This window comes from Vigna angularis, chromosome 6, assembly GCF_016808095.1.
Source record: "Vigna angularis cultivar LongXiaoDou No.4 chromosome 6, ASM1680809v1, whole genome shotgun sequence".
Lineage (NCBI taxonomy): Eukaryota > Viridiplantae > Streptophyta > Magnoliopsida > Fabales > Fabaceae > Vigna > Vigna angularis.
In genome coordinates this window covers 18,171,132-18,229,413 of record NC_068975.1, presented here as the reverse complement: position 1 = coordinate 18,229,413, position 58,282 = coordinate 18,171,132, and the positions used below count along the sequence as shown (strand labels likewise).

Here is a 58,282-nt window from a genome sequence, read left to right as displayed (position 1 = left end):
ATTTTCTGAACCTTTTTCAATTGATGTTAAGTTCATTTTAATTATCCTACTGTTCTATTTATGTTTTAATGTCTATTCTATGAGCAGTTTCACAGTTGGGAGATTGGGAGTTGCTTGCGTTTATAAATAGAACAGATTAGATGCTGTCACAATTGGGAAATTGGGCAGGACTAGTTAGTTTGAATTGAGATATGATTGTTCTTCATGATCTTGTTGAATTTGTAATTGGCCTAAGGGATTGAGGATTCAAATTCAAGGGATACGTTTGCTTACTAAGGGATTAGGGGTAAACAAGCTCTAAATAAACTCAAGTGGATAATTATAATTTACAGATCGATTGAAAAGGGGAGGAAATTATATGAAAAGGTATGAAATCAATTCTCTAACATTGTTTATACTATTTGAATTTCCATTACTTGTTTATGTTCATCATTCTACTTGACAATCTTTGTTGCTCAAAATTAAGTAAATTAGTAAACTAGTACTCAACTCATTCAATCCTTGAGGACGATATTTTGTTACTACAATTACGATTGGTACACTTGCCAAACGTACATCAGTTGGGTTTGGCACGGTGCGTGCGTGGAAGCGAAGCGTGATGTTGTGTTTTGAGGAATTGTTATTGTTACGGTGAAGGTTGCTTCCAAGAGAATTTACGTAAGGAAGTCACCAAGTTGATGCAAGTTGAAACTATTTATGGTTATGGAAACAAAAGCAAGAAAAGTAGACTTTGTTCTGTGTAGATATTTTATAATGGTCTTTCACCCTCTTTTAAAGCAATTTTGGATGCAACAAGTGGAGGATCATTCAATCTCAAAACACCAGAAGAAGCTTTGGAGACTCTTGAGCTAATGGCAAACAACACAGTGAATATGCAGTTTGATCGTCAAAATAGAAAAGCTGGAGTGTTGGAGGTTAATACTTTGGATGCTATCCTAGCCCAAAACAAGTTGTTAACACAACAGATCATTGATTTGACTCAGAAGTTGGGAAATATGCAAGCAAATAATGTTAATACAATATCTCCAGTGTGTGACTTTTGTGGAGGAATGCATCAAAATGGTGAATGTCAGGCCACACACCAAGAGGTACAAGTAAATGCAGTGGGACAACAACAAAATCAATTTTCTACCAACTTTAATGCAAATTGGAGACCCCAACAAACGAGACCTTGGAGTAATCCTATCCAATCTAACCTGCCAAGGCCTCCATATCAATATCAAGCACAACCCAGCAATCAAGGGAACAAGATGTCTACGTTGGAAAATGCATTAGAGAAGTTAACAATGCAAACTTCTACCTTTGTGGACCGGACTTCAAATTTCATGAATGAGACAAGGACTAATTTCAAGAACCAGGAAGCTTCAATCAGAAATTTGGAGAACCAGATTGGACAACTTTCAAGACAATTCTCAGAGAGATCTCCTGGCACATTCCCTAGTGACACAATACCAACCCCAAGGGAACAATGCAAGGCAATTCAATTGAGGAGTGGAAGAGTGTTAGAGAATGAAAAAAGGAGTGAGATGGAGAGAGAGAAAAAAAGAAAAGAGTTGATGAAATAGTAGAAGAGAGTGCTGAAAAAGAAATTGAGAGAAAATGTGTGGAGAAGGAAGAGGGAGAAAAAAATCAAGAGAGTGAGAAAAAGATGCGTGAGTATGTCCCTACAATTCCATTCCCTCAAAGGTTGAAGAAGCAAGAACAAGCCAAGCAATTTGCAAGATTTCTTGATGTTTTTAAGAAGCTCCACATTAATATTCCATTTGCTGAAGCATTAGAGCAAATGCCAAGTTATGCTAAATTCATGAAAGACTTGCTGTCAAAGAAAAGGAAACTTCAAGAAGATGAAACAATTATGCTCACAGAGGAGTGCAGTGCAATAATTCAACAAAAATTGCCTCCAAAGTTGAAAGACCCAGGAAGCTTTGTCATTCCATGTGAGATTGGAAACATAACTGTGGGTAAAGCATTATATGACCTTGGAGCAAGTATAAATTTGATGCCTTTGTCCATTTTTAAAAGGCTGGGTATTGGTGAAGTAAAGCCCACTATGATAACTTTACAATTGGCAGACCGATCAATGACTTATCCTTATGGAATTGTGGAAGATGTTCTAGTGAAGGTGGATAAATTCATTTTCCCAGCTGATTTTGTGGTTCTTGACATGGAAGAAGATGCTAAAGTCCCAATTATATTGGGAAGACCATTCTTAGCAATAGGAAGAGCATTGATAGATGTAGAACAAGGACAATTGATGTTAAGAGTGGCAGAAGAAAAAGTCACATTTTCTATGACTGAAGCAGTGAAGCACAAACTTGACGGAGAGGACTGTTTCAAAGCTGAAATAATTGAGTCTCTTGTGTTGGAGGAGATAAATTTCCATGTAAAGCAGAATCCATTAGAGAGAACTCTACTGTCAGGAATGGAAGCAAAGGAGTTGAAAAGAGAAATTAATGATGAAGAGGTGGTGAAGTGTGCTCATCAATTGGAAGTACTGAAGCCAATATTCAATTCCACTAGAGGAATAGAAGATTTACACAAGAGTGAAGATGGAGGAGTAGAAACGTCCAAGGTGGAATTGAAACAACTCCCTTCTCACCTTAAATACAAGTTCCTTGATGAGCAAAAGCGTAATCCAGTAATTGTGAGCAATGAACTTTCATGTACTGAAGAAGATAAACTTTTAAGGGTGTTGAGGGAGTATAAATCTGCCCTTGGGTGGAAAATTGATGATTTGCAAGGTATTAGTCCTACTGTGTGCATGCATAAAATTTATTTGGAAGAGGATTTCAAACCTGTGCGGCAACCACAAAGGAAGCTCAACCCGACTATGAAAGAAGTGGTAAGGAAAGAAGTAATTAAATTGCTAGATGCAGGAATTATCTACCCAATTTCTGATAGTGAGTGGGTAAGTCCTGTTCATGTTGTACCCAAGAAAGGAGGAATGACAATGGTGATCAATGAAGCCAATGAGCTCATTCCTACAAGAAAAGTCACAGGGTGGCGGATGTGCATAGATTACCGAAGACTGAATCAAGCCACAAGAAAGGACCATTTTCCACTTCCATTCATAGATCAAATGGTGGAAAAATTGGCAGGGCATGCATACTACTGCTTTCTAGATGGGTACTCGGGCTACAACCAAATAGCAGTAGCTCCTGAAAATCAAGAAAAAACAGCATTTACATGTCCCTATGGCGTCTTTGCCTATAGGAGGATGCCCTTCGGTCTCTACAATGCGCCTGCAACATTTCAAAGGTGTATGTTTTCCATCTTTTCTGATTTGATTGAAAATTGCATTGAGATCTTTATGGATGACTTTTCTGTATTTGGCTCTTCATTTGATTCTTGCTTAGCTAATTTAACCTTAGTGTTAAAAAGATGCCAAGAAACTAATCTAGTGCTAAATTGGGAAAAATGCCATTTTATGGTAAGAGAAGGAATTGTTCTTGGTCATCACATTTCTGCTAAAGGAATTGAGATTGATAAAGCAAAGGTGGAAGTAATAGAACAATTACCTCCTCTAGTGAATGTAAAAGGGGTAAGAAGTTTCTTAGGTCATGCAGGTTTTTATAGGCGGTTTATCAAAGACTTTTCTAAGATAGTAAAGCCTATGACTAATCTTCTTGAAAAAGAAACCCCTTTTGTGTTTAATGATGCATGCATGCAAGCATTTTTAACTATAAAAGAAAAACTTGTTTCTGCTCCTATAATGACAGCACCTAATTGGTCTTTACCATTTGAATTGATGTGTGATGCAAGTGATTATGCTGTGGGTGCTGTATTAGGACAAAGAAAAGAAAAAGTGTTTCATGTGATATATCATGCAAGTCGAGTGTTAAATGAAGCTCAAAAGAATTATGCCACGACTGAAAAAGAATTGTTTGCAGTAGTGTTTGCATTTGATAAATTCCGATCCTATCTTGTTGGGTCAAAGGTCATTGTTTACACTGATCATGCTGCTTTAAGATACCTATTTGCTAAGTAGGATGCCAAGCCACGATTAATACGTTGGATTCTCTTATTACAAGAGTTTGACTTGGAGATCCGAGATAAACAGGGGAAGCAAAATCTGGTGGCAGATCACCTTTCAAGATTGAAGCTTGAAGAAGGGAATAAGGACATCAAGCCTATTGCAGAGGAGTTTCCAGATGAAAAGTTGATGGCCATTACTTCCTTGCCATGGTTTGCAGATTTTGCTAATTTTAAAGCAGGAGGTATAATTCCAAATGACCTTACTTTTCAGCAAAAGAAAAAATTCCTGCATGATGCCAAGAGCTATTTTTGGGATGACCCCTTGTTGTTCAAAAGATGCGGAGATGGTATGATCAGAAGATGTGTTCCTGAAAATGAATTTGAGAACATCCTTCGGCATTGTCATGGGTCAGATTATGGGGGGCATTTTTCAGTTGAGAGAACAGCTTCTAAAGTGTTGCAAAGTGGCTTTTATTGGCCTACCCTTTTTAAAGATGCCCATAGTTTTGTGAAACACTGTGATAGATGTCAAAGAGTTGGCAATATTTCCAAGAGACATGAGATGCCCATGAACAACATACTTGAAGTGGAGATTTTTTATGTTTGGGGAATAGATTTTATGGGGCCCTTTCCACGCTCTTTCTCAAACCAATACATTTTGGTTGCTGTGGATTATGTATCTAAGTGGGTAGAGGCTGCTGCGTTACCAACAAATGATGCCAAGGTGGTGGTTTCCTTCATCAAGAAACATTTTTTTTCCAGATTTGGGGTACCAAGAGCAATCATTAGTGATGGGGGCTTACATTTCCATAACAAGCAATTTGCATCACTTTTAGGCAAATATGGTGTGAGACACAAAATAGCTACCCCTTATCATCCCCAAACCAGTGGACAAGTGGAAATTTCTAATAGGGAGTTGAAAAGAATTTTGGAAAAAATTGTGAGCTCATCTAGGAAAGATTGGTCAAGGAAACTAGATGATGTACTTTAGGCTTATCGAACAGCTTTTAAAACTCCAATTAGAATGTCACCATATCAGTTGGTGTATGGAAAATCTTGTCATTTACCGGTGGAACTTGAGCATAAAGCATTTTGGGCCATTAAATTGCTAAATTTTGATTTGAAGACTGCAGGTGAGAAAAGGCTGCTTCAATTGGATGAGCTAGATGAATTTAGATTGCAAGCTTATGAGAATGCCCAGATTTATAAGGAAAGGACAAAAAAATGGTATGATAAAAAAATTGTGCTGAGAGAGTTTACCACAGGGCAACAAGTTCTATTGTATAATTCCAGACTTAAATTGTTCCCTGGAAAACTCAAATCTAGGTGGTCAGGTCCATTTGTGGTTCAAAAAGTTCTTCCCTTTGGAACAATTGAAATCTCTGACCTTCATGCTGAGAGGAGCTTTAAAGTAAATGGTCAAAGGTTAAAGTTGTATTTGGGGGGAGATTATGAAAAAAATAGGTCTACTGTTTCATTCACAGCATCACATGGTGCTGCCAAAACTAGAGGTCCTTAGTTCATTTAAAAAAAAAACTGAAGAAAATCCCCCTCATCATGATCCAGAACCGTCATCTCACATACCTCCCGTTCCTCGGCCTTTTACGGCTGACACTCTTGCTCATCTCCAGCAGTCAGTTACAGAACTCCAAGCCCAACAACTCCTACATTATCAGGAGTTCATCCAATTTAGGGACAATCAAATTCTTCATCAGCAGAAGGTGGAACAACTCTTACAAGAAGTTCTCACCAAGCTCAACTCTAGTCACCACTAATCTTGTGAGTTCTAACCCCATGTATTTTTTTTTACTTTCCATACATTGGGGACTTTGTAAATATGTAGGCTTAGGGTGTTAGTATGTATGACATCTTACATTTTGCATTTGCATGTGCATTTAACGTTTATATGGAAATTTATCATTTTAGCTTTGAGTTCTATGTTTTGAACAATGATATTTTCTAAGCACATTGTGAATAGCTTTCTGATTGCTTGTTGGGAAACTTCACACACTACACAGTGAGATTTGACACTAAGATACTAATGGAAGATAATATTTGGGGAAAAGATAGAAAATATTTTCTGTTAGATTTCTCTGGTGACACTCACTGCACTTGGTTACTGGAGAATTGTCTGTCAAAGTTTATATATATAAAAAACAACAAAAAAACAAAAACAAAACAATAAATTGAGGGAATAAATTGACACCCCTTTGAGACTATATGTTACTAGGGAAGAGACACTCCTTTGAGACTGAGTGTGGCAAGTGGAAGACCCATGCTTAGTTGGCAGGTAAGTGTTTTCTAAGTGAGGAACCTAATAGAAAATCTTTTTCAGGACACTTCAATGTCAAATATTATCTGCCTTAATGTCTTGTGTCATACCTCAATTCAGTAATTGCACTTAGGGTCCCAATAAGTTAGTCATTATGCTTGAAATTTTGTGAAGTATGGGCTTGAGGAATATCATTGTTTGAACTGAACTTGAAATGAGATGATATGTTTCCATTTAGGTTTTATATCAGTCTGTGTGCATAATCATTCTGTGTTAGTTGAATTCTCTTTGCTTGAGGACAAGCAAACGTCTAAGCATGGGGTATTTTGATGTGTGAGTAAATGTAATTGCATTCATGTCTTAGTTTAGGTCATTTGCATGCATAATTGCATTCATTGAAGGATTTAGTCATGGATTATCTTTGTTTCGGATCATACATTAGCATTTTGTGTTTTTATTGTAGATTGATGATTCTAAGTGCCAAAATCACAATTTGGGAAGCATTGATGTACAAGATACCAAGATGAAACCAGAGAGTTCAATAACCAAGCTGTGAACAGTCTCACAACCTATGGAGTTACATGTGGATGTTGCTTCTAAATGGAGTTGCAAAACAGAAAGTTCAACAACTGTGCTGTGAAAGTTCCCACAACCTGTGGAGTAATATGTGGATTCACGTAAGAAAACAGAATTAAAACAGAGAAGAACACAGGCAGAGTGGGGAGTTTTCCATGGGCTGTGAAAGTTTCCAGGAGCAGTTATTGAGTAGTTATTGATCTCTTTTATGACTGATTTAAAGAGATTAAATTAAAGGAAAAGTGGAGGAAGTTAGGAAAAAGGAAAACCACTCTCCTAAAAAGGAGGAATTTATGGAAATGAGGGGAGAGGGAAAAACACGTGGAAGGGGGAGACAAAAAGGGGATTCACGCACAACAAAAGGGCTTCTTCTTCGTCTTCTTCTTGGAGCTTTGGGCTGCAACTTTTTGCGGAACTTTTTGCTTTTTGATTTTTCTTTTCCATTATGCAGAACTAAATTTCCTTTTGTTAGTGGATTGATGTAGTGCTTTGGATTATATTTTCTGAACCTTTTTCAATTGATGTTAAGTTCATTTTAATTATCCTAGTGTTCTATTTATGTTTTAATGTCTATTCTATGAGCAGTTTCACAGTTGGGAGATTGGGAGTTGCTTGCGTTTATAAATAGAACAGATTAGATGCTGTCACAATTGGGAAATTGGGTAGGACTAGTTAGTTTGAATTGAGATATGATTGTTCTTCATGATCTTGTTGAATTTGTAATTGGCCTAAGGGATTGGGGATTCAAATTCAAGGGATACGTTTGCTTACTAAGGGATTAGGGGTAAACAAGCTCTAAATAAACTCAAGTGGATAATTATAATTTACACATCGATTGAAAAGGGGAGGAAATTATATGAAAAGGTATGAAATCAATTCTCTAACATTGTTTATACTATTTGAATTTCCATTACTTGTTTATGTTCATCATTCTACTTGACAATCTTTGTTGCTCAAAATTAAGTAAATTAGTAAACTAGTACTCAACTCATTCAATCCTTGAGGACGATATTTTGTTACTACAATTATGATTGGTACACTTGCCAAACGTACATCAGTTGGGTTTGGCACGGTGCGTGCGTGGAAGCGAAGCGTGATGTTGTGTTTTGAGGAATTGTTATTGTTACGGTGAAGGTTGCTTCCAAGAGAATTTACGTAAGGAAGTCACCAAGTTGATGCAAGTTGAAACTATTTATGGTTATGGAAACAAAAGCAAGAAAAGTAGACTTTGTTCAGTGTTTTCCTAAGCTAGTGACATATTCGTAATCTTTATACTTGAAGGGATATAGATATCCATCGGATATTGATATTCGTTTATTGACGTCCGTTTAAGAATATAACGGATACTCACATCTGTTTGTGTATAAATTATAAAGTTAAAATTTTTAATTACAAAAAATTAAATATTATAGAAGGACGAAAAGGGAATGGAGAGGTGCAGGGAAGATTGTGTGGTGGTAGAGGGAGTAACAGCCTTATTAAAAAGCTCACAAGGCTAAATATCCATAAAGTCCTCCGGGCTAGGATCAGCCCATGAGCCTTCTTTTACCATGTTGACTATTTTTTATTCCTAATATATTAAAAAAAATTGATTAAATTAACATATTAGTCTCACTAACACTATAACTTAATCATATTCACTAGTTATGTGTTCCTCAATCAAATTATGCAAACATCTTTCTTTTTTTTTTTTAATTTTATAAAATTCTATGTAATTTTATTCAATTTTGATATACGAAAATGTTTGTGTTATATTAGCATTATTTTATAAAAGTAATAACTTATTTGATTTTTTTATAGATGATTTTTTTTTAAAAAAAAAAAACATTTCTTTTTAAACTGAAACGCACTTATTATATTTTAGAAGTGAAAACTGAAAATAAGTTACAAGCTCATTTAATATAATATATTTTAAATAGTTTACTAAAAAAATTAATAAAAACTTTGAAAATATGAAAGGATTAAAAGAAAATGTGCTTTTATCTAAATATAAGTATTTTTGGACTTATAAAAAATGAATTATATTAAACATTTTTGTAGTTATTTTTAAGCTTAAACAAACAAAACATATATTATATTTTCAACGCTTCAAAATAAGAATATCTAAAATATGAATAAAATTTAAAAATTATTTTGAATAAATTTTAATAAAACCAATAGTTATATATTCTTTAGGAATAATAAATTATAAATAAATATAAATTAACTTCCATTTTTCAAAATATGTACAAAATAATTATTACACTAATTTCTATCAAAAAAATACTTCATTTTTATTAGATAATAAAAAATTACCCTTGTACAATAAAATTCTTAAATTCTAATTTTTATTAGGTATTCAAAATTGGAGAAAGATGTTTGAAGTGAAAAAAAAATATTAATAAAATATGTTGTAAAAACTATTCGACAGAGAATTGTAAAACAAATGGAAAGAATAACTAAAAATGTATTAAAAATGAACTAATTTAGTTTTGATGGGTCGGTCTTATCCTAACCATGCCTCAATCCACTATATATGAGGTTTTAAGGACTATAATTTTTATAAAAAAAAACTCTCTATTAAATAGATAAGAAAATAAAAGTTAGTTTTAGAGGGGATCAAAATCAGTCTCTATACACTAAAGACTCATATCACAACTCTATATTCTACCTTATTATATATGTATAACTTGTTCAACTATTATCTCCTTGTTACTAAAGTGTAAATTTTTCTCATAAATCAAATGCCTCACCCAATGTTAATAATAGTAAAACAAATCGTAATTAAGATAGATTATGTATATGACTTCATTTAGATGTGATACTAGCGGAATTAAATTTAACTCCCAGTATTTTGAGACTCTTTATTCCCTTTTGTAATTTGGCTTAATTTATAATCAATGTGAGATTTCCTAAAAAAATAATAATAATAAAGGGTCTAAATAGGAGAATGAGTTTGAGATACATGCATGCAACTTCCAATTTAGAACAGCTATGAATCTTTTGCGAAATCTTAAAAAAGGGTATGCCATTAGTTATTTCTTCAAATCTCACTAATAGTGATGAGAATTTTTGTTTGAAATCCATAGCCAAGTTGAAAGACGTGGAATGTTAAGGCACTGAACATCATTTCAAAAGTTGATAACATCCTTTTACTTAACACCCATGCAATATTATTCAAGATAATATCAATTTCTGCTGTAAAATTTGACCCATATTCACAACTTGTAAGAGGCTAATATATATAGTATGTCTATTTATTTTTTTAATACCTTGTGCATCAAAGTAGTTCAAATTAAGTTTTGGAACAAGCCAAACATAACTTTGCTGCTTTATTAAGGTTTTGTAAAGACATCAACCCTAACCCTTCTTTATCTAAGGACTATATAATAAAATCAGTAATTATAAAAAAATTAAACCAATTTTTTTTATATAATATATAGTTTGTTATTTTTAATGCATGAGCTATATGTACAATTTTTTAGATATGAGAGAGAGGTTAGACCATTTTCGCAGTTTCTATTTCTTTTGGATTTTCTCAAATAGATTTCTTTCTTATTTTTTTTTTCAATTGAGTTCCTAAAAGTGAAAAATTGAAGCAATTTACCATATGTCGTTAAATTAGGTTAACATGGTTAACTTTCAGGTGATGAGTCACTGTAAGGTGGAATCATTAAATGACGTGACACATTCAGAACAGGTTACGTGAAATATATAATTAAAAAATAAAAAAAGTTTCTGAGAATTGAAATTCAAATTAGGGTTCATCATCTTCAACCTTACCTTTCATCATCTTCAACCCTAGCGATTGATACTCAGGGTTCATCACAAAATTAGGGTTCATGAAACCCAAAAAGTTTCTGAAATATGAAATTAAGTAACAACAAATTATGGTTTATCAAAATCAAATTGGGTTCGAGATTAAAGATACAACAAGGTTTGTCAAATCGTGTAAACTCCCAAGTTCTCGCGGGATTGAAGTGAAAAATCGGTTAAATGACAGGTTCAACTCTATCATGTCGTTCTAGAGGGCCACGTTATTGGGTATTTCGCTGGTGAACATGTTCTCTTGCATCTTAAGTTTCTGTAACTTTCTCAACCCAATTATGCACGTGGGAACTTCACTAGTGAAGCGGTTCTTGCTGATGTCAATCTTCAGAAGGTGAGGGAATTGGCAGATTCATGTTGGAAATTTGCCAGAAAATTCGTTAGTAAACAAAATGAGTTTGGTGAATGCAGATGGAAGCAGAGACAAAACCTTCAAACTTGTTGTTGGACATTTCAAGAAACTAAAGCCCAGTAAAGGCCCAAAAAGCTGGAGCCACCTGGCCTACTAACTAGTTGTTTTGGATCCCTCGACAGCGTTGTCATCGCCCTCGCAGCCGTCCTTTTTCTCGTCCTCACCACTGGTGCTAGGGACGACCCACCTCCGCCACAACAACAACAACAACAAGAAGAAAATGAAAACAGAGTCAGGGTTCGTTGGAGGTTACGGGTTTTGTCCACCGTTCCATTCTTCTTCATCCTAAATTTTGCATGAATAATAAATCTAGGAAGATCTCATGTCTCTTTTTTCGTCACTATGACGACATATGATTGACCCCATTAAATAAAGGTTCCTCTTTGCAATTTTGGGTACTTCAATTTTTCATCCCCACTGATTTTTGGAACTGGGTGACTTTCCTTGTCCCATTTCCTTCATTGTTCTCTAGTGGGTTCTTTATCCAATGCAGAATTTGTGATTTTGATCAATGATCACCTTTGAGTCATAATTTTGATGTGTTTTGAGTCACTCTACATGTAAGATTTTTGTGAGTATACTAGATTCGACATATTGTGTACTAAATTTCACCATCTTCTTGTGATGTTCGTCTCAATTCTCAAATGTTTGGCATTTTGATGTTCGTCATATTGAAGATGATGAACCCTAATTTGGGTTTCAATTATCAGAAACTTTTTCTTTTTATTTTTTAATTATATATTCCACTAACATGCTCTGCATATGCCACGTAATCTAACATAATGGCCACGTAAATAAAATATTCTACGTCTAAGTGACAGCTCATGAGAAAGTTAACCCCGTTAACCCAATTTAATGGCAAAGAGCCAATTGCTTCAGTTTTTCACTTTTAGGGATCCAGTTGGGGAAAAAATAAGAAAGGAACCTATATTAGAAAACCCAACAGAAATAGGAACTGTGAAAGTGGTTTAACATATATATATATATATAAATTAAATGATTAATTATAAAATTATAGTTCATTGTATTAATACAGACTAAAAATAATTTAGAATAACATTATTACCTATTATTGCTAACTAAGAGGAATAATGACAATCAAATTGTATTGAAAAATGATGATAATCATGTGAGAAAAATATCACTTAGACATTGAGAAGGGAGAGGATGTGAGGTTGATACAAGAGAGGATGAAGGCAATTTAGAGCATAAGTCCAATGTTGATCAGAGATGAAGATCGCTTGAGTTTGGAGTTGGAGATCATGCCTTTCTATGAGTGACTCCTGCCTTTGGTGTGGGAAGAGTTATTCGTTCTAGAAAGTTGTCTCCTAGGTGCATTGGTCCTTATAAGATTCTACGTCAAGTGGGTCCAGTACCTAATGTGATAATTATGCCTCCTTAGCTGTCAAATCTTCATCCAGTGTTTCATGTTTCACAACTTAGGAAGTATGTGTTAAACCCCTCTTATGTGCTTGATGTTGATAACGTCCAAGCCAAAGAAGATTTTCTAGTGGAGGTTCAACCTATTGGGATTATAGAGAGTTAGACTAAGAAACTTACAAGAAAAACCATCAATTTAGTCAAAGTTGTTTGTGATACAAGAACATGTGACTTTACGTGAGAGTTAGAGGGAGTCATGAGAGAGTCTTATCCTCACTTGTTCTTTGGCAAATCTACTTTTCGAGGTTGAAAATTTTTGTTGTTGAGAAGAATGTAAGAACCTAGAAAATAGAGTATTAAAGTTGATAAGTGTTTTAAAATAATGAAACCGAGTATTTTAACGTTAAAATAATTCAATAAATATAAATAGAATTTCTTAAACTCGTCTGATTATCTAAAACACTCGTCATCTCTCTATAAATCCTTCTATGAGTTCCCTTGTCCTTCTCTCTACAATTTGTGACTCTTAGATCATCTGTTTGACGATCAAAAGGTGTCTAGGAAATTACAAGAGTGTAATCTCCATTATCATTCGATCAAATTTCTTTCTAGAGCAAGTTTCAACTCTTTTTCCTTTCGCTCTTAGTTTGAGACCATGCATAGGGGTTCTTTCTCGCATGTGTTATCCACTTCCCTTTCCTAATTTCTTGTTGATCAAAGGTTCTAAGGACTCTTTTTTATCACAATTATGTGTTGTGTAGGTGTTTTTAGATTTTCTTGAGCTCGAAGCAATGGTAGTGAGCTGAGTAGAGTTGTGGTAGTTTTCTATCAAGGTAAGGAAAGCTAGTGTTTTCTTTTAATGTATGCATTGATCGTTAATAGTATGTGAGTTGAATGTATGTTGATTTTGATGCTTAAATTGAGTGTTTTGATGTAGAATGTGTGTTTGATTGATTTAATTTAGTCATATGAATCTGGTTGAATGTGATTATTGTCTTGTGAATGGTTGATGTTGTGAAGATTTATTGCATGAACTTGGTGTAGTATGGAGAAACCAAAATGTATATTGTCTTATGAGTCATTTGGCTTTAAAATGAGGGGTTTTGGTATATGAGATTTTGAGTTAAGGGTTAAAGGGAGGAAACTGAATTTTAGAGTCTGTTTTAAGATCTTTTAAGACTTGTTTGAGTTGTGAATTAGCTGAAATATGATCTAGAAATAGGTAATAGTCAATTAGTTGTGTTTTGGATGGTTTATAGGTGCAAAGTTGAGGTTTTGAGTATTGAGTTTTTGATTCAGAAGTTTTGAGGTAATTTGGAATGTTTATGGTCTTTCTTTGAGTTATTTGTGACTTGTTCAGACCCCTAAGTTGCTTATGAGCTAAAATAGGTAGAATTGATTTAGGGTCTATAAAGTGGTGTGTTAGTGGTTTTAAGTTGGAATTTCATGGTGGAGTGAGTTAAAACTTGGTTTAGGTTGGATCTTATGCACTTGGATAGGTTAACTGAGGCTTAGAGTATCAATTGAAAATGGTAGAAGTTGATATGATAGCCTAAAATAGGACATGTGAGGATGAGAGGTTGCAAATTTTTCAAAATTAGTATTTTGCAGAATAATGCAGAGTGGTTGGGCGAGCCAGTGGCTCGTTGGGTGAGTGATTGAGTGTTTTAGCAGAGTTTTAGTGGCTAGGCGAGCTAGGTCGTTGGGTTGGTGGAGCTTACCATTTCTACTCTCTCTAGGAGAGTGAAGGCAACTTGGCAAGTTTTGGGGTTCTTTGGTAGTGAGTTTAAGAGGCTAGGCGAGCTAGCTCACTAGGCTAGAGAAGCTATTTGTTTGAGCTCTCGCTAGGCAAGTGGTTTGGCTCGCTGGCAAGCATGTGCTCATTAGGCACCTTGTTTTTGGCGCTAGGCGAGTGGGTTTAAGTTTTCTTGGTTGTTTTGGTTACTCTTTCCTATTGTATTTGGATTTAAATGGTACAATGTTGTATTTGATACTTAGTAATATGATTTGAAATACACGATGGTATGGAATTGAGGTTGTAAGAGTTCTAAGGAGAATTCTTTGTGGTTTTATCATGTGTTATTGGTATAAATGTAAGAAGTTTTGATATTGGGGTTATCCTGACACTCTAATGATCATTCATGCTCAATTAGAGGGTTATGACTGATGTCATGAGAGCAGTAGAAGGTCTTAGCCTGAAGGCTTTTCTCTTTTTGGCAAATGACGTTTTAACGGACTAACCTTGTGTGGTAACTTTGAGTTGGTCAATTGTTCAACCATACAAGTGCAAAAGCCACCATGACTTGACTATCATACTATATCCTGATGGTCAAGTATAGGTTTATGGCATGATTAGGATGTTTGTTTTACTCTGTATGAAATGTGATATATGATGCAATTTTATTATGCCATTTTGGATTATTTTATCATTAGCTTACCCTATTTTATGTATTCTTTGTTGTTTTATTACTCTATGTTGATTCTTGGGCAATGATCATCTAGTGGATCTGAGTAAAGGGATATGGAGTGTCTTTGGAGCAAGCATTAGGTGATGTCACCGACGTGCAATTATCTTAATATAGACTTGTGTTCTTTAGTTTTAGATAAACCATTTTGTACATAGTTTTGATTTAGGATCTTGTGTATAAAGTTAATTTTAGTTATGTTTTGTATAATTGTAATGCGATTTTATATTCTCCTTTTTAGTTAATTGTTTTATTGTATTGACTATGTGATGGTTTTTATATAATAATTATAATATTTTAATGGGTGTTAGAATAAACTTGATTTCTATTATATTAGATTATTGATTTAATATTATTATTTTACTTAATCAATTATTTTTCATTTTTAATAAAATATATATTTTATAAAAACAAAAATACTTCTATTTAAAATTATAATGAAATATAATTTCTTACCAAAATATTACTTGAAATCTAATATATATATATATATATATATATAACTTTAGATAATAAAATCTAGAAGCATAACTATTAAAAATATCACTTGATATCAATCTTTAATTCAATAACTAATTACATTCTATTAATTTCCATTTTTCTACTCTAAGTTAATTTTGGGAAAGATGAAAAATATATCTTACAATAGAAGATAAAATATAGCTCATCTAGAAAAAAAAATTCATACATAAAATAAGTAGCTGAATAGTTACTACTAGGCCAGAAAGAGAATAGAGAATGGGAATAATACTTTACTTACGTATACCCGAAACAGTTATCAACAGCAGCAAAACCTTATCAAACAATATTTTCCTGTGTGACGGAAATAATTTACTGGTACAAGTAAGAAATTAGGATTTATGAAGAAGCTTGATTCTACCTAACCCAGAAAGAAATGTGGAAATAGAGGGCTATAGCCAGAATAACGAAGCCTGCACCACTCAAAGTAGAAGAGAGGCTACAAGCACTGTGAGAGAGGAGATGGTGAAGCAGACAGCAACCTTAGGCTGTGCATTTTGTGTTGGTTGTGCTCCTGGTGCTCCAGCAATAGAACTAGATGGGACTATTTCAGAAGAGGGAGCCAAAGGGGGTTCTGTTACATTAGCTTCAATCAGGGGAGGGATTGGAGCCATAGCTGGTGGTAAGGAAGATTTGTCTATGAGTTGAAAAAGGCCTCCTATTTCAACTGGTTTCATGTAATTAGGAGTGCTGTTACCCAAATTTAAGCATCTGTTCCCTGCAGTGGGATGATGAAAATCATAAGCAGTAACTCAGACTTCATATGGTAGATCTGAATTTAATAGTAGGAAAAAACAAAATGAGTGAAGCCTATTTGAATTTATTGGAAAAATGAACCTTAAATGAATTACAAGAACCATACATAAAAGGTATGCACTTACTTCTGTATCTGTTGGCTGTTTGAGGGAAGCCTGTGATGAGACCATCAATGCGAGCATCCTGAACAAATGTGTTGATCTGCACAATTGGATCTGACAGGAAATCCCATGACTGAGATACATATTCATTGTGGAATGTTTGTACGTAAACAGAGAGATTAGAAGATTTTAACTTTGGCACCGTCTTTGTAGAGCCAGTCACGAAGTATTCATTTGTCAGGTACACAGAACCCTTTTTGATAACCACAGAACTAGCAAATCTTCTGATATCCGAAAGAGCTGAATCAGCGATATCTCCAACTAACTCATCAATCATGTAGACAAGTTCATACTTTGTTTTCTCCTTGAATTTCAGTAGAACAGAACTGTCAGTAGACTGAATCATAACGTTTGAAGCTCCTGGTTTATCATAATCTGCTTTGCTCAAACTATCAGTGACTGCATCAATCACGCTTAAGTTTTGTGTCCTTGCAAGATATGGTGCATTCTGACAATTGTAGAAAACAACATAATTTCAGTTTAAATGAGAAAACATAAGTTTTAGAAATTCATTATCTTATCAAAAATATAATTCCTTACCCGACCACCACAGCCTTCTTGTGACCATTGTAAGGTAAGTTCTACTAGGTCACAGCCTTAATAATTTAGGGCACAGTGTCAAGAAATATTAACTTTGAAGCCCAAATATGCTTATGGAATTGCCAATTAAACCCATTGCTTTTATCACGATAACCATGAAGGAGATAATGACAATAAAAAATTATACTTTGGATCCAACTCCATCCTAGCAACTCCCATAATCCACACACTTCAAGTATATTCGAATATCAAAAAGGTAACAAATATTAGATTGTAAAGTGTGAAATATTATTCAAGTCTTAAATAATTAAATGTATATTTTTTATTTAAATTTGTATTTCTGAAGTCATTTTTTTTAATACATGATAATTTCATATCAAGTACACCTTCTCAACATTTTCCATTCATTATACATTTATATTTTTATAAGGTTTTACAGGTATGAAAAAATCTCCTACTCAACTTTGACCGCATAATTCGAATCTTTTTTTTTCTTCAAAGAATTAGATCAGTATTTTAAAAACATCAATTTTCTACCTTTTAGCTAAAAACATTAGTCATTTGAGTTCCTAAAGATCTCATTTTTCAAAAAAATTGAAAAATACTTGTGATATGAACTATTAGAAAAAGAAAATTGATATGAGAAACGTTTTACAATTTTAAAGATAATGTTGTGTTAAAAAAGAGTTTTCATAATTATAAAAAAAAAGAAAACAGAATACAAATCTCAACTTATTATACAAATTTATTGGAATGAAATATTGTTGCCTATAAAAGAATTTTATTTTCTTTTTCTATAATTATAATTAATGCATTACACTATTTAATATATAGTTTATAATACTTTTTAATTATATATATATATATATATATTTTAAATGTTACTAAGAGTAACACTTTTTAAAAGATATAGTTAGTTCTTTATTATCACACTTTAATATATAAATTTTATGTAAAAATCATATTAATATTAATATTTTTAGTATTATATATGAAATATTAATGTTATATGTATTTAATATATAAGTATAATTATATTAAATTAATATTGATTTATATCAAATTATTATTTATGATATTAATATTTTAACTAACACATTGAAATATATCAATAATATATATATATATATATATATATATTTATTAGTTTATGGCTTACATTTAAAAAAAAGTTGGAAATTGTCCCAAAGTTGTGAAAAAACAGATCAAGTTAATGTTTTTCGCTTTGCGTCAAAAATCTAACGGTGTAGGTGCTCCCTGCACAAAACATAATGAGTTGTCCAATTGTTGTCATTACGTGGCAATGTGAGGTTAAATGACGTGTAAAATTTAAATTTGAAAAAAAAAATTGACAGAAAGTTAAAAGAAAAGGGGTTGCTTGCTCTGTATTGTAGAAGATGCAGATGTTGATGGCGCGATGAAGACTGGCGATAAAGGGTTTGCTTACAGGTTCGAAGAGTTTGAGCGCTGATGGCAAATCTTGGTTAGGTGATTTTCGCGATAAGGTTGAGCGTTTTTTTATTCGCGATAAACTTGAATTAGGGTTCGTAATTTGGGGTTTCCTATCCTACAATTAGTATTCATCTGGAATTTGATTTTTGCAAGTTCTTAGTGACTATGGATGATGCTCGATTTAGGTTTCTTTAGGTCTTTGCGATTTCTTGCAAGTTTCAAAGGAGGAGATTGGTGGAGGAGCTTGTGTTTTGGTTACCATGGACAATATTGCGATTGGGTTTTGTGATGAAGGAGATGCGTGATTTGCTTGTAGATTTGGGATTGCAGGTTTCACTGTGGTTGAATCGCGAGGAAGGAGATGAAAATTGGCCATAGTGGCTGGTCGTGATTGCTCGCGATTGTTGATGGAGTTCACATGGTTGTTTCTGAGTTTTTTCAAAAGTCTGACAGAGAAGATGATGGTGGTTTTTTGGTTTTGTTGCAGTGGCACATGGAGGAGGAAAATGTGATCTGGTTATTAGGAAGAAGCTGGTAGCCTTAGCAGTGGTATGAGGTATTAATGACGGCGGTTTGTGGCTCTAATGTTTTTAGAGGTGGAAGATGAAACTGACATGCAAGCAACTTTTGTTTAAAAATTCAAAATTGACACATCATATTATGTGCCATGTATGAGAAAAAGTAAACAGCTCATTAAATTTTGACCATGGATGCCACTGCACGTTAGATTTTTTTAACATAAACAAAAAAAGATTAATTTTATCCATTTTTTCACAACTTGAGACCGTTTCAACTATTTTAGAAAAGTAGTACCACTTTAAACATTTTACTCTTTTGAGAGACTAAAAAAGGTATTAAGACTTAGTTTATTTATACACATGAGGAGACATACTTGGTAGTTTATATATAGCATTTTTATTATACTAAAAAACATTTCTGAAAATTATCTAAGAAAATATATGTAGTTTTTCAAGTAAAAAAATTATTTAATTAGTTTTAAACAAACGTATACTGTTTTAGTAAATAAAAAAGATTATTTTTATTTATTAAAGAAAATAATAATCTAATTATAAAAATAATTAAATAAAATTTTATATTTTATAATATATATATATATATATATATATATATAATATTATATATTTAGTTCTTTATGTTTTAAAATATCAATATTTTTATTTTAATGTTATCATTATTTTTATTTAATATTTTAGTTAACACTGGCCACGGAATCATTCAACCAGTTCTCGTCTTCCAGCTCCAATGGAGAGCCTGTGGCGCGCGGCGCTTGGCATGTCGGAGAATTCCACCAACTATGACGGCGTCGAGTTTTGGTCCAATCCCGAGCGAACTGGATGGCTCACCAAACAGGGCGAATACATCAAGACCTGGCGCCGCCGTTGGTTCGTCCTTAAGCAGGGCAAACTCTTCTGGTTCAAGGACTCCGCCGTCACACGCACCTCTCGACCACGCGGTGTCATCCCCGTCGCCATGCGCCTCACTGTCAAAGGCGCCGAAGACATCCTCAACAAGCCCAACGCATTTGAGCTTTCCACGCGCTCCGACACCATGTACTTCATCGCCGATTCCGAGAAGGAGAAGGAGGACTGGATCAACTCCATCGGTCGCTCCATCGTCCAGCACTCCAGATCCGTCACTGATTCCGAGATCGTCGATTATGATAACAACTCCGCCAAGCGTTGATGACGTGCTCTGCTATCCAATTACCTCTTTCGGTGAATTCTCCTTTTCTTTGTCCGTTTTACTGTATTTGTGTACATTATAATTTATTACATCGACGCCGATCGTGCTCGTTCTTGCGAGGAAACTCTGTTTATGTACCTAAACTGCTATGAAATTGTAATGTTTTTGGGTTTCGTAGATATGTCCAATCTTTTCGATGTAATAATAGTACGGTGAAAGCTTATCACAAGTTATGTATTAGAGATATCATCCCTTCATAATTCAATCAGAATTTGGGAAATAACAGAAAGTAAAGGAATTTTGTTTGTTGTCCTCTTCCTACTCTGGATCAATGCAAACCCAAGGTTCAGGAAAGCAAGAATGGTGTCAAAAGAAAGCTTTCCCAGAAATTGAAGAAGGAAAACACGCAAACACTTCTTGCGTGACAGCAGATTGATGTTTGATCATTGTAAGCATTGCAAAACATATTAGAGACAGCATTTGAATTAACAAAATTATCGACACAAAAACAACTCACAAACTCGAAATTTTACCCTTACTTTCGTGACGTACTAAATAGACTTTTAAAAATGAAGTGGTTTATTAGTTTAGTATTTGATATTGTCTTATCTCAAGAAATATTGTTCCTCCAGTAATAAGGATTACTACATGGCTATAACAGCAAAACAATTCATAGTTTAATTTAATGCCTAGGTACATCTAGTTCTCTAATTTTGTATTCATTTTTCTCAAAGTTGATTAGAACATTCAGAAGTAGTTACCTAATGCTGCCAACAATAGTTACTTGACTGTCTCCTTATTGCTACTTGGGTGTTTACAAGGATGAAATTAATGCCTCTCAATGATCATGACAAATGATTTTTTTATGGTTTACCACATCTTTCACAGTTAACTGTGCCTTACTGCATTTTACTACAGATATTACATGTTCCCACAATTTACAGTCAATGGAACGAATTAAAGACTAAATTACTGAAATAATGGTCAGAACAGAACGTACCTCAATGATGATCACAACACCTAGACCTTGCGTGGAATTCAAAAACTCTGACAATGTTAACAATTTTACTGTCTCGTTAAATTTTGGATTTCTATACAAATTGAAGTTGCTAAACGGGCTCAGCATTGAGGCTGCAGGGAAAAGGAAGAAAAGAAAAATACAGCCATCAAATATTTGTTTTTACATTTTCGTATATTGATAGGTAAAATATATTCATACAAAAGGAAATGCAACCGAGGGCCAAAACAAAAAGCATGAGATTAGTCTTTCAAACAGTAACAAATACTCGGGATTTGTCAGATCAGGGATAGGTCTTAAATCATATATTTTACACATCAAAACACTATGACAACTAAAATTGATTATTCTGTGAAGAAAGGTTTTGTTCCAATTATTCCTAACACATGATTTGCTTGCATTGTGTATTTATATCTAATTAGACATGAAATTTCACTTAATTAAGGTATAAGGCATTCACTGTTTGATAAGTCTCTTGTATAAATAACCTGAATGAAGAGTATTGGACCATTTGACTTACGGGTCAAGCTTGATATATCATTCCAATACAAGTCGAATGCAAATATTCCATCACCAGATTGGATATCTGGAATAGATTTGCTAAGGCTGCTGAATTCTGATCGAGCAACATTTGTGTTCGGGATAAGATCAATAGAGCTAAAGCAAAACGGTATTCCATCCTTTGACATCTGAACAGGACAGTCAAGAACATCCGCACCATCTGAAAAAGCCTTTTCATACGCTAAGTCGGTACAAGGAGGATATTCTCCACTCGCTCCATATTTTGAGATGACCAAAGTGTTTACTGAGACATGATCAAAATGAACGTATCTGGTTAGCAATGATGCAATTTACACCAGCATAGAACTGCACATGAATCAAGCAGGGATAGACTAAAGAACAAGAGTACATAATCATACAAGCATCACAAAGCATTGATTTTAGGGATTTTTCTTCCTGCATCCCATATTACCAGAAAAAAACTAAAGTTCTCTCCTTCACGCCACAGCTGCTGCTATTGCTGCCGCTAATGTCGCTGCACCTCGTTCTCCAGTACACTCAGTGAGCGGAAGAAGAGAGAGCTCATTTTGGAAATTTCATTTCGAAAGCTATCATTTATATTCTGAAAAGTTTATTCTAAAAGTTTTGTTCTGAAATATATCATATATGTTCGAAAAAACTTATTTTGGAATTTTTTTTTTGGGAAAGCTCATTTCAAAATGCATTTTCAGAAAGTTAGTTCTAAAAATTCCAAAAAGTTTGTTTCGAAAGATTAGGTAATCAGGAAATCAGAAGTAGGAAGAAAAAGCCTGACTTTTAACGCACCTTTTTTCGGATCATTGAGGCCCATGTGTGCAAAGCAGTCTGCATAATAAGAACAGAAATGAATAGTCATATCCATCCTAATGAACAAATACAATCTCTCCGTAGAAGAAAAATGGTAATAGTAGGCAAGATGCTATCAGTTTGTACAAGAAAGGTTATCCTAAAAAAATGGAGAAACGTAACTTACCTATAGCTGCAGATGACGTTAGAGGGAAGTCAGACAACACACCATCAACAGAGAAGTTTCCATTCTCAATGAAACTTAGGTGCTCGGCAATAGGGTCATAGCTGTAATCGTAGCTGATTGGAATATCATTCATGAAAGTTGAAGCAAAGACTTCCAGCCCCACTGTGTGCGCATCGGAGACCAAAGATGTATGAGGTTGTAGATAATGACTCTTTGGATCCACAGGCCATATGTAGCCTTTGGGAACAAGAATTCCTGAAGCAAATGTCTTGATAGATGTTAGATTTTTTAACAGTGAAGCATAACTCTGGTTGGTTGATGGATCTACTTCCTCGTTTTTCGGAAACCTGAAGACCAGTTTTGTTGTTTTTGGGTTGATGAATGTTCTAATGCTTCTGAGGAAACCAGCTTCAGGTGATGAGATGTAACTGACATTTACTGTTGTGGAAACAGAACGTACGAAGTTTTTCATACTCAATTTGTGTTGTGTGTAGAATGCATCATGCTGCAAAAAATCCGAAAAAAGAGACGTTTAGTTTTGTGAAAAACTAGAATACTACGTAAATGAAAATCATTATACCTGTATATTCAACCACAATCCTGGCGGGGATGCTGTTTCAACCACATCATTCACAGAAAGAATTTTGAATGCATTGTAATCAAGCCTGTTTGTTCGTACGTAATTTCCCTGAACCACTGTCCAGTAACCAAAATAATCAGCAATTAATACTATATATATATATATATATATGTGTGTGTGTGTGTGTGTGTGTGTGTGTGTAATTCATAGTAAATGACTGAAATTGCCAGATGAAAAATGTACATATGCTGCTTAATCGATGACTTACCTTGAAGTTGTTTTAGAGAACAGGATTGAAGATTTCAACTCATTTATAAAGATCGAGAAAGAGATTATGGCATAAATCTATCAAAAGATTAGCTGTTTTTCTATTATCATCATAATCAATGTCTCATACTTATTGTAATAAGCAAATATGTATATAAACTCTAGGCCTCAAAAATGATAATTTCTATTGCAAGATAGTATCCATCATATTCCCAAAACAATCTACTATTATGGAAACACATTTTTCTTGATTGTATAAGTTGCAAACAAATTATCAAATTAAGAAAGGTATTAATTATTGAAGACGGTGATCATGTGCATGCAGGGCATGCACTCGTCTATTCCAGAGGTAAAACCTTCCAGGGTTGAGAGGGCTCTAAAAAATTTAAAAACTGCAAATAGTTATGTATTTGGTTATTACATTCATCTCTTCATATAGAAAATTTTTGGAGAATTTTATTTATCTTTTTTTAGAAGATTTCTTTAATAATATGTTTACTTTTATACACTCTTCTGAAGATTCAAATCAAATAGATATAAAGACTAATCATAATATATAATGAAAGTACAAACCTCAGTTCATATACTCTGAAATTAAGTTAAGCACAACTTTACACTTACTAAAATGGTGTTATAGTGTATCATAGTAAAATTTCTTCACCATAACTTATGAGTAAGGGTGTGGTTAAAAAATTAAGTATTGTAACTATAGAATGATTAGAAAATAATTATAGATGACTTATATGATATCTTTATAAACTACACTTTTAAGTATTTTTATATTTATTTTATTGATAAATAAGTACAACATCCCATGAACCAATTCACTGAGTATAGTCAGCTTCTAAGTGTGCCAACCGATTTCTGTAGATTTTATTTAATCTAATCTACTAACCCATTTTAAGTGTTTGTATTCTTAACAAATTTATATAATTAACTAAATTAATCAATTTTTTAAGCTATGCAAATTAGTTAAAAGAATCTTATATATGCATGTAGAGATGGAGGAATGCATGATATTGTGTAACAATTAAATACATCATTAACATGAGTAGAACTTACGGAAGACATTGTTGGAACGTAGCTCCTTTAAGGTGTAATCCACAGAAAAAAAGCCGCTGGTTGTTACACCATTAACTGGGTAAGTGCTACTTTTATATTTAGCAATTTGAGCAATATTAGTGGCATTTTCAAGCTTGAGGTCCGGGACGCAAATCCCCTGCGAATCTTTCGTTAATTGCACGTCACACCATAGAATGACATTTTTTAAACTAGCTGTTACAGCAAAAAGATACGCACTTTCACTGGAATCAGGAAATATCCCTGAAAACCCACCACGAGCTATGACCAACGGTGGATTTCCTGCACCATACAACTCCTCCATGTCAGCTTCAAGACACAAAGTACACACCACATTTTTTCCATAAAAGTCCATTCAAAGTAGATGCCAAACACAATTCACAGTGCCTTTCCAAATTATATAACCAAACTTTAAGATCTAACATCATTAAGATACATTTGTTCGAATTTCCATATAAGTTTATAGTTAATAATTCATAAAGTATTGGATTTGATGAACGAAAATAAAAGGAAAATATATTAAAGACAATAATTATATCATTAGAGAAGAGTACATATTAAAACTAGTAGGCGTTTTCCAGCTATTGGGAATGAAGACTATTATGGTTTCAGGCTAATACCACATAAAGTTGTTCTACATAATAAAAGTGTAGATCCAAAAAACAAATTGTTTAGTGGGGGCAAAAATATAGTTTATATTTTTAAAAGTACATATTATAAATTCTTATAGAACACATAATATTATAGAAGTGAAATATTTAAGCAGGTATTAATTACTTTTTTTTTCCCTGGACATTTTTATATTTTAAAGATGTTGTATGATATTTTTCATTGTTAGTTCTAAAAAGAATATCCTCGCGTTAAATAATTTTTCAACTATTCTACATTCCTCTTATATGTTTATTTATCTTTTGGTTTAATAGGTTCGGAGGTCCCTATATTTGTGGGTTCGTTTCAATTGGGTCCTCCAATTTTGAAAGTGATCAATTTGGTCCCTAATTTAACAAAATTGAGTCAATAATACCTTTTCCGTTAAATGTAATGGACGTCATTAACTTTTTAAACATGTGGTATGTTGAAGCATCCTTCAAATAAAACTGTGCCACCTGCAAATAAAAGGATGCCTCAACATGCCACATGTTTAAAAAGTTAACGCCGTCCATTACATTTAACGGAAAGGGTATTATTGACTCAATTTTGTTAAATTAGGGACCAAATTGATCACTTTCAAAATTGGAGGACCCAATTGAAACGAACCCACAAATATAAGGACCTCCGAACCTATTAAACCTTTATCTTTTTTACAAAATTAAGTGTCTCGACATTTGTTGGGAAACAACGGTACTTGTTTCCTTCTTTGATAACCCAAAATGGGCACTATGCGGAAGCGTAAAAAATGAAAGCGTAGGGAAAGAGAAAATTAACACTGGAAATTTTAACGTGGAAAATCCTCTCGGAAAAAGCCACGAGACCTAGTCCAGAAAAATATCTCTACTATGAAAATAGGATTACAGTGTTTCTCTCACTCTCTGAGGATCTCTCAATTAATCTCACCCTCTCGGATGGTATACAAAACTCTCTCTATGTCACACACTCACAAAATAGACTCTCTCTATTTTTCTCTCACACAACCGTGACTTCACTTCTCTCTTTTCTCTGTTAGCTTCTCTCTTCACCGATTTTGATTCTCGGTGGTTCTTCTCCTTTTTTCTATTTTTGTGTTGCTGCCTAACTTCTCAAATTTAAGAAGTGAGAAAGCCAAAACAAACAAAATGGTTGTTGAGGTGGTGAACTGAATTTACGGAAAAGCAAGCAAAGTGGAAGACATTTTTGGTGCATTATTTTGCTAATGGGGAACAATGGCTCCTGCATTTCACAGTGGAATGGGTCCTAATATTTGTTTTATTCCAACAAAAAACTCCCCCATAAAACAAATAAATGGGTCTTCCATCCTTCATCCCATCTTTGCATCTTGTCTTAGTTGGAAGGTACCACGACACCAACACCTTGACAACAATCTTCAACCTTCTTGGTTGGTACTGATTTAGTCATCATGTCAGACCAATTCAAGTCTGTATGGATTTTCTCTATCTTCAATTTCTTCTCATCCAACGCTTCTTGTATCCAGTAATATCTGACGTCGATATGCTTTGAGCGTGAATGGAACATGGGGTTCTTGGTTAGATGGATGGTACTTTGATTATCACAGTTCACCACATAATCATCTTGATCATGTCCTAATTCACTTAGGAAATTCTTCATCCATAGAATCTCTTTAGAGGCTTCAGTCACTGCTACATACTTTGCTTCAGCGGTAGACAATGTCACACATTTTTGTAGTTTTGACTGCCAAGAAACAGCTCCCCCTGCAAAAATAATCAGATAACCTGATGTTGACTTCCTTGAATCGTCATCTCCAGCCATGTCTGAGTCTGAATATCCGATTAGCTTTAGATCTCCATTGCCAAAACACAAGCTTCTTTTGGTAGATCCTCTTAGATACCTCAGTATCCACTTAACAGCTTCTCAATGCTCCTTTCCTGGATTTAACAGGAATTTGCTCACAACTCCTACAACATAGCCAATATTTGGTCTTGTACAAATCATTGCATACATAAGGCTACCCACGGCAGAAGAGTAGGGTACCTTGTTCATTTCTTCTTTTTCTTCTTCATTCTTTGGACATTGCAACTTGCTGAGTTTGAAATGTCCAGCAATTGGAACCCGAGTAGATTTGGCATTATGCATGTTGAACCTTTTGAGAATCTTCTCAATGTAATCTTCTTGAGATACCCACAACATTCTTTTGGAACGATCTTTGGATATTTTCATTCCAAGTATCCTTTTCACTGCACCCAGGTCTTTCATGGCAAAAGCCTTACTCAATGCCTTCTTGAGAGCAGCTATTTTGATTTTGTCCTTCCCTACAATCAACATATCATCAACATACAAGAGAAGTATGATGGAGTCACCATTTTCATAATGCTTCACAAACACGCAGTGGTTTGCGGAGGTCTTCTTGAAATTATGTTGGATCATGAAGGAATCAAATTTCTTGTACCATTGTCTTGGAGCTTGCTTAAGACCATAGAGACTTTTCTTCAAACGACACACCAAGTGTTCTTTGCCTGGTTCTTCAAAACCCTCTGGTTGCTTCATGTAAATTTCTTCCTCTAGGTCTCCATGTAAGAATGTTGTTTTGACGTCCAGTTGTTCAATCTCCAAGTCTAGTATTGTTGCCAGACCGAGAATTGCTCTAATGGATGTCATCTTCACTACTGGTGAGAATATTTCATCAAAGTCTATTTCTTTCTTCTGGTTGCACCCCTTCACGACAATTCGTAATTTGTACCTTGGGCTTGGGTTGTTCTCTTCATTCTTGAGCTTGAACACCCATTTGTTCTACAATGCTCTTCTTTCTTTTGGTAATTCTACCAAATCATAAGTCTCATTTTCTTTTAAGGATTGCATCTCTTCTTCCATGGCTTGCAACCATTTGTCTTTGTCTTTCATTTCTATTGCTTCTACAAAGCTTTGAGGTTCGCCATCACCAGTAAAATTAACATATTCATCTGAAAAATACCTTCTTGACGGTTGCTTCTGTCTTGTTGATCGTCTCAATTGGGGTTCTTGCGGAGCATCCTCAATTGGTTGATCTTCCACCGTCAGATTAGGTTGATCAAGTTCTTCGGCCATATCATCAAGTTGTAACTCCTGATCTGCCTCAGCTTGACGAGTCTTTCCCGCTAAGTTGTTCATCACAATAGGGCTTTGATCACTTATCAGCTTAAGTGTTGGTTTCTCCACTTTCTTGATGTCTTGGATTGTCTGATCTTCAAAGAACACCACATCTCTGCTTCGAACAATCTTTCTATTTGCAGGATCCCATAATATGAACCAAATTCATCTCTTGGAGAACCAAGGTATATGCACTCTTTCGCCTTAGCATCGAGCTTTGCTCTTTCATCTTTCGGAATGTGAACTGATGCCTTACATCCAAAGACTCTCAAGTTGCGATATGAGGCATTTTTATCAGACCATACTTCTTCTGGAATCTTACCATTTAATGGTCTTGATGGTGATAAGTTGATCAAATGAGTTGCTGTTAACACGACTTCCCCCAGAATGACTTGGGAAGTTTTGCGTGAGACAACATGCTCCTGACCTTCTCGGCAATCGTTCTGTTGAATCTTTCAGCTACACCATTCATCTGAGGTGTCTTGGGAGGTACTTTCTCATGTTTGATCCCATGAGTCTTGCAATAGTGCTCGAACGGACCTCTATACTCTCCACCATTATCACTTCTCAAACATTTCAACTTTCTACCAGTTTCACGTTCAACTGAGGCGTGAAACTCCTTGAAGATTCGTAGAACTTCATCTTTTCTCTTCAATGGATAGACCCACAGCTTTCTGGAGTGGTCATCAATAAAGGTAACAAAATATTGAGCTCTACCAAGGGACTTTTCAGATGTTGAACAAACATCTGAATACACAAGATCCAAAATATGCTCTCTTCTTTTTCTATTATCAAATTTATGGAAAGATACTCTATGCTGCTTACCTGCTAGGCAGTCTTCACATAATTCAAGTGGTTGGCCTTTTATACTTTGGAGATGATCTTTCGCAAGGATCTCTAATCCTTTCTCGCTCATGTGGCCCAGTCTTTTGTTCCATAACTCCTTACTTTCTTCTTGAGCAACATTTGTCTCTCCTTTGTATATCTTTCCTTGCATGACGTACAAAGAGCCTTCCTTTTTGCCACGAGCAACAATCATGCTTCCTCGGCTAAGTTTCCATTTTCCATCTCCAAACTGGTTGTTCATTCTAGCATCATCTAACTTACCAACTGAGATAAGGTTTAGACGCATTTCTGGTACATGTCTTACCTCTTTCAGCACAAGCTTGTTTCCATTTTTTGTTGTCAAAGTCACTTCTCCTATGCCCACAATTTTGCTTGTGACATGATTGCCCATCTTCACTGTTCCAAAATCTCCTTTTTGATAGGATGAGAAGAATCCCTCATAAGGAGTAACATGGAAAGATGCTCCGGTATCTACTATCCAAGTGCAGTCATCAAAAGCAATATTTAGATAGTTTACCTCAGTGATAAGGAACACATTCTCATTATTTGATACAACCGCTGTTGTGGTCTTTTCTTCCAACTTCTTTTTGGGATCTATCACATCAGGGTGTACAGTTCCATTCTTCTGATATCTTTTCAGGAATCTACATTCTTGCTTATTGTGGCCATCTTTTCCATAATAGAAGCATGTCAAACCTTTGGAACGAGATTTGAATCTTCCTCGTGACTTTTCACGCTTTCCTTTGCTTCTGTGTTCACTCTTTCCTCTAATCTCAACAACGTTGGCTTCTGAGTGACTACTCATTCCTCTTTCTTTCCTTCTGGACTCTTCATTCAGCAAACTGTCTGTAATGTTATCCAGCTTGAGTTTTCCATCTGGTGTTGAGTTACTGAGAGTGACCACCAATGTGTCTCAACTCTCCGGTAGAGAACTAAGGAGTAAAAGAGCTTGTAGCTCGTCATCAATCTTCATATCGGCCTTCATTAATTGGTTCACAATACCTTTGAAGGTGTTGAGATGCTCGATCATATTCTGATCGTTAGTGTACTCCAACTTTATGAGTCGTTTGACGAGGTGAGCTTTATTTCTGGGAGTCTTCTTTTGAATCAAAGATTCAAGCTTGGTCCATAACTCATATGCATCGATATAAGTCGATACATGCTCAAACAAGCTTTTGTCGATGTATTTCCGAATCATAGCCACTGTTTTATGATTCAGAATCTCCCAATCTTTTTCGGCCTTCCCTTTTGGAATTTCCGGATTTGTGATCGGCTCATACAAATCCTTGCAGTATAGATGGTCTTTCATCATCGGCTTCCAGTAGGAGTAATTATCTGTAGTTAGCTTGAACATGTCTCCTTCCATCTTGAGTTTTACAGGATTCTGACTTTTTCGAACCGGTAGCTCTGATACCACTGTTGGGAAACAGCGGTACTTGTTCCCTCCTCTGATAACCCAAAATGGGCACTATGTGGAAGCGTAAAAAATGAAAGCGTAGGGAAAGAGAAAATTAACACTGGAAATTTTAACGTGGAAAATCCTCTCGGAAAAAACCACGAGACCTAGTCCAGAAAAATATCTCTACTATGAAAATAGGATTACAGTGTTTCTCTCACTCTCTGAGGATCTCTCAATTAATCTCACCCTCTCGGATGGTATACAAAACTCTCTTTATGTCACACACTCACAAAATAGACTTTCTCTATTTTTCTCTCACACAACCGTGACTTCACTTCTCTCTTTTCTCTGTTAGCTTCTCTCTTCACCGGTTTTGATTCTCGGTGGTTCTTCTCCTTTTTTCTGTTTTTGTGTTGCTGCCTAACTTCTCAAATTTAAGAAGTGAGAAAGCCAAAACAAACAAAATGGTTGTTGAGGTGGTGAACTGAATTTACGGAAAAGCAAGCAAAGTGGAAGACATTTTTGATGCATTATTTTGCTGATGGGGAACAATGGCTCCTGCATTTCATAGTGGAATGGGTCCCAATATTTGTTTTATTCCAACAACATTATTTTCTATATATTACTTTTAAATTACATACAATATCGATCAAAGCTAGCTTAATAAGTAAACATATTGGATATATAATATATTTGTTAATTGTTTTATGAATTATGTAGAAGGACCAATCAGTTATAACTTAGAAATTTATATAATTTATTTAGGAGGGAAATTACAACCAATCTGATAAAAGATATAGAATATCAAGGCACTCCTGAAAGTTATTTATGTCATTTGGAGATATGTTAAAAACATATTTCTAACTAAAGATAAACAAACTATATAAAAAAGGATTTTTCTCCTATAAGAAGATTCGCAGTGTCCTTTGCGTTTGGAGGCAGACAAATATATGATGCATGTTTTATTCCTATGGGGATAAAATACGAAAAACATGTTATTTTTGGCTGAATAGGGTGATTTATTTCCTAAGTAGTGGTTCTTCATTTTTTACAACATATTCAAGACATGAATTATTATATAAAGAAGAAAAAATGGTATGCAGTATGGTGTACAATCTGTGGTGTGTATTGAAGAAAGAAATTGAACCGTGTTTAAGAAACTGCCTTTAAGAAGGTAGATTAAGAGATGTGGGGGCCTTGAAGTCAAATTGATAGAGAGAGGTTTGTCTTTAATGTGGGATAATGAAGAAAGAATTAACATATAGTTACGTTCAGTTCTGAATTTTTCTTAGACACTTGTTTCATTATTATAAAGATGGTTGAAAAGAAAGGTTAAATCAAATTAAAGAGATACTTTGTATATCAATTTTAACGACAAAAATTAAAATATGGATTTCATTTTGACACGAATATAAAGATTAAAATCATTATAAATTATTTAAATATTTGTATTTCTTTCACACCTCTACGTATGAAAAAGTATTATATGCTCATGTATTACTACCTAATAGTCCCCACTAATTCTACGCATTAATTTTTAATATAAAATAAAATACTTTATGATGACTTAGTAGTTTATGTTTATGACTAATAGTACTTGAGATATTTCCGTGAAGGGGGTGATGATCCTGAGGATGCAACCGTCTGGGACACACATTTTAGAGATGAATTTACATATACAAACACGAAAGAAATGTAATAAACACAATATATATATAGATTCTCCCTGCACCTCACGGCCTTCGTCCTGCACCTCCAAAATATATTTTAATTCCAAGTATACCCTTGCATAGTCAAGGACAAGAATATTTTGAATTTTTAAAATGTTGACTAAAACTTTAATTCTTCCCTGCCGGATCTCAAACCCTACACCCCTCTCCAAATCACTCCTCCCTCTTTTTCTCTCCGTCCTACTCCTCTGCCATTCTTCTCTCCCCCGTATCCTGTACCACTGTATTTTGTCTCCGCCCTCCCTGTTGTGCCAAGCTTTTGCATTCGTCCTTTGTGCCACGCTTTGTTTGCGTTCGTCCTGTCGTGGTTGTTTTCCTCACAGATCTCTGGCGTCCAGGTTAGTACACTTGCATCTGCTTTGTTTTGTTTGCTGTCATAATCTATGCATGTCCTTGGGTGTTCGCTTCGTGCGCCGGAGGTTCGGTTCGTGTTCGTTCGCCGAAGAGCTTAAACGCCATTGAAGTTGCGGTCAGAGACGTCCGCATACGTGCACAGAGAACCGCATTTCGATCTGCGGAAAGCAAAGCACAAACCGCAGTTCGATCTGCGGAAAGCATAGAGAAAGGCAGACTAACCGCACTTCACATGGAAGTGCGTTAAAGTGCGGTTCTTGAAACTTAAGGTTTTTTAATTTTTTTTATTAGGTTAGTATATGTTTATTTTATTAGGTTTTATTTTTATTAGGTTAGTATAATAAATTTAATTTTTTATGTTAGTTGTTAAATAAAATGTTTTGTTTTAATATATTGTGAATTATTTTATTTGTTTGTTAAATTTTGTTGAATTTGTTATTTTCAACATATTATTATTTTTGTACTATATTATTTATTATGTATTTAATTTTATTTAAGTTTTTTAATTTTTTATGAAATTGAAATAATTATTAAATTGTTTATTGAATTAAATAATAACATGAAAGAAAAAAAGCATGAAAAAAAAAGAATGAAAAAAGAAAAAAATATGACAGCAAACGCATATGAAAAAAAGAAAAAGATGCACATATATAACAAATGTACTTCAAAATGCGACTACAAAATACAAAACGCACTTCAACGTGCGGCCATTACTTTTCGCAACTCGAAGTGCGGTTAGGAGAATGACTTTTTATAAAATAAAGGGTAAAAAAGTAAAATTGGAAATACAGAACGATGGTAATGAGGTGCAGGGAATGACTCATATATATATATATATATATATATATATATATATATATATATTAAAATTCTCAAAATTTTTCTTTTTATCTTTATAACTTTTTCGTTACAATATTCATTGATTCTAGTTGTTATGATCACTCTGTCAGAAAGGGGGAAGCTTTTCACCTTCCATGACGTGATTTGTAACTTTTGGTTACTTATTTATGAGTGATTCTTCCTACACCTCACTGCCTTCATCCTGCACCCCTAATTTTACTTCTTTACCCTTTATTAATAAAAAGTAAAAATTAATACCGCACTTCGAAGTATGTTTTAATTAATATTTTCCTAACCGCACTTCGAAGTGCGTTTCCTATAATTAATTGTTTCTTTCCTAACCACACTTCGAAGTGCGTTTCCTATCTATTTAATTGTTTCCTAACCGCACTTCGAAGTGCGTTTCCTATTTTAATTAATTGTTTCCGCACTTCGAAGTGTGTTTCCTATCTATTTAATTGTTTCCTAACCGCACTTCGAAGTGCGTTTTAATTAATTGTTGCACTTTAAATCCAAAATAATATTTAACATTACATATAATAATTATTATTTAATTCAATAAACAATTTAATAATTATTTCAATTTCATAAAAAATTAAAAAACTTAAATAAAATTAAATACATAATAAATAATTTATTAAGAAAATAATAATATGTTGAAAAATAACAAATTCAACAAAATTTAACAAACAAATAAAATAATTCAAAATATATTAAAACAAAACATTTTATTTAACAACTAACATAAAAAATTAAATTTATTATACTAACCTAATAAAAATAAAACCTAATAAAATAAATATATACTAACCTAATAAAAAAATTAAAAAACTAAACCCTAAAAATCTAACGCACTTCGAAGTGCGGTTTGTCTCAGCCGCAGATCGAAATGCGGTGGGTTTGTGCTTTTCGCTTTTGGAGGTGCAGGAGGAAGTTGCCGCAGTTCGAAATGCAGTGTGCAGGAGAAAATTGCCGCAGTTCGAAATGCGGTTTCTCTATGAAGGGTATCATTGGAATTAAAATATGTTTTGGAGGTGCAGGAGGAAGACCGTGAGGTGCAGGGAGAATCACTCCTTATTTATCTCTATAACGGGCTGACTTTTGTACCATATCTTTCTCAAGGTGGCACTATCTGATTGGTTTATTTCATTATCAATTAATTTCTTTTTTAAAATTATAATTCATTTATTTGTATATTTGATTTATTGCAAATTTTGTGTATTTATACTCATGACAATAATAAATATATAAGTATATAGAATACAGATGTTCAAGAATAGTACGGAGAAAACATCTTCGTTTCATGTATACCAAATAAAAAAAATGTTTGATAGATTGAAGGAACACTTGATCAACACAAATAACAAAACACAATATTAAAGATAGAATGGAAAAATATTTCTAATAAATATATCGATCAATATGAAAAAAAAATCAATTAAGTTTGTGTCTTTATTACAATAATTTTTATCTTAATACATATGCACTCTAGATCAATAATGTTAATATGTAATATGAGTGGCTTTTATAACAAGCTTCTTCAACGAGAAGATGCAATTTAAAGTGTGCAAAAATATATGGTTTAATATCTCGGTAGGTTCCTATTTTCGGCGTGAATTTCAAATAGGTCCATTTTCTTTTCGCCGTCTCAATTGGGTTCTTTTTTGTGTAAAATTGGAGCAATTAGGGGTCTGCCGTCAAATTACACAAACTGCCGTTTAAGTTTGCCTACGTGTTATTAAAAATGATTTTGAATTAATTTTTGTATTAAAAAATGGATTTGTTCTTCAAGGGCAAAAAAGGCAAACTGGGGCAAACCCTTTTCTTCTTTTCTTCTTCGATTGGAAGCGCGGAAGACAGGGATGGCTGGAGCAGGAAGCAATGCCGCCGCTGCTTCAAATCGGGCCGCCTCTAGTGCCTCCGTGGTTCAATTCCACTCGCGCCGGTGCAGCTGCAGTTCCCAACCACCGTCAGTGACGCGTGACTCCTTTAGAGGTTCGAAATCCTGATTTGGCTTGGGCTCGATTTTGTTAATGATGGCTGAAGAAAGTAGTGGTAATTTTATTTCTCAGTCCAGCATTGAACTGTGTGAGGGAATGGAAGAAACTGTAGATGATGCAGGTGGGGAAAGTATGAATCTGGAGGAAGCAGTTGCAGAAGCCAATTGAAGAAGAAAAGAAGAACCGCGCTTCCAATCGAAGAAGAAAAGAAGAAAAGGGTTTGCCCCAGTTTGCCTTTTTTGCCCTTGAATAACAAATCCATTTTTTAATACAAAAATTAATTCAAAATCATTTTTAATAACACGTAGGCAAACTTAAACGGCCGTTTGTGTAATTTGACGGCAGACCCCTAATTGCTCCAATTTTACACAAAAAAGAACCCAATTGAGATGCCGAAAAGAAAAGGGACCTATTTGAAATTCACGCCGAAAATAGGGACATACCGAGACATTAAACCAAAATAATCTAGTAATTGCAATGAAAATTTTTATTTCTCATTTTCATTATTCAAAAGTGGTTATTTATATTTAAATTTTTTAAGTTTTGCTATTAAAACCTTTAATATTCATGGCTGAAATTCAGTGAATTAATTCTTAAAATATTAATGTAATTATAAGATTGAGTTGCATCATAATTAATATTTTTTTAAAATATTTTTAGGATATATTTATTAAAGGTTTAATCATTCATACAATCTTTATTTTCGGTGACTTTTCTCAAATAAGTTTCTCACTTATTTTTTGTTTCAACTGAGTCTTCATTTTTTAAAAATTGTCATTAGTCATTAGTTCCGTACTAACACCATTAAAGAGATGTCATGTGTTAGCTCATGATATTTTTGAATTTTTAAATATTTTTTAATTATTTTTATTTTTTTTAATATTTTTGAGAAATGAAAAGAAATTTCACATATTAAGCTGACATTGTGTCATGTAGCAATGACAGTGTCATGTAGCAATGACTGTGTCATGTCGTGTCATGTGTCACTGTCAGACCACATATCATTGCTTTTGTCTCAATTTGGTTTCTATATTTTTATTTTGTATCAATTTAGTTCCTATATTTTTATTTTGTTTCAATTTGATCTCTACATTAAATTATTAAAAGATTAAATTAAATATAATTTTTTGCTCGAAAGGGTTTCAAGAAATTGATGCACGAATAATTTTAGAAGATTTAACTAAACGAAATAACGATATGTATATTTTCTAAATTTTTGTTTTTAAATATGTTTTTGTTAAGTGAATTTTTAGTGATGATGTATTCTAAGTCTTAATGTTTAATTCCAGAAACACTTTTTATGAATTGTCGAAGAAGTATTAAGACTATTTTTGTGTATCACCTTCACAAAAATATTTATTATTAAAATGTTAATTTTTATAATTTGCTCATTCATATTATTTAGGGTAAATGATTTCATTTGTTGTTTAATTTTGTAGAAAAATTTTAAATGAGTCTCTTTACTTTTATTTGTCTCAATTTAGTTTTTGTTTTGAAAACTGTAATGCAATTAAGTTATTTTCGTTAATACTACATAACTAAAAATGTGTCGTATGTTAGTTCGTAATTTTTTTATTTTTCTAATAAAAGAATATCAATTTGTATAAAAAATTTGTAAAAATTTATATATAAAATAAATTTTGTTTGAATTTGGAAAGTTAAAAAATTGTTTAATTTTTAAAAAATTAAGACTAAATTGAAACAAAATAAAAATACAAAGTTCAAATTGAGACAAAATAGAAATAGAAGAATCAAATTGAGACAAAATAAGAATATAGGGACTAAATTGTGATAAATACAATGCCACATGGCACTGTGAGTGCCACATCACACTATCATTGCCACATAGCACAATATCAGCTTGATACGTGACAATTTTTTTATTTTAAAAAATAATAAAAAATTAAAAATTAAAATTAAAATAATTCAAAAAATATTTAAAAAATTCAAAAAAATCACGAATTAACATATCATACCCTCTTTAATGGTATTAGTACACAACTAGCGACAAGAACCTAATTGCTTAAAGTTTTCAAAAATAGAAACACAATTAAAACAAAATATTATGGACCTGAGAAAAGCCTCCGAAAATAAGAACTAGCCAATTTCTAATGTAATTTTAAGTAATATATCGTATGATGAAACTTTTGAAATTTAATTTAGTATTAAAAGATTTATATTATTCTATAAAGTTAAATTTACATTACAAATTTTTTTAAACTTATCTCAAACATAACAATTCTTAATAAAAATAAATTTAAGAAATTAAAAGTTATTAGTGGGATTTTAATAATTATATCCAAATCAATCTTTTAAGAAATGGAGTTACTTAAAAATATTTAGTTATTACGTTAAGGTTTAATAGTTTTTTTTTCTAATATTTATTTTGATATCTTACTTTTTTTCAATTTAATTTCCATTTTATTTGAAAAGTATCAATGTTATATATTCTCTTATATTTATCGTGATCCTGGTTTAGAGTGTATTAGATGATAATATAAATCTTGTAAATATTTAAAAGGACTCTTGTAAAAAAAATTTAACTTATTTTATATAACATTTTCATTCAACTGTGTCAACATAAATATAAGAATCACTACCTCTTTTTTACCAAATAAAAGTTGAATTTATTCAATTTCTACTGAAAATAGCTTTTTAAAAATCTTGATTATAAAAAATATATTGATTTATTATTATTATTATTATTATATATATATATATATATTCAAATGATATAAAAAACACTATTTTTTTAGTTAGCTGATACCAATAAAATCCCGAGTTTCCAGCTTGCACGGAGGATAATTTTAGCTTTGTAAGGATAAAACTTCTCTATATAAAAAACTCAGCTGACTTCGAAAAGTCACTCCAAAATCCTCACTTTCTTACCCACTCTAATTATAAAATCATCAAATTAACATATCAATATAATTTCCGAGGCACAAGAACACGGTACAATACAGTATATCAATCCTCAGCCTCGTTTATTTTCTTCTTTTATACAACAAACTTCAATTAAAATTCATATGTAATAAACGCACGGATAATTTTACTAATAACAACGAACTAACACGAACTCGACGCAGAAGAGCAAAGGAAAGTGAAATCAAGCTAAGGTGACCATTGATCTCAGATCACTCTTCTTTTTCTTATATGTGAGATAAATATATACAGCTGAAACATAATTATACCTCTTCCCTATATTAATTAGATCCAAAATTAAGTTAATTACGATATTTGAGAGTAATTATAATTGTAACGTATGTTTGACTCTAACAGTAATATTCGAACAATTCCTCTGTTTATAATTTTTTTTTGTTTATTTTCTCAGCAACACTATGCAGAAGTGGAAAAAAAAGAAAGAAGAGTGAAACGAGAGACGAACCAGAGAGAGTGTTCCAAGTGGTTGCGTTGGATCCTTGTGCAGAGACCTGACGAAGCACCGAGTGAAGAAGAAGAAACTGTAGGAGAAAGAATGAACGGAGAAGAACGCGTGGTTTCCACATTCCGGCGAAGTTTCAGTTTCCAATGAAGTTCCGGCAATACTTGGCGGAGAAGAAAACGAGAGTTTTGGTCACGCACTATTTATGGGTTGCAACTGCAACGCTCGAGTGATATATGATAGTGGACTAAACTATCGTTTAAGTTACACCGTATGTCGTTTTAGCTAACGGCTAAGTCGTATTTGTCCCAATAGAAGAAAAAGTACGAAGGACGAAACGACAGCGTCAAAGTAATGTAAAACGCGTTTAAAAGTAAAACTTGACATTACATGGAGCAGAAATAGTTTATATATATATATATATATATAAAACCCAAATTGCTAACAGAAAATTTTTAAAAAGATACAATATATTTAATTTTTTATAATTATTTTTTCGTATTCTGACAAAAAGCTTCTCATACTTTATGTTAGAAAATTTCTATATGTTATTATTAAAATATAGTTTATTAAATTTCTGGTTTATTAATTTTCAGAAGTTAACTTAATATTATTATAAATCTTCAAGAGTTAAAATTACTATCGTGACTTATAGATATTATAGTTAATGTGTGTCTTGAACTATTTGATCAGTTTTAACTAAGTCGCAAAACTATTTTTTATTGGATTTTAAATTTGTATTTATTTTTAATTAGATCTTTAACACTAATTTTTATTAATAGAGTAAATAGACGATACATGAATAAAAAAGAAAATACAAGTTCAAGAATTTAATTGGAAAAATATTGAATTGTTTAGTAACCTTATAAAAACAAATTACTTTAATTGTCGCTTGCTAAAATATACAAACGTTTTTCTGTTTTCTACTCTCATATTAGTTATTCTTTAAATGATTGAAAAATGTTATGCGAATATTATTTGCACATTTTAATTATTTCAAAAAACATTATACCATATTTTCTTACGAAGGATTGCTATTACATTAAAAATATGTAAAACAATAAAATCTCATAATTAATCAGCAAAATTGATTCTAAACTATTTTTATGTCACTTTTTTCAACTTTTTATCTCATGCTATTATTCCCATAGAATATGTTTGGAAAAGTTTTTTCGTAAATACTTGTACATGAAAAGAATAAATATTTTTTTTAATAAATTCAAACTAACTTGTGGATAAGTTAATTAATTTATAGAAGTTCTTTTATCTATTATTCGAAAATTCTAGTTCTTTACTTTGTGTATAAATTGATTTTAATTTATGAAAAAATGTATTTTATTTACTCTTTTTTTAGGAAATGTTTGTGAACGTAGACTTGACCTAATAGTGTGGACTATAAGAGTGAAGAGAGGACCTCGAATACATAATTGCAATGTATATGAATAATATAGACATTTTATTAGTCACATTCACGAATTCATAGACAATTTATTTTCCACACCACCCATTCTTCCCTTTCTTTTGATAGTAACCAGAAAATAATTTCCACAACACTTTGAAAAGTCCTCCTACTTTGAAAATGACTTTTATGAACTAATTATTTTAAATACGAATATCCATTTAAACATTAATACTTTATAATAAATGTTTTATGCACAAATGTTTGAATCAAACTCCTATTTATATGTTTAAAGATAAGTCTATCGTCAATTTTATATATATATATATATATATATAAATGATGTAATACTTATATGATAATAAACATAAAATCAATAGTTTATTAGTTTATTAATTATTAAAATTCAATTATCAACATTTAGCTCTCGTTAAATTTTCATTATATTACTTACACGGTTGCCCCTGCATGCTATACCAAAACAAATGTAGAATCTCGCATCTTCTCTATGAGTTGAAAATGAAATGTTAGTAAAATTAATGATTGCGATTTTATAACAAAACCTCTGCAAATAAATATTAATTTATTAATAATAGATATTATTTAATGAAATGATATCGTAATGGAAATTAATATGAAGACTTGATATTTGATTTTGATTTTGGTTTAGTTACTAATATAAATTACACGCTATAATGTTTATCTTTGTTTTTATTGGATCAAATAAGCATATTAAAAAATACGATTCTTATTTAAATCTTTTTATTATGAAGTAGACAAAAAGTTTTGCATATTTAAGTTATATTTATCCATTATAATTAAACCTAGATAATTTGATATGTTAGTTATTATTTATTATTCTATATTATTTATTATATTATTATTATAATCTTATATATTATTTCTTAAAAATACTCACTTTTATACATACAATTTATAGTCACTTTTATTTAGAGCTGTCAAAACGGGTAACCCGGGCCGACCCGATCTGACCCACCACGAGTTGGTCACTTAGTGAGTCAATCTAACCCGGCTCATTTATTAGCGAATCGAAAAAATTCGAACTCGACCCGACCCATCACGGGTTGGTGGGTTAAACGGGTTGACTCACTTAGTTAATTTTTTTTCACCCTCTTCTTCTTAGATAATTATAATATGTTACTTTGATCGATCAAATTGAAACAGTAATAATTGGACTAATTGATATAAAAGAAAATGAAACAAAAGAAATATATTGTTATATATATTCTAAGGTATCAAGCATAAAATTTTGCCAAATTTAGTTTAACGAGATATAGATAACCGTTTGACCAAGAAACTACATATAGCCGTTAAAAAGAATATATAGTACAAGATAAAACTGTGATGCTTGTAGATAGGTCTAAAATTAATATAAAACAAATGATATATTCCTGAATTATCCAATCTATAATATTATCCATCTATTAAATTGGAGCCCTGAATGCATAAATCCATAGTATTATGCTCTCTTGAAAGACTTTATTGCTAAGTAGTAAGGGTTGTGCATTTTGAATAATTAATTAATTAATTTGATTTCAATAAAAAAAATAAGATTTAAATAATTAATTTAATTTAATTAAAAAAAATAGGTGGATTGGTGAGCCAACCTGACCCACCACAGGTTCAACCCGTGTGAGTCGGGTTCTTAGTGAGCCGAGTCAAAATTGGCTCGTATAAAAAAATTTGTATTTTTTTTCAATCTAACCCGATTCAAACCCGTGATGAGCCGGATTGACTCACGAATTTTAATCCATTTTGACTAACCCCACTACTCTTATTCATTTGAATTTGAATGTGAAATAGTTTTTTTTAATTGAATCTTATATTTTCAATAACAAGGAAACTCTTTCAAGATAACAGAACCAATCAAAACATTCTTAAAATCTCATCGCCCATTCACAAATCTTCCAATAAAAACTGTGATTTTTTAAAAATAAAATATTTTATGTGAATTTTTATTTTGTGATGTCTATTTCTTTATACTATAGCTTCGTCAATTTTGAGTCTACTATAAAAACAAAAAAATTCAAATAAATGGTGATAATGACATTAGTTATGATCAAATTGCATAACTTTTGTCTTCTCCTATTTGGTATTCTCAAGAACGAATCAACTAACTTTAAAGTCTCTAGATATTCACAATGCATTGTGAGCCTGTGATTTATTTCCAATAATTAATTATCGTCTTCTGTTTTTATATGTATAAAAATATCATAATGAAGTTTTAGTTTTAGCCAATATAGATGTTTTATTTTTATTTTTCAAAAATACGAAATCCTTACTTTTATTTTTTAAAATTTATTTACAAAATGAGAAAATAATATTTATCTGAAAGAATTAATATATTTTTTAAAACGAATGTCAGGATTATCGCCTATTTTTTATTCAACACAATATTTATTAACAAGAATCACTTCAGAATAGACAAATATTTCAACATTTCCGTAGATGAAAAATTATAAAAATTAAAATTATATTTAATTAAAACTATTTTTTTTTTCAAAAGGATAAGCAAATGATGTTCAGGTATATTTGGATAAGGGTTTGAACTCTTCCAACATCCCATATACTTTTGGGTCTGAAAACTCAATTATTGTTTAGTTGTTTCTAAAGTTGATATATAACAAAAAATTTATCATGATTTTTGAAAATTATAATTCTAATATGTTTGTTTTAATAAAAAAAAGTAATGTATAGAAATATTTATATAAGTTTCTGAAAATTACAGAATAACATAATATTTCTATTAAAAATTATATTAAAAATTTATTAAGAATAATATAATATTTTTATTACACTAGAAAACGTTAATTTGATTAAAAATTTAGTGAACAACATTAATATATAATTTATCATAGCTCAAATCCATATGTTATCCATAACATCAATAAATATAAGTTGACTATTTCTTAATAGCTCTCCAATTGTTAAAAAATTTAAGTATCATATTAAGTAAAAAAAAATTGAAAGATTATAAACTATTTTTTTTTTAGATTTTGAATTGGTGATAGTATTAATTTCTTATTTATCATTATATTCATTACTTACCAATATCATAACATATTCCAATTAACCTCAACTCATCATAAAAATAACAATAACATAATCAATATTCAACAAATCTAACTAACTTAAATTCTTCAAACGAGTTAATTTTCTTTCTTCTATTATAATAAATTTGTTGAAAAAAAAAATTATCGAGCAAATTAAATTGAGAAATTGTTCGGTTACTCTCAAATTGAGATTTTTTGAGCAAAATATCATCTTTTTGGTGAATTCATAGAATTCGTTTTACGCATTACTATTTATTGGATGGAATTAATTTAGAAATTACCTTCGTTAACTAAATTCTCATTCATTAAAGCAACATACCTATAATCCACGATAACCAATTTTAACTCTCTTATTAAATTTTAAACCTCAGTTTAAACATATTTTCTACTCTAATATACGTATATACAAGCTCAAATATCACAATTAACACTAAAAACAAACTAAATCATATCAAAGTGGTTTAACTCAATTCAATCTTAACAAATTTATACTTCCAAATAAGTCTTAATTTTTTTAAATTCAATTCTACAAAATTTCAATTACATCTTTATATTCTTTTGCTCACATAGCCTCATCATTCTCAGTTTGACAACTCAAAATCCGAATCGAATTAAAGTAATGCAGAACCTACTGTTCAAAGAATTCTAAAAAAGAAATAAAAAATCAACCCCAAAGAGTGTCAAAACAATTTCTTATTGTCAAAATCGGTTAATTTCACTGATGAAATTAATTTCACTTATGTGAGGGTTGTTTCTTGAGTAGTTATGCGAAAATTATAACTTTTTTTATACGTCACTTTTAAAACACACCAATAAAAAGAGTTATTCACAAGAGTTAAAAACAACTTAAAAATATACTTTTTTTTTAAAATTACAATTTTAAAATAATTGTAAGTTCAATTGTTATGAGAAGAACCTTCATAGTTTCATTTACATAATAAAAGAAATTAATTTTATATGTGGTAGTGATAAAGATGGTGGCAAAATCGATCATCTTCTTCTCGCAAAGATATCATAGCGGCAACACAACTATTATTGTTATAACTGAAGCAGTATCATTTTCATGAATGCATAACCATTCAAGTTCAATCCAAGTTTAGGGGAAATAATTTATTTGAAATAATTATCTTATCTTCTAATTTAACTGAATAAGAGATTGAATATGAGATTCCCTAATTACCATTGAAGATTAATCCTACTCCCAATAATGTTTATCCTCTTGGTAAGAAGACTTTTTATGGAAATTGAATATGAGATTCCCTAATTAAATGATTTCTAAAATATAATTGAAAAAAATGTAATATTCAAATTTATATTAATAAAAATAATAAAATGGATCACAACTTATAAACAGTTGACTCGTTCAAAATAAAATAAATCAGGTTAAATTTTTTAATCTATTAATTTGTTTTGGTCCGTTTTCTCTATCTTACTAAATTGCGGATCAAAAACAAGGTGGATAAACTAACCAACTAATTTAAAAAAAATTAAAATAAGAAATAACTTATAAAATAATTGATATTATATATTTTTTAAAAACAATATTATAACTTAAATTATTAACACTTATAAATTAAATTTTAACTATTAGTTATAATAGGACAATTTAACATATAAATGTAAGAATTATTTAAATTTATTTATTAAAAAATAATTAATTAATTAAAATATTTAAAATAATATATAATAAAATATATTTTTAATATTATATAAATAAATTTAGAAAACAAAACAAAATTAAAAATTAAAAATATTTACAAATAAACTCCAATTTCGCATCTTTTACCACAATAAATTATAAATTTTGACTCATCTTATAGTAGAGAAACCCAATTTAATTCGTTTACGGAAACTAATGATAACATGTGGAGAGACCGTATTGGTGTAAGATTTATTTGTTTGAGAAATATGTCTAACTCATTAATGGGTTCGACACCCAAAAAGAAAATGGTCCCGCAGAGTGTACGGTTCTTCTATGGCGGTGGGCACGGAGAATGGGATTGGAGTAAGGATGATAACGGGTTGATTAGACACCACAATGTTTATTGCCAACTCCATCCATAGAATAAAATTGTATTCTGTCATTCGACTTGTTATTTTTCGATAGTGGATTTTTTTTTACTCGTGGATATATATATATATATATATATATATATATATATATATATATATATATATATATATATATATATTTTGAATACGCAAATGATATTTTGACAACAATACCGATAACATATTGACACGGGTTACATGTTAAAATGTGAGTGGTGCATATAAAAAATAATTTTAAAAATTCAGAATGATGTGACAATATAATTGGGATAGTGTTTTTTATATTTGGGTTCATATTTTCATTTCAGATTTTGAATATGAGGAAGTTTCGAGAGAGAACCGAGAGCGTGAAACCTAGAGAAAGAGTCTCATCTTCCCTCCACTCAACCATTCATTCCCGCTAGAGTGCCGTCATAGTGTCGCCGTGTCAAAGGTGAAACCTAGAGAGTCTCTTCTTCCCTCCACCCAACCACCCATTGCCGTCGGAGTCCCACCGTTCGTAAGCGAAACCTACAAAGTCTCCTCTTCCCTCCACCCACCCACCCATTGTCGTCGGAGTGTCGTCGGAGTGCCATCGTTCCTAGAGAGTGCTGCTTCCTCCCACCCACCCATTTTCATTGTCCGCCTGAGTACCGCCTGAGGATTTGAGTGATTGACAATGCAAATAAAAGAACATTTATTATACAACTAAGTAATCCACTAAATTGGTGGACGACCACCATTAATGGGTTTTAAATTGACCATCATTGATGGCAATAAAAATTTAAATTGACCATCATTTACGTTGAACATAATTTTCATGGTCCAGTAACATAACTGGTACCAAAGACAAAATAAGTGGGTACATTAGGTGAAGTTTTTGCACAAGAAGGTAAACTATGTGTTGTTTAGACTCTCCTATTGTTGTCGACCGTTCAGTTTCATGTTTAATAACCGCTCTGTATTTTTTTGGTTAGTGTACGTTCGGTTTTGTTCTGGTCGTTTGTGATAGAACGTTATCTTTTGTTCGTTCGTTTATGTATGCTCGGTCTTGTACGCTCGTTTTTTGCTCTTCGCTGTGCTGCTTGATCTTTGCTGTACTCGGCCTACATTCGGCCTCTACTACTTACGATCGTTCAATTTTTTTTTGTCGCTTGGATTAGCTACATATTGTAGCCTGTCTTTGTTTTTCAGAATCAAATTTTAATCACGAAATATTCAGATCATTTCTCTCTGTGTTTTTCTCTTCTTTCTTTTCTGGGTTTTTTTGATTCTTTGTTTCACACTCAAATCCAACAATTGGCGCCCACCGTGGGGCACGTGAATCAAGAAACTCAAGAAGCAATTACAACCAAGTTTGACATTGAGAAATTCAATGGTTCTAATGATTTCGGGCTGTGGAAGATCAAGATGGAGGCTATCTTGATACAATAGGGATGCGATAAAGCGTTGAAGGGTGAGTTGAACATAGGTGCTACGATGTCGCAAGAAGAGAAGAAAAGAATGGTTGATTAAGCAAGAAGCGCAATCATACTGTGTCTGGGTGATAAGGCACTAAGAAAGGTTGCGAAGGAGAAGACTGCGGCTGGAATCTGGGCAAAGTTGGAATCTGGGCAAAGTTGGAATCTTTGTACATGACGAAATCGCTGGCTCATAGGTTGTGTTTGAAGTAACAACTCTATTCATTCAAGATGACAAAATCAAGAACCATAGAGGAGCAGATTGCAAAATTCAGCAAGATTGTTAATGATCTGGAGAATATTGACGTGCAATTGGAAGATGAAGATAAAATAGTTATTCTTCTGAATGCTCTTCCAAGAACCTTCGAGCATTTCAGGGATGCCTTGCTCTACGGTAAAGATCAGGTGATCACGCTAGAGGAGGTTGTAACGTTAATTCGAACCAAGGAGTTTCAAAAGCTCCAAGATTCGAAGGCAACTGAGGAGGTGGCATCTGGGCTGTTTTCGGTGAAGGGGAAATGGAAGAAGTAGGCTGGAAATGGGAAGGAGACAAAGCTAGAGGGTGTGAAATAGGTGAGATGTTTCAAATGCCAGAAGATGGGACATATCAAAATGTATTGTCCAGAGAAGCGCAAAAATGTTCAGTCGCAGGAAACTGCTGATGTGGCAGAGGCTTCTGAAGGATATGAATCTGCTGGTGTTCTGGTGGCTTCGTCTGAAGATTCTCAAAGGAGCTGGGTCATGGATTCTGGCTGCAGCTATCACATGTGTCCGCTGAAGGAGTTCTTTGAGAATCTGGATCAGAATAAGCATGGAAACGTGCTGCTAGGAAATAATAAGGCTTGTCAAGTGCAAGGAGTGGGGTCGGTAAGGCTTAAGATGTTTGATAACCGGGAGATGGTACTGCAGGATGTGAGGTATGTGCCTGAACTGAAGAGAAATTTAATTTCAATAAGTTCCTTTGATCTTGGAGGTTACACCATGAAAGTCGAGGATGGAGTGACGAGGGTGTATTCTGGAGATTCTGTGGTTGTCAAAGGCAGGAGGAAGAATGACTTGTACATTCAGGAGGAAGAATGACTTGTACATTCTGGAGGGATCCACAGTCATTGGTCATGTCTTGGTAGCAAGTGAGAAGACTGAGAACACCACTCGACTTTGGCACTTGAGGATGAGTCATATCAGTGAAAAGGGTCTTGAAGAATTGGAGAAGCAAGGCTTACTTCTGGGTGATAAACTGTAGAAGCGGGATTTCTGTGACCATTGGGTCTTGGGGAAATCACACAAGATACCGTTTGGTCAAGGGAAACACTGAACCGAACGACCACTTGAGTACGCCCATGCTGACTTGTGGGGGCCTGCAAGAACTCAGACTCATGGTGGAGGAGCATATTTCGTGAGCATAATTGATGATTTTTCAAGAAAAGTGTGGATTTACGTTCTGAAGAATAAATCTGAATCGTTTAAAAAATTCAAGGAGTGGCATACTCAAACCGAGAACCAATTAGGGTATAGGCTGAAGTGTCTGAGAACTGACAATGGTCTTGAGTTTGTTTCAGATGAATTTAATGAGTTCTACAAGGTTAAAGGGATCAAGAGGCACAAGACTGTGGTTGGAACTCCTCAACAGAATGGTTTGGCTGAAAGGATGAACAAAAAAATTTTGGAGAGGGTTCGGTGCATGCTGCTTGGATCAGGGTTGTCAAAGGCTTTCTGGGGAGAGGCTGCCAATATAGCCGTATACCTGATTAGCAGGAGTCCGTCTTCGACTCTCAACTATAAGACACCAATGAAAGTTTGGAGTGGACGACCGGCTGACTACTCACACTTGAGGGTGTTCGGTTCTTTGGCGTTCGCTCATGTCAAAGGAGATAAGCTGGATGCCCGAGCGGTGAGAAGTGTATTCGTTGGATATGCTGAAGGAGTTAAGGGATACAAGTTGTGGAGGTTAGATACTAAACCGTCCAAGTTGATCATTAGTAGGGATGCCATTTTCGACGAAACGAGAATGACAGTGCATGTTGAAAATCTTGGATGCGAGAAGAAAACGCTCGTTGAGGTGGAACATACTACTGATAGGGACGTTCGGTCATTGACTGAGGAAGACCGAACGGGTGAAGGGCAAGATGAAAACGTTAGGTCATTAGAGGAGAACCGAACAGGTGAAATACGTACAGATCTTGGTGATGATACAAATGGTATATCTAGTGATGTGAGTCACTCAAGAGGAGCTGGTAATGAATTGAGGAATTATCAGCTTGTCCGTGATAGGGAAAGGAGAATCTCTAAGCCAACCAAACGGTTTGGAGAGGCAGATTTAATTTGCTATGCCTTGAATGCTGCTGAAGATCTTGAAAACTCGGGTGAACCGAGAAGTTACAAGAAGGCTCTTCACAACAGCGATCGACATCTTTGGTAGGGTGCTATGGAGGAAGAGTTGGAGGCGTTGAGGAAAAATAGCACGTGGAGATTGGTGGATCTGCCAAAGGGTAAGAAGGTTGTAGGTTCAAAATGGATCTTCAAGAAAAAAGAAGCTATACTAGGGGGTGAGAAAGCAAGGTACAAAGCAAGGCTTGTTGCCAAAGGCTTTACTCAAATTGAAGGTGTAGATTATCATGAGATTTTTGCTTCTGTTGTAAAGCATTGTTCGGTTAGAGTTTTAATGGCGATAGTTACTCACCGCAATTTGCATCTAGAACAGTTGGATGTGAGGACTGCGTTTCTGCATGGAGACCTGGAGGAAACAATTTACATGAAGCAACCGGAGGAATTTGCTGTGGATGATAGGGTCTGCCTGTTACAGAAGTCGTTTTATGGCTTAAAACAAAGTCCAAGACAATGGTACAAGAAATTTGATGATTTTATGATAAAGCTGAACTTCAGGTGGTGCAATTATGATGACTGCGTGTATACTCTGCATCGTAACATTGAGGTTTTGTATCTTCTTCTATACGTGGATGATATTCTGATGGCCAGCAGTGACAAAAGCATGATTCATGAGATGAAAGCAAAGTTGGGTGGTGCTTTCGAAATGAAGGAGCTTGGAGAAGCAAGGCGGATCTTGGGCATTGACATAAAGAGAGATAAACTGAAGGGAAACTTGTTTCTATCTCAAAAGAGTTATTTGCAAAAGGTGATTTCAAGGTATCAGATTACTGAATCCAAACCGGCTGGCATATCGATCGGTCAACACCTGAAACTCACTAAAGAACAATGCCCGAAGACCGAGGCTGAAAGGAGGAAGATGGAATCTGTTCCATTTTCAAGTGGGATTGAGAGCATCATGTATGGCATGGTCTGCACAAGACCTGACCTGGCACATGGGGTAAGTGTTCTCAGTCGGTTTATGATTGATCCTGGACAAATTCATTGGGAAGCATTGAAGTGGATGCTTAGATACATACGGGGTTCTCTTGATACTGGATTACTCTTCTAGAAAAACTTTCAAGGTAGAGGATATATTGAAGGTTTGGTGGATTCAGATTTTGCCGGGTGCATGGACACAAGGAAATCTCGTTCAGGATATGTGTTTACACTGTTCGGTACTGCTGTAAGCTGGAGGTCTACATTGCAATCAGTCGTTGCCCTTTTAACCACTGAAGCTGAATACTGTGCGCTCGTTGAAGGGGTAAAGGAGACACTGTGGTTAAAAGGCTTGATTCGAGAATTGGGTATTGATCAAACGACCGTCCAGATTCATTGTGATAGTCAGAGCGCCATACATTTGGCCAACCATCAGATCTACCATTCTAGAACAAAGCATATTGACGTCAAGCTGCATTTTGTCAGGAACATTGTGGAATCCGGTGATGTCCAAATCTGCAAAATTGCATCTGATGACAACCCTACAAATATGCTGACTAAGCCGCTCGCTAAAGAGAAGTTTCGGAAGTTGTTGTCCAGGATTGGTTTTTTACCGATCAATCTGTAATTTTTGTGTATCGTTCGGTAATTTAGTTTCTTGTAATAGTTGAGTCTAGGTGGAGATTTGTTGTTTAGACTCTTCTATTGTTGTTTAGTACATATGGTTCCTTTGCCACCAATTTCTTTATAAATTGTATAATAATTATTTCCACATCACTTTTAAGTTGAAAAAATGATTACAAAGAAATTAGGTACTCCAAAATGAGTTCCATGTTCATAGTTGACCTTGTTGTGCAAAAACTTCACCAGAAGTACCCACTTATTTTGCCTTTGGTACCAGTTCTGTTCCTGCACCATGACTTAGTAAATATGGTTCCTCTGCCACCAATTTCTTCATAAATTGTATAAAATTGGTTCCACATTAGTTACAAGTGCAAAAAATGATGACAAAAAAATTAGGCACTACAAAATGAGTTTCATGTTCATAGTTTACCTTCTTGTGCAAAACCTTCACCTAATGTACCCACTTATTTTGCCTTTGGTACTAGTTCTGTTATTGGACCATTAAAATTATGTTCAACGTAAATGATGGTCAATTTAAAACCCATTAATGGTGGTTGTCCACCAATTAAGTGGATTACTTAGTTGTGTAATAAATGTTCTTTTCTTTGCATTGTCAATCACCCCAATCCTCAGGCGGTACTCCGACGGACAACGAAAATGGGTGGGTGGGAGGAAGCGACACTCTCTCTAGGAACGACGACACTCTGGGTGCAATGGGTGGGTGGGAGGAAGCTCTAGGTTTCACGTACGAACGATGACACTATGGCGGCACTCTAGCGGCAATGGGTGGGTGGGTGGAGAGAAGAGGAGACTCTGTAGGTTTCGCTTACGAACGATGGGACTCCGGCAGAAATGGGTGGCTGGGTGAAGGGAAGAGAAAACTCTCTAGGTTTCGCCTTTGACACATCGACACTACGGCGACAATGAGTGGTTGAGTGGAAGGAAGAGGAGACTCTCTCTCTAGGTTTCGCGCTCTCGGTTCTCTCTCGAAGCTTCCTCAAATTCGAAATTTGAAAAGAGAAAATGAACCCAATTGTAAAAAACCTTGCCCCAATTCTATTGCCATTTCATTCCTAGCTTTTAAAATTATTTTCCATGTGGACCACTCACATTTTGACACGTGACCCGTGTCAAAATGTTGTCAAAGTTGTCAAAATATCATTTCCCTATTGAATATCCATTTTCAATAAGTGAATATTTTAAAAAAAATAGTTTATAAACTTTAAATGAAATTCAAACTTTTGTAAAAGAAAAATATAAATAATATTTAAAACATATATCCAAATAAAGTCAATAGATAAGTAAAGAGACTCTTGCACAAATGCAGAAAAAGAAAAAAGAATAAAGGGTTAAATATGTTTTTAGTCCCTCAACTATCAAACGTTTTTGGGATTCGTTCTTGTTTTAAACTTTGCTTCACTTTCATCATTTCCTTTATGAAATATAATTTTTAGTCCTCCAAAAACAACGACATTAAATTTGGTCTGAGGTGACTAACGGTGTGGCAGGCACGCTGTAAACTTAGAAACTCTCCCTCTCTCCACAACCACCATTCTTTTTATCCTTCGTCACCAACGACCATGAAGATTGATTCTTTCCTCCCTCCCTCTGCCGCCAAACCTCCTCTCTCCTCCTCCCATCAGAAAAAATGCCACTACACTAGCGTCTAATATAAAACATAGTCCTTAACCCACGGACCCGCGAACTTAAGGTTCTGCAATTGTCGCAACCTGTTCTTCCTCATTCTCCTTCTTCCTCGCAAACTCTTGCCTCTATCATCTCTTCCCCTTCCTCCAAGCTTTGTTTGATCACCACGAGTTTTTCACACGCAGGGGGAAGTTTCTCTCCTTTCTTCCAAGCCAAAACTCATCCACGAACTCCATGACCAGACACTGTAACACCCACTGCAGCGCCACCAACGCCACCACCCGCACAACCCCAAACAACCACCCAAATCAGACTAAACAATCTCAACACTTCCACCGCTAACATCTTTTTCCTCATGGCCAAACCTTCATACCCATCAGCCCTTAACACGAATAACGAAACCTTCATAAATTTTCCAAAACTCGAGAATAGAAAAAACAAATCCCTATTCGAACCCCAAACTCAATCCCATACTCCAAGACTTGCAAGAAAGAACAGAGGAACAACCCAAAATTTTTCCTAATTCAACAAACCCCAAATTCCCAAATATCCCAGTTCGCGACCCTCCTCTACTTCACGCCGCAAGACCACCACCGTGAACCAGAACGGAGAAAAGGAAGGAAAAGAAATCTCTCCATAACACAGTGAGCATGTTCTGTGGCGGAAGAGGAAGATAAACTCTCTCAAAGTTGTGTGATGAAGAAACCATGCCCAGATCGTTCCTCAACCGCGCCGTCACCATCGAAGAAGCTAGAGTTTGAATCCTAGAGGAAGTGCCGCCGCTGTAGGATGCCTTCGGCGCCCCTTGCCGCATGTCTCACCTCCATCACAACACCCTCACCATTGCTCGCGAGAAAGGGAGGAGAGAAAGGAAAGAAGCTTTGCTTCTGACGTGCGCATTTCAGGAAAAAAAAAAAAACAAATGAGCCACTGAGAGCGTGACCCTTCCATTAGTATTTTTAATTATTCCCTCACCTTTATATTTTAAGGTTAAGCAAGGGAAGAGGTCGGTGATGAGAGAGTGGTCAATGGAGAGAAGAAGGTTCTTTGCTTGTTTGAGCGACGAGGTTTTAACGACAAGGTCGAAGTGGTTGTTGGTCGTAGAGAGAAAGAGAAAAGGCTTGGTTCCTGGTAGGAGTGGCCATGGATGTTTGTATGTTTTAGGGCTTTGAAATAGCGAGGAATGGATGAAATTTTTTTATGTAATGTTGGGAACAACGAGGAAGAAGAAGATCAAATGATTGATATTTGAATTAGATTGAAGCAAAAACTTGGCGGGCTGAATCTAAATCAGAGTCACTCCCTGATTGCAATGATGAGGAATAACACTACGATCGACATCGTCGTCCACCACCACTAACCACCGTCGTGGAGGTTCAGGACCAAAGGAGTCACACTCACATCATTGATTCCTTTGTTGTCAAAATCTCTTGTGTTTCCAACTGGAAAAATAGAAACGTGACACACAATTAAAATAAAAGCTGGCATCAAATGTGACACATCGTTAGCCACCTCAGACCAAATTTAACGTTGTTACTTTTGGAGAACTAAAAATTATAGTTTCATAAAGGAAAAGATGAAAATGAAAGAATGTTTGAAAGAAGGACGAAACCCAAAAATGCTTGATAGTTGAGGAACTAAAAACATATTTAACCGAAGAATAAAACTTAATTTAAACTTAGAGATAAAAACATAATTTTAAAATTTTAGCAGGTTAAATAATATAATATCCATCCGACCCGTTTAAAATTTGGTATTAAAATACTAACTATCCGAATCCACGTAAATATCTATAGATATTAATTATGCGTTCTAGATTTTATTCGCATGTATCCACGTTGTGAAAGTGAAAGAGTAAGTGTGTGGATGGGATTATACGTGTAGATTTTCTACGGTTCCATTTTTAAATTCAAATTTATTTTCTGCTTTTATTTTAGCTAATGATCTCTTCATCAATCTCAATGTTTAGAAGGTTGAATTCTTCAAATTTATACACGCTAAACAAAAACAAACCCATTAGAGAGATCATGATATGTTTTAACAAACTTTAATAAGATAATTTAGAGACAAAAATAAAATTAAAAATAAATTAAAAATTAGAGTAAGTGAAAGGGTGTTTCTCCTGCACCTCTTTATTTCTTCTTATTCCTTCAAAATTTCAACTCTACTTTTTTTTTATCAAGAATCAACCGATCTTCCAAAGTCAGTTAAAAATTTTACAAATTTTGAAAATTGTTAAAATTTTAAACCATTTTCAGAAACTAACAATTTTTTAACTAAATTTTGAAACTCGGTTAAGAAATCCTTAACTGATTTTAAAAAATGATTAAGGTTCTTTATTTTACTTTTTAATTCTAGTTTAGTTTTTTTTTGTATTTTACTTAATAATAATAATAATAATAGTGCTAATAATAATAATAGTTATAATTATGATAATTACTATAATAATAATAATATTATTATTATTAAATAAAAAAATAAACTAAAATGAAAAAAATTAAAAAAAAAAACTTAATCGCTTTTGAAAACTGATTAAAAAATTTACTTAACCGACTTTCGAAAACGCATTAAAATTTTTTATTAAACGATTTTCAAAATTGATTAAGATTTTTTATTTTTGTCAAATTTTTTATTTTATTTTATTTTTATACTTTTATTTAATTATTAAATAAAAGGCATAAAATAAACTAAAATTAAAAAAGCTTTAATCGTTTTGAATGGTTAAAGAGTTTACTTGTAAGACCCTAGAACCTCAAGAATTTACCAAGTTGTAAAAAGTTCAAGTTATAATGTAAAATGGAATGCTGTCAGGTTTGACATGGTTTACTATTTTAATTATAACTTTTTGTAGAAAATATCAATTGAGTTGATTCTTGTTTTATTGGAAACTAGACTCAAATATCTTTAATTGGACATATAAATATAAATTTTTGGACTACCGGGCTAGCTGCAGTAAAATTATTAAAACTCGGAAACGTTAATCACGCTCAGGTATGTTCAGTTTTGACCTATGATGACTGTTTTGCTGATTACTCTCTCTACCGAACTCCAATTGAGTTGATTCTTGTTTCATTGGAAACTAGACTCAAAGAGCTTCAATTTGACTACTCATATCCATATTTTGGACTTCGGGAAGGGGTCTAATTGAGCTGGGGAAAACGTGACAGTGTTGCTGTCCAGGGGCTAGCGTCCAACCTTAATTTTAGGTACATTTTTACAAGTTGCGATTTTTTTGGAGTGGGTAGGTTGTGTTCTGAACTAGGAGAACATTTTGGAACCTTTGGAGACTTTCCTACCATGTTTTAGGGCTGAAAAAAATGGTTTAGGATGGTTCATTGGTTGTTTATTATTGCTAAGTACCAAGTGCATAGGTCCTTTGTTGTCTAAGGCATCTTCTTTTAATTCCAAATCAGATTTGGAGTTTTGGGAGAGAGTAGAGAGGTCCTTGGTGGGAGGTGAACGAAAATCCTAAGTGTTCTAAGTGTGGAGACTGACTTGGTCTAGCAAGGAGGAGAGGAATTGCTCTCTTTGAAGAAGAGAGATTTAAGTTAGAATTTTCTTTGAAATTGAAAGTGAAAACAAGCAAAGGTGGTGGTCTAGAGGTATCAAGAGTGAAGAATTTCTTGCAAGGAGAAGAGGTAGGGGAGCTAATCCTTTCTTGATTATGATCATGAATATGAGTATGAATGTGTTAAAATTTGGTAATGGTAGTTATATATTGACTTGTGTAAAATTTGGTTTTCATGATTATAATTTCTTATTTTCGAGTTACTGTGGTGAAAATTTTCTATTAATTGTTTTCACCGTTGGATTTAGCTAAAATATTAGTATGTGAATCCTAAGACCTATTACTAAACTTTGACCGTTCGGATTTTAAAATAAAAGTCTGTACTTGGAGAAATAAATACTGCAAGTTTGAGTAAATTAGTTACCCCTGTAGTTCTGTTACTGAGTTGTCTCGGTATAATATTGATTCTTACCTATTGGACCGTTAGATCAATCTCAAAATTTGATATATGATCCCTAAGAAATATTAATACACTTTGACCGTTCGGATTTGTAATTAGTAGTCTGTACTTGGAGATATATATCCTGCATGTTTGAGTGAGTTAATTACCCCTGCAGTTCTATTACTGAGTTCCCTTGGTAAAGTATAGATTCTGACTCATGGGACTGTTAGATCAACCTCAAAATTTGATATATGATTCTTAGGACATATTAATAAAATTGGACCGATCGGATTGGTAATTGAAGGTCTATGTTTAGAGAAAGAAATTTCGAAAGTGTGAAACAATCGGATGAACACTGTATTGCTGTTCTTAAGCTATCATGGTAAATATTTCATATATATTTCATCTACCGTTAGATTGAGCCCAAACTTTAGTATGTAGTTCATAAGACATATTAGGTGATTTGGACCGTTCAGATTTGGAATTGGATATCTGTGCTTAGAGGAATTAATTCCGCATTTTGAGTTAAACCGAGAATCACTTAAATTTCTGTCTCGGAGTTGCCTCGGTAAAACCTCCATATCTACTTAGTTAGCCGTTGGATTACCCTGAATATTTAGTATGTTGTTCCTAAGAGATAGTGGAATACTTCGACCGTTCGGATTTTAGATCGGAGTTACAGATTTAGATATATTAATTTCGTATCTTCTCAGGGATCTCAATACTGTTTAATTTATGTTTTTGGATCATTTATACAAAATTGATGATTTCCGCCTCATTAACCATTGGATTGGACTGAAAAGCTTACCATATGATCTAAACATGTTGTTGATTTGTTTGATTGGTTCAGATCGTCAATAAATAATATATTGAAAAAGATAATTTGGTTAATTTGTGCTACTTTGGTAAGTAGGTAAAATTGAAATGAGATATGTTGATTGGTGATTATGTACTTGTTAAGCATGATTGGTTTGGGATTAGTGGTTGAGATGGCATGTGATTGGTTATGAATAATATGTTAGGAAAATGTAATTTGGTTAATTTGTACTACATTGGTAAGGGAATTGAGAAAAGTTCACCGGTTTTCTTATGCTTGTTGAGTATGATTAGTTTTGGATGGGTTGTGGTTGATTATGAATAATTTGTTGAAATAATGTAAATGATGTTGGTTTGCGCTACTTTGGTAAGTAGGCGAGTAGATGTTGGGTCTGCGTTACTTTGGTAAGTAAGCAGGGTGATTTGCGCTACTTTGATAAGTAGGCAAGATGAGATGATGAATGAAGAGATAAAAAGAATGATATAAATCGGGCTACTTTGATAAGTAGGCAGATTAACTATACTGTGCTACTTTGGTAAGTAGACAGTATTGTCTTGCTGCGCTACTTTGGTAAGTAGGCAGAAGAACTTGGTTTGTGCTACTTTGGTAAGTAGGCAGAAGAACTTGGTTTGTGCTACTTTGGTAAGTAGGCAGAAGATCTTGTGTTGTGCTACTTTGGTAAGTAGACAATATCACCTTGTTGTACTACTTTGGTAAGTAGATAATAAAAAAATCACCTTGTTAGATTACTTTGGTAAGTAATCAGTATATCATGGTTATACTACTTTGGTAAGTAGACAGAAGGATGGTTGACTGCTGTGCTTTGGTAAGTAGGCAGATTACTAATATGTTGTATTAACTCGAGTAAATCGACTGATGATTTTGACTGGAGAAATATTCTAAAGTATCAGTGTAATAGTTGGTTTTTGAGTATGTTTAAGATGCATGTATTTGACTGATTGCCACATTTGTGATGTTAGTAAGATTGTGGATGATGTATATTTCTTGAATCGGTTAGCTCACCCTACTGTTTGTTTTTGTGCATGTGAATGCAATGATCGTATAATGTGTGATATTATACGGGAGCAGAAACTATATCAGATGAATTAGCAGATGGTTCTGGACATGCTTAGAAGATGAGAGATATGTGGGAAAAAGGAGACATGGGGAATTTCTAAAATAAATCTATGTTTGAATTTCCGAACTGTGCG

The 58,282-nt window shown here is 33.4% G+C and overlaps 2 protein-coding genes across 5 annotated transcripts; one reads left to right on the top strand and one right to left on the bottom strand.

The window, feature by feature from the left end:
* Positions 1–15,619: 15,619 nt before the first annotated feature.
* Positions 15,620–39,012, bottom strand: LOC108343119 (glycerophosphodiester phosphodiesterase GDPDL1). Of its 4 annotated transcripts, none has more exons than XM_052878737.1 (10): positions 38,770–39,011; positions 24,460–24,759; positions 23,131–23,246; positions 22,551–23,055; positions 22,364–22,402; positions 21,558–21,842; positions 21,020–21,150; positions 16,458–16,771; positions 16,288–16,377; positions 15,983–16,124 (listed from the first exon to the last, which is right to left on the bottom strand). In XM_052878737.1, exons 1-9 carry the CDS (start codon positions 38,888–38,890, stop codon positions 16,332–16,334), a joined length of 1,857 nt encoding a protein of 618 aa, XP_052734697.1. In that variant the 5' UTR covers positions 38,891–39,011; the 3' UTR covers positions 15,983–16,124; positions 16,288–16,331. The 4 variants fall into 4 exon arrangements, with proteins under 4 accessions (XP_017436681.1, XP_052734697.1, XP_052734698.1 ...); XM_052878738.1 differs by having other exon boundaries at positions 16,038–16,178; positions 38,770–39,012; XM_017581192.2 differs by having other exon boundaries at positions 15,620–16,124; positions 16,288–16,771; positions 38,770–38,998.
* LOC108343120 (pleckstrin homology domain-containing protein 1-like) lies at positions 19,533–20,326 on the top strand. The gene has a single exon (XM_017581194.2). It carries the CDS (start codon positions 19,579–19,581, stop codon positions 20,017–20,019), a length of 441 nt encoding a protein of 146 aa, XP_017436683.1. The 5' UTR covers positions 19,533–19,578; the 3' UTR covers positions 20,020–20,326.
* Positions 39,013–58,282: the final 19,270 nt, after the last annotated feature.

Excerpts from the sequence above, each read along its gene's own strand:
- LOC108343120 (XM_017581194.2), top strand. The coding sequence starts at position 19,579 with ATGGAGAGCCTGTGGCGCGCGGCGCTTGGCATGTCGGAGAATTCCACC.
- LOC108343119 (XM_017581192.2), bottom strand. The coding sequence starts at position 38,890 with ATGTGGAAACCACGCGTTCTTCTCCGTTCATTCTTTCTCCTACAGTTT. Across the intron at positions 23,247-24,459 it reads ACGTTCCAACAATGTCTTCC|TGGTTCAGGGAAATTACGTA; the intron begins GTAAGTTCTACT and ends GTTACTGGACAG. Across the intron at positions 21,151-21,557 it reads TGATATATCAAGCTTGACCC|CCTCAATGCTGAGCCCGTTT; the intron begins GTAAGTCAAATG and ends TTTTCCCTGCAG.